Raw genomic sequence first — 72,089 nt, forward strand, 5'->3', positions numbered from 1 at the left:
CACCCCTTTCATTTACCTGTCTCAAAACATAGCAGAGACCCCGGGGGTGTGGCAGTAGGAGACATTTTTCCATAATTCAGAATGAAAATATTGTTGAGGTTTTGAGCCACTGATGGCCAGTGATTTTACATAGAGCTGGGCGGGATCCAGATCTTCAGTATCACAAGAAAATTGATTTTTTTTCCCATTCAGAAACGGAACAAAAGAAATCAAAATTTCCCATAAAACAAAATTTAAAAAATGGGTCTAGTGAAACATTTAATTTTGACAAAATCAAAGCTGCCTTTCATTTCAAATATTTTTCTATTTATGTTTATATAAATTCTATACAATGGAAGGAATTTCTAAATGACAAGTTGTTTAAACATGAAATCATTCCATTCCAAAAATGTTGCAATGGAACATTTTGACCTTATCAAAATGCTTCCTCCCCCCCCCCCCCCCCCCCCCGAAGATAAAATTTCCATAACATGTTTTGCTTTTGACAAATTAGCATTTTCTGGTGAAAAAATGTTCCATCAGAAAAATGTCCAGCCTTGGACTGGGACTCAGGAATCCTTGATTCTGTCCCAGGATCTACTATGGCTCTTCTATATGACCTTGAGCAAGTCACTTCTCTTGGTGCCTATGTTTCCCCTCCCACCCTTTGTCTTTCTTGACTATTTGAGGCAGGAAGGAAGAATTGAGAAGGCAAACGCTGCATCTGGAAGACTCAAAAACATCTGGCAACTCAAAAACATCTCCCTCCAGAAAAAACTGAATGTGTACAAAGCAATTGTTACTGCCATCACAGCATAAAGCAGTGAGACATGGTAACTTACCAAGAAAGATATGGAAAAGCTGGATGCATTTTATCACAAATGTCTGAGAAGAATATTGGACATAACAGAGAGAGATAGGGAAGACAAATGAAGAAGTCAGAAAAATTACTGGACAAGGCACCCTCTCACAAATAATCTACAAAAGAAGGCATCAGTGGCTGGGACATGTGCTGAGAATGGAAAAAGAATGATTACCAAATACCATCCTTGAATGGAAGCCAGCAAACGCAAGACAAAAGAGAGGAAGACCACGAATAACATGGAAATGAACAGTTCTGGATGACATCAAGCACCTCAACATGAAATGGGGAGATTCGGAGAGAAGGGCAGTTGACAGGCCAGGATGGCAAATGTGGGTAGCCCAATGTGCAGCAAAGCGTGGAATGGACTATGGTCGAAGGGAACTGTCTTTTACTGTGTGTTTTTACAGCACGTAGCACAATGGGATTTGAGTCTCAGTTGAAGCCACCAGGTGCTTCTGCAATAATAATAACTTGTAAATGAATTGTTATAGAGTTCTGAATACGGTGCCTAGGCAGCATGCTGATTATCTATTATCTATTCTATAAGACTGCTTTTACAAATTATGTGTCGATAGATAGATACCTGGCTAGCTGACTGATTGTGACAAGACTGAGGAGTAATTGGGAGTAGTTTATATTGCCTAGATTAAAAAAGACATTGTATTAGCATAACCAAGATCACCACTTTGACAGCTCTTCTTATATGTTGTATCCCTTTGCCCTGTCCTCTGCCTGTTTGTCTGCCATTAGATTATGAGCTCTTTGGGGCTGGGCCTGTCCTTTCTTTTCTGTATGGCAACTGTCTTGAGAAGCGCATACATTACGGTAAACAAACACTAATCACACCTACAGACTTGGTGGCCATTCAGCTGTGCTGTGCTTCCTTTAGCATTTAGTTCTCCAGGGACAGGGACTGTTTTAGTATGTGATTGTACAGTGCCTTGCACATCAGAACCCTGGGGGCCATTTTTCATATTGACTAATAATAACTCATTTGCAAGCTCTTTAATCCCCACTACCACGCATTTGTACCCCAAAAAACCCCAGAGGAAATAACATGAGGTAAAAAGTTACTTCTATTTATAGCCAGCAAAGGAGGAGTCCCAGCAGTACATCAGATAGATGTTTATCTACTGCCGCAGAAATGTTGAGTCGATTTTTTAAATTACAAACTTGAAGTTTCCTTTGCTTATGTCAGAGCTTTTTTCGTTTGCTTTCACAACCTACACCACCACCTCCTCTTTCTCACTGTCTTCATCCCACTCCTCTTCCCTATTCCTTAGCCTGTCTGGTTGATTGTAAAGATATGAATTTTCAGATCCATAGAGCCCAAATGAAGTTAGAGAAGCACCATCTGCTTTGACAGAGCCAGGAGTGACTTCCTGTGGAAATTTCTGCCAGTGATTACAGGGCTGTGTAGAAACCCAGTAGGCAGTTGGGAATGGAAATCTATCACACCTTCCTGGGGAGCCACTGTGGCCTAGTGGATAGAGCACTGGTTTGGGGACTCAAGAGAGCTGGTTTCTATTCCTGGCTGTGACCTTGGGCAAGTTACTTTGCCTCTTGGTGCCCCAGTTTCCCCATCTGTAAAATAGAGATAATACTTCCTTTGCGAAGTACTAATTTTATTTATATTACAGTAGTACCTAGTGGACATTGAGACCCCATTGTGCTACGTGCTGTACAAATGCATGGGCCCAGAGAGTTTTCAGTGTACAGTGATAGACAAATGATAGGGTAAAGAATATATTATTCTCTCTCCTATGCAGATGGAGAAACTAAGACACAGACAGGTTAAGTGACATGACTAAAGTCACACAAGAAGTCTATGGCAGAATACCCAGACCTCCCGACTCTCAATCCTGTGGGTAACCACCTATCTTCTCACTAGAGATAAACAGCCAAACAAACCAAAACAGGAAATAAGTAGGATGTGTCCTCCAACTAGCTAATTAAATTACCATTGGCCACAGGGCCAGGGTTAGGTTTGTGTGCGTGACCCATATTTTCAATTCCTTTCCTTTAGCATATCTTTAACTTACAATTTACAGGGTTTCTAGCATTCGTGTTCTCTGGAAAATGTTCTGTTCTTCCCCTCTAAGAAATTACAGTGGCAAAATGTGATAAAATAATTTGAGGTCTGGAAAGCACACTTTACAGTGGAAGATTTAAGGAACTTAATCTATTTTGCTGATCAAAGAGAAATTGAAGAGGCAATTTCACCAGGGTCTCTATGAACCTATCTAGGGAGAAGGGATCTGACATTAAGGAACACTTTGATCGACCAAAGAAGGACTTAACAAGACCCAATGGCTGGAAGCTGAAGGTAGAAAAATACAAATTGAAAATTAGATGAAGTTTCTTAACAGTGAGGGTAGTTAATCGGGGGGGCAGCTTTTCAAGGGTATGTGGTAAGTTCATCATCACTTGTAAATGAAGACTAGATCAATTTCTAAAAGATCTCCTCCAGGTCAGTCACAGGTTCATGGGTTCATTAGTATTTAATGGGATGGTTCCTATAGAATTCCATGAGAACCACTGCTGTTCATTGGAAGACAAAATTTCACTATCTGAGACCTTGTCTTCAGAAATACTGTCACTGCCAAAAGGCACGTATTCACTTCCATGCCCATTTATATTACATTTGCCATTACATCATAATTTTGGCCAAATTGTCTACACTTAAAAAAAAAATCCTTTTCTATCCACCAGCCATATAGATACAGTCAACTTTTATGTTAATGGTTCTATTGTTTGAACATGCTTATCCCCACAATGGATCCCTCTTTCCCACCTTGTGCTCAATCCCCAACTGCGCCGTGCTTCCAGACGTGTTTGGCTCTACACCACCTTTCTAGTCCCCTAGTCGTGGGTCATCTGGGGCCGAAGTAGCCCTTGGCCAGGCATGCTGGAACAGTTTTTATAGGGGGGAGGGGAGTGCTGAAGGCAGAAACCATATATTTGGGTGGTTATACTTCAAGCCAGGGGGTGCAGCAGCACCCCCAGTTCTAGCACCTATGCCTTTGGCATAACTGAGAGTAGTTACAAAGCTGCTTGCTTCCCCCCCATCACTCCATGTCCTGAGCTGTGCCCTGCACCAAGGGGGCAGAGGATGTAGCGCTGGCTACGTCACCTTAACACCACTCGTGGTTTCCCCGGTGACAGGCGGAATCCTCCATTTCCTTCCCTGGGGGCAGCTCCACTTTTCGCTGCTAAGGCTGTGCGAAGCTGCCAGAGCCGAGCCCCATGATTGAGCTTAGTGTGTGATGTTCATCCCTGGCCTAAGGGCCCATTCGAGGCCTATCAGGCACGCCATTCCCCTTCGGCATGTGTTTGTGAAGCGTAAATGGTGCCTAGTGCTAGCTGGATGCATTCGTACTGGCCCCCCGGCAGAAGGCTGAATTTTCACCCATTGCGTTACAAGAAGACAAAAGTGTATATATAGCAATTCAATTTACTTTGGCACCTGTGCTTCATGTGTTCTATTTCAGGAGCTATGCAATTATCATAGTGAAACCCCAAACTAGGTAAAATGTATGGTTTGGTCTGGAAACCATGAGCAATTCTGTGGTTTTTGCTTTGGGTTTGTACTGAAACTAGGCAAAAGTAGGTAGTTTTGGTTGAGTTTTGCTTAGAGATGTTTGAATTCATTCATACCTGAAACCGAGAGCAAACTTCAGGGGGCATGAACCCATACAATCTAAAGAACAAAAAAGGTTTAGTCTGAAACCGCAGGCCAGGTTTGCAACTTGAATTTCACACCACTTTGAGCCAAGCTGCTGGTTGCTGAGTCTCTGAGCCCCTCTCTTCTAAACTCCGCACCCATTTCTGACTTCCTGAGCCCTTTTGATCGGAGCTATTTGTGGACTGCTGTGGCCTTCTATTGTGAACGTGGTGTTTGATGCTGTGCTCCTGTTGTAAAAGTAGACCCTTCTGTTGTGCTGCTGAGTTTAGAATCTTGTAGCAGGCCTTCTGCTTTTTTCCAAGCCTCTGGACATTCCCATTTTAGCCAGCATGCCTCCAAGATGGTGAAAGGCTTTGGAGAAAATGGGGTACTAAGTAACACTGCTAGAAACACCCTGGCTGTCTGGAGCAGATGTGACTTGGGGGAGGAGACTGTTGATGGTGTTCCCCTTGACTTGGCTCTGCATTCTCCTTGTGCCTTTGCCTCCAACTTTGCTGGGAACAGTGAAGTCCTTGATTTTCCATCAGAAGTGTCCTCACCCCTCTTCTCTGCCCAAGGAAGGAAGAACTGATGCAAATCCTGAGACATTGGCCTAAAGGTGTCTAATTTAGGGCAGAATTTGGGGGAAAATCCCAGAATCCTCAAAACATTGAACTCAACATTGTTAAGGCACCTAAGGTTTCATTAACTCAGGAAAAGGCTAAAGTAGAAAATATCTGAAGATCAATGGAAAAGTGAAAGTCTTTGTACCCTGTGCTTGGCATCAAAGAAAGAAACAGAGGCTACATCTACACACAGGGGAGAGTTGATTTAAGATACGCAAATTCAGCTACGTGAATAGCATAGCTGAATTCGACGTATCGCAGCCGACTTACCCCGCTGTGAGGACGGCGGCAAAATCGACCTCTGCGGCTTCCTGTCGACGGCGCTTACTCCCACCTCCGCTGGTGGAGTAAGAGCGTCGATTCGGGGATCGATCGTTGGGACGCGATAAATCGATCCCCGAGAGGTCGATTTCTACCCGCCGATTCAGGCGGGTAGTGTAGACCTAGCCAAAGAATTAGTCTCGTTAGAGTTGGTATGGCAACACCCATTTTTTCATGTTCTCAGTGTATATCTATCTTCCTACTGTATTTTCCACTGCATGCATCCGATGAAGTGGGTTTTAGCCCATGAAAGCTTATGTCCAAATAAATGTGTTAGTCTCTAAGGTGCCACAAATACTCCTCGTTGCTTTTACAGAATTAAAAATAACTCATGGGAGGTTAGATTTAGTATGATCCATGTTGGATAGCTGCTTCTGGTGGATAAAGTATACTGCATTGATTAAAGCTCTGGGTGTCTCTAGAGCAGCAGTTCAAGTGAAAAATCTTGGTGAGTCAATTCAAGATAGTGTATTCTTTTACCCGTGCGGGTACATAGGGCTTGTCTACACTGCAAAGTTGTCGACAAAACTTTTGTCTTTCACAGGTACTTAAAAAAGCCCCCCCGGGAAAGACAAAAGTTTTGCTGACGCAAACGGCAGTGTGAACACGGCTTTGTCAGCAGGAGCAGGGCTGGAAATATTTTGTCAGCAAAAGTGCCGACAAAGTACCGAAAAAGAGTGTTTACACAGGCTGACTTTTAGCGACAAGGCTGTGTCGATACAGCCTTGTTGCTAAAAGCTGCATGGTGTAGACAAGCCCCAAGAAAGAATACTTCCAAGACAAGATTTTTTTTTTTTAAATCTCAAACACAAGGTTCATGTGCATGGAAGGTGAGATTTTCAAAAATGCTCAGTGCTGGCTTACCTCTGCTCCCTTTGGTTGTGATTTTTCAAAGGTGCGTAAGTGACGTAAGTACCCAAGTCCCATTGACCTGCAATGGAACTTGTGCACCTAAGTCACAGAGTTGCTTTTGAAAATAGTTGCTTGTATTAAAGTGAATACAAGTTTTGTTACTGACTGCACTGGGGGCAGAGTGAAGCCAGGGCTGAACATCTTTGAAAATCCAGCGCGGAATTGCTTGTCTGGCATTATAGACTGGACAAATAGGAGCTCAGGCAATGGAGTTCAGTGCTACCAACCACTATCTTAACCCAGCTGTCTTGTCGGTATCTCCCATTGGCTAATTTAGGTGGCTCCCACCTCTGCTTGGTGGCTTCTGTGAACATTCATGGGCACCTAATTCTCCCCATGCATTGCAAAGAGAGCCTGGGCTGTGAATGCCACTGGATGGCAGAGTGCTTAAAAGCTGGGCACTGCAGCATTGTAGCACCAAAGTCCCTTTGTGAATCTAACCTTCAGGCCCTTTATGCCTCAGCTTCCCATCTGTACAATGGGGATGACAGCAGTGCCCAGCCTCTCAGGGGTGTTGTGTGGATTAAAAATTGGGAGTTGTTTAGAGCCCATAGTAATAGGGGCCCGATAAGTAACTTAGATCATGATCCAATTTTTGCAGGTTCTTTTCTTCCCCAGCTGACAGTGATGCAAGAAATAAAACAAAACAAAAACAAACAAACAGCCAAAAAACTTCACAATCTAAAATGAAATGTCTCTTCCCTCCGAAAACTTTGATGGATTTTGATCATTTTCTGAGGGTCAAACATTCCTGCTTGCCAGATTTATAAACAGGGGTTTGTCCTGTGTCCGTTCTCCTCCCTTGCTGTACAGTTTGCCTTTCGCGTTAGATGTCACTTTGTCTCTTCCCTGTCTTGTATTATTTCCAATTAAGTTTAATATATTAATCCCACAGTCAGCTGCTTGAGTTTTTGTTTTCCCTTTTTATAAGATATTCAGAGCTGTATTAAGAGTTTGTGCTGGAATGTAATTTTTTCTTGTGACCCTTTATTATAATCTGGATGCTTTACTGCATCCGGAGCCCAATTCATATCTGCTGTAACTCTTGCTTTGGTAAGATTAAAGCAGGGCTAATTTTGGCCCTCTGTATGTTTCATTATTAGCTTTTTATGTTTACAATCTCCAGTCCGATCACATTTCCCTAACGGACGTTTTTTAACAGCATTTTTAACCCAATTCGCTTGTATGTGGAACACAGAAAAATAGAAATTGCCATACTAGAGCAGACTAGTCCAGTAGGCTGCCTTCCACAGTGACCAATACTGGATATTTCATAGGAAGGTTCACAGAAACATAATATGATGGAATAAACTACCCAGAGGGATGTTTCTTCCTGACCCCAGGCCATTAGCCATTAACTGAAACCTGAGGGTTTGAATCTCTCATCAATATTAAGCTATCTCATTTAACTCTGATTATTCATACAAATGTCTATATCAGGGATTGGCAATCTTTGGCATGCAGCCCACCAGAGTAAGCCCCCTGGCAGGCCAGGCCGGTTTGTTTACCTGCCACGTCCGCAGGTTTGGCCGATCGCGGCTCCCACTGGCCATGGTTTGCCATTTCAGGCCAATGGGGGCTGTGGGAAGCGGCGGCCAGCACATCCCTCCGCCTGCACCGCTTCCCGCAGCCCCCATTGGCCTGGGACGGTGAACCGCGGCCAGTGGGAGCCGCGATCAGCCAAACCGGCCCGGCCCGCCAGGGGGCTTACCCTGGTGAGCTGCGTGCCAAAGGTTGCCGATCCCTGGTCTATATAATCCTTTTTCATATCCAGCAAAGCTCTATCAGTAAATGTTATGGCAATGAGTTACGCAGGTTAATAATGTATTGTGCAAAGCACATGGTTTCTTTCTTCCTCTCCTCCTTTTTATTCTTATTCTTCAAATTGTATTGAGCAATTTCTGTTGTGAAAGTGAAGGGGTAAACAAAGGTTATCCCATTCTTTCTTTCTTTGATCATTGATTTATTTGCCTCCAGTCATATTTTGTCATGCGTGTGATTTGCTTTAGTCAAACACAAGTTATTGGCATATTCTAGGAACAACAGGATGAAATGCTAGGGTCTGTATTACACAGGAGGTCACACTAGATGATCTAATGGTCTTTAAAATCTGTGGCTGTGTCCTGCACTGTGAGCCCAAGATCTTTCTCTGTAAGTGGTTTGAGGATTGGCTGGCTAAACCCAGTGTTGCGAGTTCAATCCTTGAGGGGCCCATTTAGGGATTTGGGGCAAAAATCTGTCTGGGGATTGGTCCTGCTTTGAGCAGGGGGTTGGACTAGATGACCTCCTGAGGTCCCTTCCAGCCCTGATATTCTATGATGATTCTAATCCTTGACAAAGCAAACATTCCTTTAATCAGCAAATTCTGGGCATGCATAATACCCCTGATTTCAATGCAAGCTGGCCTCGTGTCAAGATCATGCTCTCTGTGGGGCACTTCCAAAGCCCAGCGTGGTCAATGGGAACCTGGTCCATTCACTTCGATGGGTTTGGCATCAGGGCTTTTTTGTATGTGCATTTGATTATTCCTCCTTATCATCTGAGTCAATTTATTGTTGCCTGTATTTGACCCTCATTCAGTGACTTGAAACCATTCCACTGATCTTCACAGGCCAAGCTTTGCCGAAGTGTCCTGAGATTTTGGGTGACTCCAATCTTGGGTACCCAGCTGCAGAGACCTTGAAGAGGCCATTTGCAGAAAGGGCACTGAGCAGCCGCCCTCTGAAAATTAGCCTTCTTTCAGGTGTCTCAGATTAGGCACTCGGAAATTGAAACGCCCCAAATCACTACTAGACGTCTGAAAAATCTGGTCTTGGGCTCATACTGTATGTTAATCTTAACATTCCCTTTTCTCTCAGCTTCATAGTTTCCCTATCACCCTCTCCATTCCATCCTCCAAGGCACGGATGAGACTATCAAATGGTATCGGACCCAGAAAAGAAAATTTCCATCTTTATTAAATCTTACCTAATGCGTCCTGCTGTGAGATACCAAAGACGGTCGAACAGCCCAGGTGTTTGGAGAGGATGCTATGCAGACAGAACTATTATAGTCCATGGCAGACAATAACTCCAACTGAGGGAATGCATTACCTGAAAAATCTATGTGAGTTATTGCACTATTATAACCATTCTGTTTGTATTGGATTACTATTGCATTTTATTATCTGCCTTAATGCCACTAGTTTCGCTATGTACTGTACTTTGAGAACGATGGATGATGCGCATCGCCTACTGTTATAAAAAGATTTTTGTCCCCTACAGGCAATTTACCGCTAATTTGATATACCTGCTCTCCTATTGCCTTGAACGGCTGACTTATGTGTTCCCTTTGAACAAGAAAGCTGGCTTCACAGCAAGAATAAACACTGTGCAGTTTCCCGGGGAGATAATACCGCACAAATTGCTGATTTAACCTCTGTTTTTCTCCCTGTCTTATGTCTAGTTTGGTTCAGTAATTTCGATTGATTGTTTTTTTCCTCCCATATATCCCAAAGGAGGAAGTCTTAGACGGGAGCTCCATAGCACTCTCTTTAAAAGAATAGTCTATTGTAACAGCCCCCAATATTGTTGTAACAGTAATAAGTGTGTAACACACACAGTATCATTAACTTTATTTATTTGCCCCAGTCACCGGCCAAGATCAGAATCACATGATACATGAGTCAGTTTCCAATTATTTCAACGGTTATTGTTACAGTAACACTTACGTTCCTACGTCCCATTGATTTTCAACTTTGTCTCAGTTGGAATAATTGACTTTCAGTGGGACTTAGGCTCCTAAGTCACTTAGATCCTCAAAGGTAGTTAGGTGGCTAACTTCCATTGATTTCCATGAGCGTTAGGTCCCACAATACCTTGGAGAATCTGGGCCTTAGGTATTTTTGAAAATTGTATTCAGTGTTTCCCAGCTTTTTCCATGTGGACACACCCATTTCTGTCCTGGAAACCCGCAGCTCTGGGACTCCTCTCCCATCAAGCTGCATCAACCTGCTGCCATTTGTCAATCTGGGAAGGGTAGGGTGGATGCAACCTATTCAACTTCAAGGGCTGAACCCCTAAGTTTTAAAGCAGCCGTGCAGAATATGGTAGCATCCGTTGAGTGATGCATCAGAGCGCTCACGGTGGAAAGGTCCCTCACAACAGCATCCGTGTCCCAGAAAGTTCTGAATGCATTACTCAACCCACCCAGGCCCCGATCTAGAATATAATGTAGGCCAAAGAGAGATGCGAGAAAATGATTCACTGTGGGAATTTTAAAAGGTGTGACTCATCTTGAGCATACATATTTTCAATAACCTCAGTTTTCTGATTCTGCATTTCCGGTTTCCAATGCTTTACCAGTGTAATCGTAAGGACGTGTGGTACAGAAGTGCAGCTGAGTCTAAAATGATGGGCACTGCTTGTTGGAGGGGGCTGTCTGAGTGGTTCAACGTGGCGATGAGTCAGAGGCCCTCTCTCCTAATACCAAATATTGGCTGTGTAAGACCTTTTATTCATTTTTCATCTACATCCTTCTGACTCATCAAATGTATGTTATGGTTCATGACAAAAATCTGCCTAGTTAAGTTAGTTGTTCATAAACTATGGGCCAGATTCTGGCAGGAGGGCTACAAGGGCATACAAAAGAAGAGGACGATTTTGACAGCACCTGGACCTCTTTCAGAGAGAGGGTAAGTGCCTTATGAGAGGTACTGAGGAGCCTCCATTCACAGTGACTTCATGCAGGGTGAATTTTACATAAGCCATGTCAGATAGCTGGAGCCCATGCAACAAGTTTGCTATTTTTCCTTTCCACTTGAAACTAGTGCAGTGAAGTTACGTTGGAGCTCGGGCTTTTCTTCTGTTTCCCTGTAAGAGAAGTCACTTGTATACTCTGCAAAGAAATAGCATTGCTGGTTTTGTGGTTCACTTGTTTTCTCCCTTCTTGTCCTTTCACACAAAGGCAGAGAAAAGATCTGGGCTGCAGATGCTACAATGTGCCACATTTTGTGTATGAAAGAGTCAACGCAAAGACCTGGCTACACTCTGCCTTTAAGCCTCTACCGCCGCAGTGTGGGAGAATATGTTCATATGAAGCTCCTTGAAGCTGTATGCAGGACGCTACAGCTCTGCATTCCAGCAGGTCACTAGATAACCAGGGAGATGATAGGGGAGGGACTCCAGGACTGATGATAGAATCCACGGAGTGATGGAACATCACCATGGAGTTGTGTTTGAAAATGTTTTAGTTGCACCCAGGTCAGTGTTTATGGGACACATAAGCCTGTTTTCAACTGTAGTGAATCCTCTCCCAGCTCCCTACACACAACACTTGCCACTCACACCCCAAGCTCCCCATGCTTTGATTGGCTAATGAGGTGCAGTGTCTCTACTACTCAGTTATGGGGGAGTTTATGAAGCATCTGTTCACACTACAATGGAGACCATTAGAAAGTTGCTAATGGCTCTAAGATAACCCCATATCTTAAGTTACCTCAGTAATGCAAGACATTTCCTATAGTCCATATGGGGATGTAGATGCAGACACTTTTGATAACTGGAGAGTGCTGCCTAACACAGGTATACACTTTTCATATAAAAGGGGAAGCTGTGTTTATGCCTATGTTTACATTGTTGTGTTTGCTGTCTTTAAGTAACAGCCTGCACTCACGAGTGACACAGCTGTGAGACTAAGAGCAGAGTTCTACAAGGAGTGGCCAGGTGCTGAATGGGTACCAGGAAAAGGAGCGTTCATAGAGGAAGATGTTTCTCTTTTATTTTATTGGACAACTGCTGAAAACATCTTGGAGAAGGATCGGCTTGGCCAGATAACGCAGTTGCTTAATGCCAATGTAAGGAGTGGTTTAAAATCCAATATTCACCTTAGCGCAGAAAATGGCAGAGAAACAATTCAATGAGCATTGTGCTTCTTTACACCAGGGCTGAATTTGACCTAAGATATCCAGTCATTTTTCCCACCAAACTTCATTATACAACCGTCACCAGCATCAGATCTGCGTGCCCGCCTATTAGAATGATTCTGTGTACTACAGTACCGGTATATTACTCTTACTCACGTTTATTACAGTGGTGCCTAAGGGCCAACCAAGACTGGGGCTTCATTGTGCCAGGTACTACACATAGTAATAGCAAGTCTCAGTGCAAACACTGTGTAGTCTAAAGAGACAGGAGAGCAAAAAGGCATTATTGTCCCCATTTTATAGCTGTCTAACTGAGGCACAGATGGACTGTGTGGTGTGCCACAGCTCACTGGAATCAAAACTGGTTTTGCTGAGACACAAGCTACTTCATTCGCCACAAAACTACCCTTCTTTTCTAGGCAGCCATCTTCCTACCTGAGCTACTTCTCTGGAGTCCACCATGAAAGGAGTCCATCCAACAGTCCCTCCCAGCAGAATTGCTGCTGTCAGGCCATTGCAAGGTCTTTTCAGTTCTGAATCTGCTGTGCCACCATGCTGCAAATGCCACACTGCTATTTTTAGCATGCTAGCTCAGGCAGCGTCAGTGTGAGTCTGTCTCTCCAGGCCGGGAGGCACGCTGCCAACTGCAGTGTAGACATGCCCAAAGTGATTGAGGAGCCGGACTCCCACGGACTTTCAATGGGACTTGTGTTCCTAAGTCATGTTGGCACTTATGACACTCCCACCCAATGTTTCCAATGTCAGGACTCATGTTCACCAAGCTCGTGTTGGCTCAATCACACCTGGACCCGGATCTCCAGAGGAGAAAAGGAGATCACAGTCCTACAACGCTTGACTAAGAATGAGAAGGAACTACACTGTGAAACAGGAAGATATCGGCCGGGGTGATTTACTGTACTGAACTATCACTGTAGTTGAGTCGGAAGTGAAACAGCATTTGCCTTGCACTCAGTTTCACAGAAAGAGGGTGGAAGGGGAGGGGGGGGACCAACCTTGGTTACCATTCACCTTCTGACATCAGAAACCTCCGGTGCAGCATGAGAGGCTGCCTTCATGAAATCCCTGATCAAGAACATGAAGCTCCTTCCCCTCTTCACGGCTGCATCCTGCCTCACGCCCCCAGGTCCCTTTTTCTTCGTACGACGAATGATGAAGCTTTTTTTCCAGATCACATGAGCCCAGGATGAAGGGGGAAAATCCTGCTAGGAGTGGAGATGGGCTGCGAATGAGAATCTGATCAAGGGGAGATACGGAGTGATACACTGAGGGCTATATAAGAATGTGCTCCTCACCAGAGCAAACATTTTTCCAGGCGAATGATTCTCATGAAGCAGCCATGGCCATGACTGAAGACGGTGTTTCAAGGAGGCTCAGTGCCACCAACAAAACATACTTCTATTTCACCACAGCTTCCCTCACGGTGTGCCTCGTCTTTGCTCTAGCAACCATCATGGTCTTAATTGTTCAGAGGAAGGTAAGTCACTGCCAGCTTTTCTCCTTTGGTCTCTTTTTTCCTCCCGCTCTCTAAAAGGGTTCTTGCAACTGGAGGTTCGGTGCACAAAATGTAGATTAGGAAGCTAAAGGCAAAACAGCGGAAGAGAAAGAGAGAGATGTTATAAGGAAATTATTTATTTTCTTTAAGTAAAATACTAGTTTCTTGTGCACAATATCTTCCACACAAGGGAAATAGAAAACCTCGTGCTTCAGGACATAATCCATCAGGAGTGCCTAGAATGAGGTTTTTACTGCGTGGTTCTTATACTTTCCTCTAATGCATCTGGTTCTGGCCACCATCAGAGGCAGGACACTGGGCTAGGTGGACCTGAGGTCTGATCCACCATAGCAATTCTTATAGTACTGTGATGCTTTGCCAAAATTCTTTATTGATTGATGTGATAGAAGGAACCACTGTGTATGACACCATGTATTTGCAAGTAATGGTAGTTTGCAAAATGTGTGGGGTGGGGAGAAGCAATGCTTCAAAGGCATTGCATGGTACATTCCTGCAAGCATTCAGATTTCAAGCTCATTAACAGACGGAGAGAGACATAAGGGGACATAAGTGAGGGAGGAGGATAGATGTTTTCAGCTTGGCTTTGGAAAACAATGGAGAGGACATTGGAGTAGAGGGAGGCAGAGAAGCCGTTCCAAACTAGCACAAGCTGCAGAGGATAAGGCTCTTGAACTGAGTGTCAAGTTTGGAGGAAGGAACAAGAAAGCAGGTCAGTGCTAACTGCAGATAAGGAGCAAGAAAAATGGGAACTCTGAGGTAGGTTGTCGACAAGCCCGTGGAGTATTTGAAAATAAAAGAGGACAGCTCTGAGCTAGATCTTGGAATGAATGGGGAGCCAATGGTGTATTTCAGGATGGGGCAATTGGGTTATATTCTCTGTGCAGTTGATTATGGACATAGTGACTAAAATCTTGAAGCTATTGAAATTAGCGAGAGTTTTGCCATTGCCTTCAGTGGAGCCAGGCTTTCACCCAGTCGGGTTAGAAATCTTATTATAAATCCAAGTTCTGAAGATGCCCCACTGCACCTGTTAGAAGGGAAACTACAGTAGCTAAAGACCCAGCTTTATGGGAAAAAGTTGGACTGGAAAATGCTACCCATCATGTTCTTTTCTCTTGAATTACTAAATCGAGTGTGTATGGAACTATCTGGAATTTACCTAAAAATGAAACCTCAGGGTCTAATTCATCTCTCTGTTACATCAGTGTACATAAGGAGTTACCTAATTGAAATCAAGGTTGTTACACTGTGGTAAAACCAGTGTAAGCGTAGTCAGAATGAGACTCAGGTATTTTAACATAATAATCAACTAATGGGACACTAAGGAAACATCTAAAATAATGGATTACTTAATTACTGCAGAGATCCCACATAATGTTGGTTCCAGTAGTACTTATTAACACTAAATTTAACACTGAATTAGCGCTGCATCAGGATAAATGCTGTTACACTAAATGCCAGAGGAATGATAATGAAGGATTAAGGTTGTTCATTTTGGAAACAGAGCTTGCAAAAGGAGAAAGCGGCAAGCTGATAGCTCAGGCGTGTGATGCAGAGAGTCATGCTGCAATTTTGTTCTGCATGGGGGAATTAGGGAGTAAGGAACGTGTCTCCTGGGCTTGCTTTCAAGACACTAAAGAACTCACATGCTTAAATCATCTCCCTGTGGTCCCTTTACTCTCCGTCAATGGGGAAGTGACTAACCTTCAAGCCCAAATGAAGAACTGTGCCACCCATGAGCAGTTCCTCAGTGGGATGCGGTTCTCATTTGGAACAAGCATCCTCCCTCGTGCTCATGCTCAGTGTAAGACGGGCAGGAACTCCTCTGAGAACTAAGTTTGTTGCTGTTGAGTTAGGGGATCCTCTAGTCTAGGTGCTTTCTTCAATGCACCCCCACAGTGCAAGTGTTTTTTAGAAGTTCTCATCGTCGGACCCACATGGCTCGTAGGGCTCAATGCTGTGACACACTGCACCCAACCGTGCTGCTGGAGCAGACCCAGGGGCTGGTTTGATTTTCTCTAAAGTCTTTTCCAGCTGGCTTGATGGGCAACTGCCAAAGGCACACAGGGCAGTTAGGTAGCCAGTGCCTGTTGACAGTCAATGGAAGTTGGCCAGGGCCGGCTCTGGCTTTTTGGCCGCCCCAAAAAAAAAACCTGCGGCGCCGCCGGAGCGCGGGTGCAGGGGGACCGGCTGCGGGGGGGGGGGGCGGGAGGGGGAGGGAGTGGGCGGGAGAGAGAGAGAAGGGGGCGGCCAGGGCTACAGCAGGGGCGCTGCCACGCGGCCCCTCCCGCTGCGCCGCCTCCTGCTGCCTGCCGCGAGGGCTCCGCTCTGGTCGGCGGGGAGGGAAGGAAGAGGACTGCCCTGCAGGGTGCTCTGGTTCTCTGCGCTGCCGCCCCCTACAGGGCGGCCGGAGCAGAACAAGAACCAAAAAAAAAAAAAAGCGGACGTGCCGCCCTAGGATTGGGCAGAATGCCGCCTCCAACAATCTGCCACCCCAAGCACCAGCTGGCCCTGAAGTTGGCTGCCTAGCCCTCATTTATGCTCTTGAAAATCTCCCTCTTAACAAATTTCCACTAAAAAAAAAAAGGTTCAGATTTAAGGACCTTACGTAAGGTGAAATTCAATAAAAAAGCACAGGAGCTCTGCAGACCTGAACTCAAGATGCCCCCAACATAGAGTATACAACATGGAAGACCACAATAAACACCTATAAATCCAATCATCCCTCCAGATCTAATGCAAATGTCATTAAATAATAATCCATCCTAGTGCATTTTATAGCGCACCAAAAAATATCTTCTTCACGCCCACTTCTCTAGAGGCCATGGCTTAGCAGTGTAAGTTTAGACTCCATGGAACTATGTATTGGGACAGAGTCGGCTCAGTTCTTCATGCTTCTGCTAGAGAGACATTGACCATCTTCCAGTTTACTGAATCTCGCTCTTTTAGGTGAGATCTTGTCTTTCATAAAAGTGGAAGGGTTTGCCATGGCGGGGCCTTGGACAAAATTTCCCTTTCTGATTGCAGCTGTGAGAGACTGATGCCCGGCACCTCAGAGGTGTCTGCATTTCATTGCTGCTGTAGTATATATTCCATGATGCACATGGGGGCAGAGGGTGTGATGTAAACAATAATTATTATAGAGCACCAGCCTTAAATTACCAGGCTGTAGCAAAATGTTGCAGTGAACATGGCAATAGTACACCCCATTCATCCCCAAGCTTGTATTTTATCAGCCATCATAACTACACACAGAGACAGGACGTTTCAGGGGTTTCTAAATGCTCATGTTTCTAACGTGATAGGGTTTGGTTTTGTTTTTTCCCCAGAGCTGTTCAGCCCTATTACAGCAATGATGCAAAGTTTTATACGTATGTGCCCAGTAATTATACGGAATGGTCTAGTTTTGAAACCTGTTAAAGTTAAAATTCTAGAACAATTTCACCAGCTGGAATCCAGCCCAGCTCAGTACAGACCAAAAGTCATTCCTATCCGATGGCTGTTTAGTACACTGTCCAACATGATTTCGAAAAATGTCACTCTATTTCCTAGTGGACATGTTGCAATTTGCATTAAAGAGTGCCCCCTGGTGGGCAAACTTGGCAGAGACAGCAAGAACTGAATACCATGGAAAATGAGCCACATACTCCTAAAATAGAACCCTGCAAAACAGGACTAAGGCATCTTGATGGGAGCAAGACCCTCTGCTCTGCTCAAACCCAGGCTGTAACTTTTCTATGGTTAAACAGTATCCTTCACTGTCCTAGGCTGTCAGCCTGGTACCGTTCGCCGGCACTAAAATCATTCCCTTGTAGTTACGCCTGCATTTGTAATGATGCCCCGTCTCAGGTCAAGTGTGAGGCTTGAGCCAGAAGTTGTGCATCATTAGTCCCAGTTCTGCCATTGACTATGTGAGAGGTTGGGCAAGCTGCTTAAATTGTCTCTGCCCCAGTTTCCCCATCTGTAAAATGAGAGTAATGATGCTCACCCACTTTGAGGTCCTCAGATGAAAGGTATGAAGCATTATGATGCTGGTGCAACAGGATGCACCTTTTACAGCCTCTGCTTGTAACAAGTATATCCAAAGATTAAGAATTAGGTAGCTGATTATAGGCCCTGTGGGACTATAGGGGCTAGCTGTAATGGCTGGGGCTCATTCATTAATTTTCCTGTCTTCATATTCTTGCACCTCTTAAAAGGCAGAAAAATGGGGAACTGTTGTTGTTTTAATACTAGATAGTTTAAGTAGGGCGACATCCTAGGGCAAAACTCCCACTGAGGTTGATAGGCCCAAGATTTCCCCCCTGGAGCCTGGTTTTCAGAGCTGCTGAGCATGCATGACTCTGGTGGCATAGACTCAGCACCCCAAAACTCCTGAACTAATGATGCTGTCCTGATGTCTCTGTATAGCACTATGTTAGTTAAGTGCCTTTACATGGATTTTATAAGACCAATCCCAACTTCAGTGTGAATGCAGGTAAAATGGACTTTCAATCCTAAGGGAGCTAAAGATACTCAGCCTGTATCCTCACAATTCAAGGGTGAATCTCAAATGGTCGGGGGTGAATTCATGGCTTCAACTAAGCCAATAGCAAACCATCCCACTAAGGTCAAATTCTCAGGACTTCACCCCGGGGAATTTGGAGTCAGGTTGAATACCATGCCTGTAAATAGGGATGCTTATCTGAATCTTAGCCCAACTACTGAATTCAAACCACTTGGGTCTGCAAATGTAGGCTAAATTGCTCATAACAATAGATTTTTTCTCCACATGTGGGCCCAGATGGGAGATTTTGGTGACAGTTCAGTGTTGTAGGTTCTGGTTGGAGCCTGGATGTTGAGATACTCACAAGTGGCTGAAAAAAGTTATCTGAACAGAAAGAAAGAAAGAAAGAAAGAAAGAAAGAAAGAAAGAAAGAAAGAAAGAAAGAAAGAAAGAAAGAAAGAAAGAAAGAAAGAAAGAAAGAAAATTTCAGAACAGACTCATTCCAAAGCAAGTGCACTGAAGTTAACTAAGTGACACCTACTTATACTAGCTGAATTTGGCCCTGCATTCAAATTCCGTTTTAAAAAGAGGCATGGAATCTGGTAAAAGAGTGCTTCTTTTCCCCAAGCTCATTCATCCATCCCTACTTCTATCTTCTGCAGGGCATGTGCTGGAATCTGACGCCACAGTAATCCTCACACCTCGTTGTTTGTTATTGCACGGTTGTTTAATTATTATGGGTATCATTCCTTTCCAGTCAGGGGATACATGACCTTTGCCGGTTTTCTCCCAGGGAGAGGGGTCTGCAAGAGCCATTTATCAAGATGATTTTGATTAGATGACAACCAAGACACCAGGGAAGGTTTTTTATAAAAGCCCTTTTTAAAAGCTGATTTTCCCTGGCACATGATTATCGTTTTCTCTAATGAAGCAAACGCAAATCACTCTGCTTGTGATGACTGAGACCATTCATCCCCTGCACGCAGAGCCATTGCAGATTTATCATGAATTTTTCCCAAGCCTGTACAATACAATTTCATCTCTTTGAGCAACTAGAGGGGAACGCTTTACATTTCAAATTAGAGCATTAAACTCAATCTTCTTGCTGTGGGAAAGGAAAAAAAAAAACCCACCCAATAACGTTTAGAAGCAAGCACTAAAGTTTTATTTGGGTGTCTACTCAATTATTCTTGAAATAAAATGCATTAGTATCTGTTATTCTCCATCCATTCTGAGACTTTCCAAGAGGGAATGCAATACATTAGTGCATTTTAATTTTTCTCAAGTCACCCCATCTGCACAGCAAACTATGAGTCGTCAGATTTATATATTTTCCCCCCCTAACCTCCATCTCAGAGGAAGGTTTGAAAGATGAATGGCTCGCTCTAATGCTAATAGCTCGATTGCTTTGCAAAACACTCCTTTATAAACAGCTGTGGAACCACTGCCTGATTCCATTTAATGAAATGTAGGGCTGTCAAGCGATTAAAAAATTAATCGGGATTAATCGCGCAACTAAAAAAATTAATAGTGACTAATTGTACTGTTAAACAATAATAGAATACCATTTATTTAAATATTTTTGGATGTTTTCTACATTTTCAAACATATTAATTTCAATTACAACACGGAATACAAAGTGTACCGTGCTCACTTTATATTTATTTTTGATTACAAATATTTGCACTGTAAAAAACAAAAGAAATAGTATATTTCAATTCACCTAGTAAAAGTACTGTAATGCAATTTCTTTATAATGAAAGCTGAACTTTGAAATGTAGAATTATGTACAAAAAATAACTGCATTCAAAAATAAAACAATGTAAAACTTTAGAGACTATCAGTCCACTCAGTCCTACTTCAGCCAATCGTTCAGACAAACAAATTTGGTTACAATTTACAGGTGATAATGCTGCCCACGTCTTGTTTATAATGTCACCTGAAAGTGAGAACAGGCGTTCGCATGGCACTGTTGTAGCCGGCATCGCAAGATAGTTACGTGCCAGGTGTGCTAAAGAATCATATGTCCTTTCATACTTCAACCACCATTCCAGGGGACACGCGTCCTTGCTGATGACGGGTTCTGCTCGATAATGATCTAAAGCAGAGCAGACCGACGCATGTTCATTTTCATCATCTGAGTCAGATGCCACCAGCAGAAGGTTGATTTTCTTTTTTGGTGGTTTTGGTTCTGTAGTTTCCGCATCGGAGTGTTACTTTTTTAAGACCTCCGAAAGCATTCTCCACACCTCGTCACTCTCAGATTTTGTAAGGCACTTCAGATTCTTAAATCTTGGGTCGAGTGCTGTAACTATCCTTAGAAATCTCACCTTGGTACCTTCTTTGCATTTTGTCAAATCTGCTGTGAAAGTGTTCTTAAAATGAACATGTGCTGGGTCATCATCTGTGACTGCTATAACATGAAATATATGGCAGAATGCGGGTAAAACAGAACAGGAGACATACAATTGTCCCCAAAGGAGTTCAGTCACTAATTTAATTAACACATTTTTTTTTTAACAAGCATCATCAGCATGGACGCATGGCCTCTGGAATGGTGGCCGAAGCATGAAGGGGCATATGAATGTTTAGCATATCTGGCACGTAAATACCTTGCAACGCCGGCTACAAAGTGCCATGCAAACGCCTGTTCTCACTTTCAGGTGACATTGTAAATAAGAAGCAGGCAGCAGCATCTCCTGTAAATGTAAAGAAACTTGTTTGTCTGAGCGATTAGCTGAAGAAGGACTGAGTGGACTTGTAGGCTTTAAAGCTTCACATTGTTTTGTTTTTGAGTGCAGTTATGTAACAAAAAAAAATCTGCATTTGTAAATTACACTTTCACGATAAAGAGATTGCGCTTCAGTACTTGCATGAGGTGAAGTGAACAATACTATTTCTTTTGTTTATCATTTTTACAGTGCAAATATTTGTAATAAAATCATAATATAAAGTGAGCACTGTACACTTTGTATTCTGTGTTGTAATAGAAATCAATATATTTGAAAATGTAGAAAAAACATTCAAAAATATTTAATAAATTTCAATTGGTTTTCTATTGTTTAACAGTGAGATTAATCGCGATTAATTTTTTTAATCGCAGTTAAACTTTTTGAGTTAATCACGTGAGTTAGCTGCGATTAATCGACAGCCCATGTGAAATGTAATTGTAGATGCAAAGTTTCCTTCTTCACGTGGCAAAATGCACCCACCTCTTTTTAGAACCGAGTATATTGCACTGAGATTTAATGCTCTGACTCCTTGTTGTGGGGTCCCATAGTGGGAAAGATGGTCTAATGGCTAGGGCCCTGGATTGAAGCACAGGAGACTTGCATTTAATTCCCAGCTCAGCCTCCCTCAGTGATCTTGGCCAAGTCACCCATTCTACCCCATGCCTCTGTTCTCCTGCTGTAAAATGGAGATAGCATTTTTCCCCATCACATGGGGATCCTTAGAAGGTAAAATCCATTAATGGCTGTGAGTCGCTCAGGCTAAGATTGTCAGAGGCATTTAGGTACCTAACTCCCACTGGCTTCCTTTGGGAATTAGGCACCTAACTACCTTTGAGGATCTGGCCCTCAGATATTACCAGTAACAAGGGTCATATAAGTACCTAAATAGAGCTCTAGTAACATAGTACAAACTTCGACCATTTGGACTAAAGGAGGAAGTGCCTTAGATAAGAGCAGTAGCAGCTGATCTGTGGGTCAGTCACAGAAGGGGGTCACAGGCACCGCTGGCCAGAGTGTTATATTAAAAACATTCATGGACATTTAGGTATCAGAGGGGTAGCCGTGTTAGTCTGAATCTGTAAAAAGCAACAGAGGGTCCTGTGGCACCTTTGAGACTAACAGAAGTACTGGGAGCATAAGCTTTCGTGGGTAAGAACCTCACTTCTTCAGATGCAAGAAGTGAGGTTCTTACCCACGAAAGCTTATGCTCCCAGTACTTCTGTTAGTCTCAAAGGTGCCACAGGACCCTCTGTTGCTTTTTATGGACATTTAGGACTAGCACCTCAGGACTTGGAGGAATGGAAGGGATCACAAGGCTGATCCTTGTGCTTCAGACAGATTTACAGAATCAGAACCAAGTCATGCCTTTTACTCTTGACCTTTCTTCCTTCTCCCCAGCTAACCATAGCAGGACTCACTAAACTTTAGCTCACTGTCAAGTATGTTCCCTTGACATTTTCAGGTATTTCCTTCTTGTGGCCACTGAGCAAAGATCCTTTCGCCTGTCATTTCAGCACTTCTGGTTCTAGTCGCAGCCTGAATTGGAGGACAGACAAATTAAAATTAGAAATAAACCATCTCTTGCTTGTAGGACACCATGGGACATAAGTGATGGATAAGGCCTTGCGCTGGTCTGCTGCTCAGGTTGAATTTCACTCTTCAGGGACAGAATGTAATAGAACATAACTTGAAACCACTCTGTACCTTTAATACAAATATTTATAGGCCCTAGAATAAATATCGGCTCCCTTCCTTTTCTTTCAGGGTCTGGCTCCTCCAGAGGACGGCATTACAGCACCCAGCATAGGTAAGACCTGTAACTGACTATCAATATAATTTGCCTGGTTTATAATGCAAATGCCATCCAGGGTGATGAAAAGCTGTTTGTGCAACTCTTAATCACTTACCCAAACTCTCCTCTTGTTGTAAAACCCGAGCCAGTGGAAAAAGTTTACAAGTTACTCGGTACCTCCGGAAACCAGTGCACAGCTAAGCAAATAACAAGCACGTCTTGTCTTTGGTACAGTATGTTTTTTTGCCAGAGGATGTGAACATTAATCTGATTATAAGGTAGCACGTGGATGGCTCAGTCCTGCATTCCTGCTGGCAGAGACACATTTTACCCTGTTTTTATTAGGGATGGGTCATTGTCACTCATGTCAAAACCACTGGGACACCAAGGGCTCACGGCATTGATATGACTTCAAACAGTACTGGGTTCACATTCTGCTTCGGAGAGGATGCAAGAAAGAAGGAGAGTTGAGGCGGAGGTAGGTGGGAGGATGGTGAAAAATAGGGCATCAAGAGAGGCAGAGGGAGAAATATGTGGGGAAAAATAGAGCACAGAGGAGGAGACAATTCTAATGAGAATAATGTATACAGTGGGCCAAGAGTCTTCTTTCACTTAAACCATCATAAAACTGGAGTAATTGTTGGTTTCATTGCAATTATCCATCTGCTTAGATGGGCCCCCATCACCAAGTGTTTCAGCATTTCACAAATATTAATGAATTTAGCGCCACCTTCAAGAAGAAGGAAAGCATCATTACCATTATCATTTTACACATGGGGGAAACTGAGGCACAACGATTTATATTGGCTAGGCCAAGGTCACACAGAAAGCATGTGGCAAAGTCAAGCGTTTAACCAGGAACACCTGAGTGCTAGTCCAGTGCCTTAATTACAAGATCATCCTTTCTCTTCCTCAGCATTTACACAGAGGTAACTCTGAGCAGTGGCTGGCCAAGTACATATGCTATCCAGCATACCAAACTGCCATCATGTGCCAACTATACCATCACAGGCTTCCTGGCATCATAAATGTCTCATCACTTCTTATCGTTTTCAGATTGAATCTCTCTGGAAATAACCCAAGGTTTAATTTACACAGCCAGGTTTGGGTAAAGAGAAGATTAGATCCTTGGAGTCCAGATTCTGCTCTCAGTCACCCCAGAGTAATGGCTTCAGGGGAGCTACCTTGGCTTCACACCAGAGTAACTGAGGTTGATATCAGAATCCGAGTAAGCTTTACAAATGCTCTCAGAAGCTTTGCAAAACAGCATCAGCCGAGGCTGGGCCATTTCTAGAGATGGAAAGGCAGGCACTGGCAGTGTGAATATAGGGACTAAAAGAGACACTCAGAGCCTTGGCAATTGTAATTTGACATGGCCTCACCCACGTCATTGGAGTGATGCTGATTTACAGCCTGCTGAGGCTTTAGCCCGAATTAGTAAGAGGCAGAGGGAGCTGCAGTAGTGGATGTTTATCATAGACAGAGGAATTTATGAAAATCAGGTGCAACGAAACTGGCGATCAATTAATGTATATTTAATCTAATGATACAATACAATTCTCTGTGGCGCAAGGTAGATTTCTCACTTGTTCTTGTATTAGCAGGAATGTTGTAAGCAAGTGATGAGTAGTAATTCTTCTGCGCTAATTAGGCCTCAACTGGAGTATTGTGTCCAGTTCTGGGCACCGCATTTCAGGAAGGATGTGGACAAATTGGAGAAAGTCCAGAGAAGAGCAACAAAAATGATTAAAGGTCTAGAAAACATGACCTGTGAGGGAAGATTGAAAAAATTGGGTTTGTTTAGTGTGGAGAAGAGAAAACTGAGAGGGAACATGATAACAGTTTTCAAGTACATAAATGGTTGTTACAAGGCAGAAGCAGATACATTGTTCTTGTAAATCTCTGAGGCTAGGACAAGAAGCAATGGGCTTAAATTGCAGCAAGGGTAGTTTAGGTTCCACATTAGGAAAACTTCCTGACAGGGTGGTTAAGCACTGGAATAAATTGCCTAGGAAGGTTGTGGACTCTCCATCATTGGGGATTTTTAAGAGCAGGTTGGACAAACACCTGTCAGGGATGGTCTAGATAATACTTAGTCCTGCCATGAGTGCAGGGGACTGGACTAGATGACCTCTCGAGGTCCCTTCCAGTTCTATGATTCTATGATTCTAAATAAACACACTGAAACCTTGATTTCTTCCCAGCCAGCTCCTGCCAATTGCTCTCTCTCAGCATGAATAACTGGGGAATGTCAGACAGAAGGAATGTGCACTCTCAGGGAGCTTACAAGCTGTCAATTCATTCGCTCCCAGCTGCACTGTAGACATACTCAAAGTGGGATTTGTGTGCCTTTCCGTGACTCAATTGGAATAAAGTGGCTTTAGTGTAAATATACATTCTATACAGAGGGGGGAAATGCCACCTATATGTATTACATACAAAAAGCTACATTCAGAGACAATTAGTTAGGTTGTAAAGTCAAGCATTCAAAAGTTAGGAAATGCCAGATTTATGGTTGTTGGTGCAACCTTAATTCTACCCCTCTGTGTCCTGAAGGAGGCAGGAGTGCAGTGGAAAAAATAGCAGATGATCAAGTAATTAAAAAATGTATCATCAGGCAACTTCACAATGGGATAGACATATGCTACTTTCCAGAGTTGATTGAGTGATACTAAAAACATGCATTACATTTTCATCTCATGTTTCATTTAGAGTTTACATCCTATTGCATCTTATTAACTAAATATCAATGGGTACTTAACAGCAAATTTATTCAGGTGTTCATATTCCTTACTCAGCTGTCAATCCTCCAGGGATAGTTTTGAAATCATCTAATGGCATCTAATTGAAGGGATGCTTTGCCAGCTAATTAAATGTTTATTTGAAAAAAGCACCACAAAAGCATCGCTAAATCTCTTTTCGATATTCGGTGGAATGGCACAAGCAACAGAGGGAAAAATTTAAGATCACCATAAAATAAATCTTTCCTGAAATGTAGTCTCTGCAGCTGTGAAATCCCTTCCATCGTTCTTGGCATGCATGTACCATTCTGTTTAACAAGTGATTTCTACCTGCCAGGAGCTGTTTGGTGAGAGTCAGATATTGGGGCTCCACAAACCTCTCCATCTATCATTCCCCTTCAAGTTCTATGTCTCCAGCTTGCTGACTCCTCTTGTTCTTCTCTGGATCATGAAGACATGGCCCCAAACTCTGCTCTTATTGACCCTGGGGTATACCAGGAGATACTTCATTGTTTGCCTGGAAGTAAGATATTGAAATTCATTAGCAGTTGAGTGATTAGACAATGCAGGACATATTTTGATCTCTATTATGCCTGAGTAAATCAGAATAAGCTTGAAGTCAGTGGAATAATACCAGATTTATACCAATAGAACTAAGAGCACAATTTGGTCTTATTGGTTTGAATCTGGTTTCTCTTACACCAGAATAAATCCGGTACAACTTCACTGAAGACTCTGGAGTTACACTGGGGCAAAAACAATGTAAGAGAAAGCAGAATCCAGTCTTATGATGGTAGTCAATTTCTAAAGAGTCTGTCTGGACTGAGAGATATGGAGAGACTGCAATTTTACTGATCTATCTTTGCACGTTATAGTCAGTGCATTTGTATATGTAATGTGGGGAGGAGAAGGCTACCTTGCCGGGAGTTTAGTATGGAATTTGACAGACAGGTTTGGTATTACCCTCTGATAGCTTCTTAGTCCCCAATTATAGAAACTGTTTTTCTTTGTTCCTCTGTTTTCTTTTAGGAGAAAAAGTGGGTGGTGGCAAGTCTGGGCTTGCAAATACTAATCAAGTCCTTCAGTTTACTTCTAAACCAGGCGTCCCTACCTGACCACCAATGCAATAGGTCTGGCATAACATGAACAAGTGGCTGGAAGTTAAAGCCAGACAAATTAAAATTAGAAATAAACCACCTCTTGCTTGTAGTGAGGGCGATTAACTACTGGAACAAACTACCAAGGGAAGTGATGGATTCCCCATCTCCTGATATCTTGAAATAAGACTTTGTGGAAGAGACGTTTTAGTCTAAACTCAATACATTTAATAGCCTGTGATATACAAGAGGTCCCACCAGCTGGGATGCTGAGGAGTCTGGGGAGTTGGGCGAGCAGCTCAGATAGCAGGAAACCAGGGAGACAGACGGCCCCAGCCACCTTAGTTTCTGGTGAAAGTTTCGACGGAATCAATGTGTTCCTGTGGAACGTATCGATTCCACCAAGTCAGCATTTTCCAACAAAAAGTTGCTACACTGGAAATTTTGCCACATCTCTAATTCGTTACGATTATTCGTATTATAAGAGAGCCTAGAGATCAGGGCCCCATTGTGCTATGTACTGTGCAGGCACATCATGAAAGGCAGTTCCTGCCCTAGAGACAGGACAGACAAAAAGGTGGGAGGGGAAACGGAGGCCGATTGAAGCATCCAGCAGGTTATTGACAGAGCTGGGACTAGAACTCTTAATCACACTGCTTTCTAGGGCTACCTGCTTCCCTCCACAACGGAGCCCTAGTAACAGCAGCACACGAATGTCATGCTGAAGAGCTCTGCTCAGTTTGTACGACCCCCTAGGATCTGACAGCAGCAGCAGGTGCCGTGTCTTGCAGCCGGTGGCAGGACACAAAAACAAACCCACGGGTTTAATTAAAATACTCTCAGATAGCTAAGCAGATATTTGCTAGAGATGGGTGAACTCATTTTGCCTAATTTCAAAGGCAACTTAAACAATAGTGGGTTTGGACGTGTAACTCTAACGTTTTTGGGTTTGCCGTCCCCTTAGGAGATGGAGATGAACAGCTGGAGGAGAGCGAGGCTAGCCAAAAAGCAGATACACTGTGTACTGGATCCCATCTATAGGTCACTCAGGCTGTGGGTGCCTAGCTACAGGGGTCTCTTCACAGGCAGCTCTTCAGCTAGAACTTCGTAGTATTATTTGAACCAGACGTGTAGAATAATATTGGTTCAAATTATACTTAAAATAAGCTGAACTCATTTTATGAACCTCCTAAATAATTTCATAAGGATCACAAATCTTCAGCTCCTTCAGCTCCAACCAAACCTGAAGCTCTACATGTTCATTGAAATGGGGTGACTACCTAATCAGGACAAAGAACAAGGAGTACTTGTAGTACCTTAGGCTAGGTCTACACTACCCACCTGAATCGGCGGGTAGAAATCGACCTCTCGGGGATCGATTTATCGCGTCCCATTGGGACGCGACAATCGATCCCCGAATCAACGCTCTTACTCCACCAGCGGAGGTGGGAGTAAGCACTGTCGACAGGAAGCCGCAGAGGTCGATTTTGCCGCCGTCTCTACAGCGGGGTAAGTCGGCTGCGATACGTCGAATTCAGCTACGCTATTCACGTAGCTGAATTTGTGTATCTTAAATCGACCCCCCCTGTAGTGTAGATGTAGCCTTAGAGACTGACAAATTTATTTGAGCATAAGCTTTCGTGGGCTAAAGCCCACTTCATCAGATGCAAGCAGTGGAAAATTCGGTAGGAAGATATATACGGAGAACATGAAAAAATGGGTGTTGCCATACCAACTCTAATGAGACTAATCGATTAAGGTGGGCTATTATCAGCAGGAGGAAAAACACTTTTGTAGTGATAATCAGGATGGCCCATTTCAAACAGTTGACAAGAAGTAACAGTAGGGGGAAAATTCACATGGGGAAATAGTTTAGTTTTCCCATGCTAATTTTCCCCCTACTGTTACCACTCTGATACCTAATCTGGGTAAACTTCATCTGCCAAGACATCCTATGTAAGTGTCTTCTCCTGTTTACTCCTTGATCCTGTTGCCTGAGGGCTCCATCTGGTGGCTGGATTCACCATGCTCTGTGTGTGGGAGACAGAGAGACCGAATGCATGTGTATGGCCTTCAGATCCCTCCTGTCCTGAAGCTACAGTCCACTGAATCACATTGAGTACCTGTTATAGACTCCTTCCTTCTTGCATGACTGGTGGAATCTGAGTCACATTCTCAATGTTACTACAGATGAGGCTGTAGCCCAGCTGAGACACATGTTCCATAGACATAGCAGCTCTATTGGTCACGTCAAACAGGAAGCCTCCCTTGATCTGGACCCCAAGGAGCTATGCTAGGCTTGTGTGAGCTGATACTCTCCCCATGTCTTTCAGCATGCAGATACCACATCCCTCAAGATAGGTTCCTTTGCCAGCATCCGTGGCAATGGCATACAAATATTGAGATTCTCGTGACATAAGTAGCATCTTCAGGACAGAATACTCCGCACACCTTCCTTCTAGGGCTTCTTTCCTACTGTCAGCCTCTCCTCAAGTTTGCGCCATATTTGACCTTCAGGTACCACACAGCTCAGTGGACAAGAATGCAGCCAGCAAAGATTTTCTTACCCTTGTTTCCAGACTCTGGCCCTGGTTTTCCTCGTACTTACTGTGGTTTAAAACTGAGGTAACCCAACTGACTTCAGTGGAGTTACTCCTGATTTACACCACTGTACATAAGAGACTTAAGCCCTGCACACACTGATCTTCCCATGCTTCTGATCACACTCACAGTAGTTTTACACTCATGGAACTCCTCTGATTTGCGATCGGAATAACTAACTAGAGAAGCAAAACTGAAAAATGGTTATAAGCAGCCCCAGTGGTGGCTTGAGCTCAGGAAATGCTTCTCTACAACCAGACTTTTTTTTTTTTTTCCATGCTTGGTTTTCTCAGAAACACAGCTGATGTCACCAAATAAATGCTATTAAAACTTGCTGACGTCAATGAAAGCTAGTTCAGGCTTACAAAGGCCAAGTACAGTCACATCAGCTCAGAGCTGATCGTGGGAGATGCCTTGAATGTCCTGAGATCATCCAGTGAGGCACTCAGCTCTTTGCACGATCATGCTCTTTATGTCAAGGCACCATTCTTTGCTTGATCAATAGAGCCTGCATTGCTGGCGCTTTAAATGCTACAGGGGCTTTTCTGATCTGAAGGGTGAATTCCACTCAGTAACACTGAGTTTCCATACCCCCCCCCCCTCCAGAAACAGACTCTACCTTTCTGTAGGACAGTTGAAGTTTTAAGGGTTCAGGGCTATGAATGCATCTTATCAAATCCTATTTTTCATTATGATGCAGATTTTAAGTACCTAGGATAGGTCATCGAGTCTTCTCTTCTCTTCTCTTCTCTTCTCTTCTCTTCTCTTCTCTTCTCTTCTCTTCTCTTCTCTTCTCTTCAGTATCTGACCAATTTCCAGTAGTGCATGAAGCAATGTGATTAAATCTGTGCTTTGGTCTTTCTTTGACTGGGATTTTCATCAGTCGAGGAGTTGGGTGCCCCACTCTCATGGACCTTCCGTGTGCCACAATCACCTACCTTTGGCCCTTTTGAAAATCTCAGCCTCGGTCATATGTTTAGTGTTATCTAATTTCATTCATTCCTGTGTTTGTCACCTGCCTGACCAATGGTGGTATGACTACAAAGATTGCAACGTTACAAGTGGCCAGCCAATAGGATTATCTATAGCTGCTCAACTGCTCCCCATCCCAATGACAGGCAACCTCTACCTTCTTACTTAAAAGTCAGGCTAAGCAGTTGTTCTGGAGACCTAGACGTTAGGATCTCTTTTCTTACACTTTTATAGGAAATCGTATCTGAACATCTTAACTAGTGTTACACACGGGCCACATTTTGTTCTCTACTGATCGCAGTGGAGTTATGCCAGATTTAATACTGCTGTAACTGACAGCAGAAGTGGGCCCTATCATTAACAAGGCCTCATAAGAACCCTGTGAGGTAGATAAGTAAGTGTTAGGCCAGTTTAATAGAAGGAGAAAGTGAGGCCCAGAAAGGTGTAAGTGACTTGAATATGGCTGCATATCTTGGGCCAAATTCTTTGCTGGTGTAAACTGATACAGCTCCATTAAAGCCCATTTACACCTGGAGAATTTGGTCCTGTAGTGTCAGATCCAGGGATCCTGACTTCCAGTCCCCTGTTTTAGCCACTAGACAACACACCCTCCGCATCTGGATTAAAGGTCAGAGGTTTTACTTATGTCCTGGGTAATTCTATGTGACTAAGGCTAGGTCTACACTACAGGGGGGGTCGACCTAAGATACGCAACTTCAGTTACGTGAATAGCGTAGCTGAAGTTGCGTATTTTAGGTCGACTTACCTGGCTGTGAGGGCGAGTAAACCGCTGCCGCGCCGCCGTCGACTCCGCTTCTGCCTCTTGCCGCGGTGGATTTCCGGAGTCGACGGAAGAGCCATCGGGGGTCGATTTTATCGCCTCTTCACTAGACGCAATAAGTCGGTCCCCAATAGCTCGATTGCTACCTGCCGATTCGGCGGGTAGTGAAGACATGCCCTTAGTCAATGGGGCTTTCATGTACATTGTGAAAGTAGCACTCACCCATCTGGAGGAAATGATTAGTGGTGCATTGAAATATATTTCCTGACCTGTGTGCTCTAGTTTATAACACCCAGTTTATAGCCAAAACAGTCAGGGAAACTAATTGGGACTAATTGTGGGGGAGGGGGGACGGACAAAAGATGCAAGATCTTTCTGTCTTAATCACAAAGTAATGGTTATTATTATTATTTATTATTTGTGTTACCATAGTGCAAGGGAGACCCGGTCATGGAGCAAGGTCCCACTGTGCTAGGGGTTACACAAACACAGACCAAAAGACATTCCCTTCCCTGAGATTACAATCCCAGTATAAAACAAGAGACAACAAACAGCTATAGACAGAGGGGAGGAGTGCAGGGAAACAATGAGACAGCATCCCAATGATTCCAGCACCCGAGCAGCAGACGGAGGAAGGGATAGCTCAGTGGTTTGAGGATTGGCCTGCTAAACCCAGGGTGCCACTTAGGGATCTGGAGCAAAATCAGTACTTGGTCCTGCTAGTGAAGGCAGGGGGCTGGATACAATGACCTTTCAGGCTCTCTTCCAGCTCTATGAGGTAGGTATATCTCCATATATTATTAATATTATTATTAATATTAACTGTGTCAAGGTTTTTTGTCAGTATCACAGCAAAGGAGATTTTTGAGGAGAGATGTGAAGGTGGCTAAGTGAGGTAGCGTTGTAGATGTTAACGGGAAGCAACACCAAAGCGTTAGGGGCAGCATCGGGAGAAAGCCTGAAGGTGCTTGTTTGAAAATTGAACCAGTCCAGTGGAGGGTTCAGCATGGGTAGACTGGAGGCATCATCGACAGTGAAGGAGAGATGATAGGTAGGGTGGAGTGAGGCCGAGAAGGGCTTTGGAAGTGAAGAAAAGTACCTTTTATTTGACGTGATAGAGAAGAGGGAGCCAGTTGGGTGATTCAAAGAGAAGTGTGACATGCTCAAAGAGACGGGCTAGGAAAATGGTCTTTGCAGCAGCATTCTGAATGGATAGGAGCGCGGTAAGATTGTATTTGTCAAGGCTAAGGAGAAGGCTGTTGCAGTAATCAATAAAAGAAGGAGAATTGGGGAAGAGGTTAGCAAGAGGGTAAGAGCTGACAGGATCATTGGTTAAGAAGGGTGGATGTTTGGCTTACAAACATCTGTATCCAAACTGTGGTAGAATGTGAAATTCATTCCCTGCAGCATTGACAGAACTTCAGCTACGCTGCACTCTTTTTGCCCAGTAGGGGGACCTGTTCTCCTGCTTTCGAGCGATAGTAAAGCAGCTACAGAAATACAGTGCCCTACTCACTGCAGTATATGGTTCACACGCAGTATGCATGAGATCACCTCTCCATTGCATAATTTGAGTCGCTCGGCTTCACGATTGCAAATCAGCCATTTCTCATTGCCTCATCATCAGAGAAAAGGATGTGGGGGAAATGCATTGTGCATAATGGAAATAAAACCTCCGGAAGGGCATATAAAACGGGCAATTGTTTCATAACGTTCAGGGAACTATTGCAAGAGTTCATGAACCACTAAAAAAGTTTAAAGTCCTCTTTATACAGTCCTTCTGTCCTCTGTCTACAGCTTGATTATGCTGATAGGCCAGTGATTGAGGATCTGACAATGAGCAAATAGTAATTCCAGGCTTAAGGATGGCAAAGGAGTCTGAAGAGCTAATGGTAAAAGTCTCAAGCATCTTTTGTTGGGTTTTGCTGACTTTACCCGTGCCCCATTCCTCCCCAGCTTCAGTTCCTGGATTGATTGAAGGTGCTTGCATTGTGCGTGCCAATTCCTCTTTCACTATTGTTATGCAGGAAGAAACATATACAGCAATCAAATTGTCTTGTATGAAGTAACCAGCAGCCTTCAGGTCTAGAGGGTCATCAAACTCCCCTGAACATCTTTGAGCCCATCTTAACGTTGCTCTAATTATAAAGAAATCGGGTAAAATTGTCAAAAGTGCCTGCGTGAGCCTAAATCCCCTTTTCAAAAGCAAGGCCTTGCCTATCCTAGAAAGCTGTACTGCTTTAACTACATTGGTCTAGTTAAAGCAGTGCTACTCGCTGGGGTGGTTAAATGTGGTTATACTGTTATAACTTATCCCCATACGGGATGGGGAAGAAGGGATACCAGTGTACATCACCTTTATACCAGCGTAACTGGGTTCTAAGGCTTGCACCAGTATAAGTATCTCAGTAAAAAAAATCATACCCCTAAATGAAATAGTTCTACTGATACGAAATCTGTGTGTGGATCAGGTGTTATTTAGAAAGTTAATGAGACTTAGGCTAGGTCTACACTACGGGGGGCGGGGGGGAGGTCAACCTAAGATACGCAACTTCAGCTATGCAAATAGCGTAGCTGATGAAGTTGCGTATTTAAGGTCGACTTACCTGGCTGTGAGGATGGCGGTGAGTTGACCGCTGCCACTCCCCCGCTGACTCCGCTTCCACCTCTCGCTGCGGTGGAGTTCCGGAGTCGACGGTAGAGCGATCGGGGATCGATTGTATTGCGTCTACACTAGACGCGATAAATTGATCCCCGATAGATTGATCACTACCCGCCAATCCGGTGGGTAGTGAAGACGTGCCCCTAGGCTATGTCTACACTTGCAGAGTTTTTGTGCTGCCGGTTCACCGGTGATTGGGAACCGGTGAAAGAAAAGCGCTGGTTTGTGTTCTCACTTCCACAAGTGTCAGAGACTGTTCACGTTTGCAGCACTTCCATTGCTGATGAGAGCAGCGCACGGAGGGCAGCAATCCCACAATGCAGCTCTCTCCATTTTGAGGATAGGTCTTGTGGGAAGTGGGGGCATGATCGTGGGGCATCCTGGGTCCCTGCACAGCCTCCTCTCCCCAAACACTGATCAACTCCCGTAGCTCAGCATTGCTCCAAGCAGGGAATCATTTGCTCCGTGGAGCAGACATTGTCACCTGGCCAGTTGATAAGTGAGCACTTGCCAAGAAAACAGGAAGGGGAGTTTCAAAGTTCCCAAGGCATTACCGGGGGAGGGGCGGACGTCTGTTTACCTGCCAGCAGAGTAGCAGAGCTGCTGGCCAGAGTGGTCACCTAGGCACTGTGGGATATCCTCAGGAGGCTAAAAGCTCTGTAAACAGGAAGAACGTGTCTTCACTTGCACATCACCACAAAAGCATCACTGATAAAGAGCTGTACGCCTCCTGTGGAGGTGGTTTTCTTTTTGCAGTGAAACTTCTGAGCTTCATCACAAAAAATCATTGGCAAGTGTAGACGCTCCCACAGTTTCTGCACACACACACACACACACACACACACACACACACACACACACACAAAGGGACTTTTTGCACTTTAAATGGCAAGTGTAAACATGCCCATAGACCCCAAAGTCTCTTCTGAAAATGGTACTTTGGCTAAGTCACTTGCAGTACAATAGGGACAATTATTGCAAAATGTATTACAATAGGAACAATTATGTTTCTAGAACTTTGAGTTAATAACTCCCAGTAAATGAATTTCTGGGATAATATTTGGTTTATTTTCAAGTTCTTTCTCTGTTGTGTTTTATTGACATACTCAGCTGACCAGTATTCCATCTGGGTATAAGCAGAATGAGTTTAAAGCAATACTGAGCTAAAGTCATCCCCGACTTCAGTAAAGTTAAACCAGGAATGAATTTTTTCTATTCATTAAAAAATTAAATGAAGCTAGAATCGGATTATGCTGTGTTGAGGACCATGGGACTTGGACTTTTTACTGGGGATGGGGAACGGTTCATGATGGTGTGGGTTGGAGAATCACTGCAAAAGAATGCTGGTAGCAAACCCTCTAACGGAAATGAAACCGCAATGGTTATTTATCTTTTGTTTCCTCCAGGGAATGAATTAAAAGTTGTTTTTACAACCCTACAGAATGCTTCATTTATGAAAGCAGCTGCATACATGACAGGTTAGTGAATGAGTCCAGCTAATTCAAGTTTACGCGAGCCTATATCGCAAACTGACTGAAGATTTTCCATCAAAAAAAAAAAATTGGTGGAAAATGGCCTTTTGACTAAATGGACATTTTCGTGAAATGTTTTGTGTGGAAAATGAAAACTTTTTTTAAAGTTTTTAGCAACAAAATGTTTTGTTTTTAAATGATGAAAACAAAGATTGAATGAACGTATGTCTTTGTGCCCACTATTTCCCACCACGTATGTCTTTGTGCCCACTATTTCCCACCACATGTTCCTGACAACATTTTGACTATATCTGCTTGTGCTGGGGGAGTTTCTGCCTACCTGTAGATAGCAGCCAAGTGGTTTAAGTTGGGAAGGGAGTTGTTCAAAATTCTCAGCCTCAAGCCTAATCGGTCTAGGACAGTGGTTGGTGTCTCCTATAGAAGAATGACAGAATACATGGCTACCATTTGCCAGCAAATAAGTCCAGCAAGCTCTCACTTGTGTGTTTAAATAGACTATACACCACATTGGTATATTGTATTAGCTCATTTTCCTTTTCTTTCTAGTGTCAAAGCCAATAAATAGTCCAAAACTGAAGTGGACAAACAGTCATATTCTTCAAGACATCACGTACAACAGCAAAGGAGACCCAGTGATCCAGACGCCAGGCTTGTACTTGGTCTACTGCAACTTGCACTTTCATCTAACCAACTTCTCAAGCAACACAATCTACCTTAAGATGGAACTGCTTGTGAATAACATCACCAACAGGCAAACATTACTCACACCCTGTTCCAACACCAACAGGCAAACGATATTCAATCCATGTGCATCAGTTACAGACAATAACAGGATATATCAGGAGCTCTCCATATTCCATCTGGTGAACCTAGATGCAGATGACTGGCTATCAGTAAAAACTGAGCAGTACGAATATTTGGATTTAGATTTCTTACCCAATGACAATATTCTTACAGTCCTCAGGTACAGTGATAAAAGTAAGGAGTGCGCTGACTGCTTCGTGTAGCTCAAAGTAACCTACCTTCAATGACAATGCCTCTGCTGGACAATACCGGGTCTTAGTTGACATACCTTACCCCATCCTTAGGGGAAAATAAGGAACTTTCCAAGCATCCAAAAGTGAAATCTAAAACACAGTAAACCATGCACCCGACAGACATAGGAAAACACTCGGCTTTGGCTGAGAGTGGGATTGCCGTGATGCCAGAAGACTGTCCATCAGGAATGGGGCCAGCAAGTGATTCGGAGACCCAACAATGGCGCCTCAAAATAGAAACAAAAACAACCAAATTAGGAGAAGAACTTTCCATGCTGAGAATGATCAGATATCTGATATCTTCCACTTACGAAAGCAGCTGGGCAAGTGTGACTAGCCTGGGGGGAATGGGACCTCTTGTCATCTGAGGATTTTGGAATTATACACGATAGTACTTTGAGCTAGTTTTTCCAAAAACTAGCAGTCAACGCTGATAACTAATGCTTTTTTTACAACGAGAGCAAGCGACTGTAAATCTGCGAGAGAGCCTGTGGGCAGCATCGTTGAAAGCAGAGATGGGAAGAAGTTAGGTCATGGGAGGCAATGTGGCCCAGCGGTTAGGGCATTGGACTGAGACTTGATGTCTGTTCCCTATTCTGCTACTGACCTGCAGGGTGGCTTTGCACAAGGTGTTTCACCATTTGTCCATCTTTTGTATTTAAATTGTAAGCTCTTTGGGATAGGGACTATGTATTTGTACAGTGCCCAGCACAATGGGATGCTGATCTCAATTGGGACCTTGAGATACATGCATAATACAAATATTAAAAGTAGTAATAATAATCTAGTCCGTGTGCCATGTAACAGGGTTGTCCCTTACAGTATATTTTCAAGTGCTTTGTAAAGTCAAGTTTTAAAAGTAATCTGAATGTCACCACAACATACATGTGTAACCCTTCTGCCCCTCTGAGTTGGCAGCAACAAGGGCCGGGTTCTGTATCTAGGGGTTCCGTTTCAATAACGCAATGCAAAACCGGCTTGAGCCCTCACCCAGTGACCTGGGACAATTACATACCACCCCCGGGCGCCTCTAGGAGGCAATACTTCCCCTCTCGCAAGCACGGAGTCTGAGTGTAGCAAAAGCCTTTTAATAAAGGAGGGAAACAATGCAGCATTATGTTGGGGAAACACCACAAACAGGACTTATAACACAAACCATGAGCAAAAGACCCACTTCCAAGTAAATTTGGCAGTGTCCTTTTCCCCTCAGGGTCTTAAGTTCAATCACCCCAAAGTCCAACAACCCAAAGTCTCTGTCCCTGGTCAGTGCCACCCCAGAGTTCAAAAGTTTAGCTGCAGAGTTTTACCCCCCCCCTCCAGCCTGGGTGGAAATGGAGGGGGCACATGGGGTGTTAAGGGGCACCTTACGTGGTCCGAAGCCGACTGCCCCGCCTCTCCATGGAGTTCTGCTGCAGCCTTCGCAACGAACGGCTCTGTCCTCCAGCCACCCCGTGAGCCACTCCAGCCGTCTCCGCAAACTGCTCCGCTCTGCCAGCCATTCCACTCTACCAGCCGTCCCATGAACCGCTCCAGCTGTCCCCACAAACTGCTCAGCTCTGCTCCGCTCACTGTCCCATGGGCCGCTCCCACTGTCCCACAAACTGCTCCACTCTGCCAGCCACTTAGCAATAGATTTTCAGGCTCCCCCACTAGTTAACACAGCACTCAGTGATCTCAGCTCTGTAATTTTAGTTCTTTTAGTGATTTCAGTTTGCAGCAGGGGAGCCCCACTGCTGGTGCACCATTGGCCCCAAGTGAATTCAGCTCAGCAGTCTCTAGCTAGGTTCCTAATGGAATCAAAATTAGCTCTGCTGTTTAACAGTGGAGGTGTTCCAGGCCCCCAAAAGAGGAAGGGCACCTATACCATCAGATACACATACCTCTCTCAATTCACTGGGTTTTGGAACCCATGTCCCTCGTCTAGCGAGTGCTACTTAGGTGATGGTGAGACCATCTGTCATAAAACAGTTTCATTGTCCTTGATTCACATAATCAGGGTAACAACACTTTATTCCTCCTGCCCCAATAACAGAGAAACTGGGGATCCCACAACTGCCAAAGTGACCATTTTGGGTTGCCGTGGGCTCATGCTAGGCAGGGTGGGTGTGCCTATGCAAACAATATTATCCCCGGAAGTTCTTTTCCACACTCGCCATAATTCACCACCAGATGTCAGGGTAGAGCTCATCCTGACTCTGCTTACACATGCATATAAACATTGCTTTTAGGGAGCTCAGAGGAGGAAGGAATGGCCCACACTGTGTACCTATATTTTGTTTTAGCCACATGACTAGAGCTGGGCGAACTGTTCCCAATAGATTTTTTCAGTGGATTTAGCTCCCTTTTGTCTTTGTGAATTACCCCTAAACAGACTACAGTTTTTACTAGACGTTTTGCTATTTGGGTTTTTCTGATTAATGGTTTGTGTGAGCACATTCAGAATATTTGTAATATTCATAATTCACTATTTGTGTCATGTGACTGGTCACCTAAGTCACATGGCATGGTTTCTGCTCCCTGGTCAGATGACTTCAAAATGCACAAAGAGCTTTCAAAACACATCCACTTCATCTGTGCAAATACATAGTCACACAAAAATGTGTGCATGGAAACATAATTACATAAGTCATAGGTTCCAAGGTCAGGGATATCTCAGTGGTTTGAGCATTGGCCTACTAAACCAAGGATTATGAGTTCACTCCTTAAGGGTGCCATTTAGGGAACTGGGGTAAAAATCTGACTGGGGATTAGCCCTGCTTTGAGCAGGGGTCTAGACAAGATGACCTCCAGAGATCCCTTCTAACCCTGCTATTCTATGATTCAGAAGGGGCCAGGGTGATCATCTAGTCTTGCAGGCTATAGAACTTCTCCAACATAATTTCTCTTTGAACTAGAGAGGATCTTTTAGATCAGAGGTTCTCAAACTGTGGTCCATGGACCACACGCTCCATTGAATTGGTCTGCAGATAGTTCCCTCTGAGATGTGCACCTGGGCAGCCACACAAGAGAGAATGAAGGGCTACCCACCTAATTAGTGGAGCCGCACAGGTGTGGCTCCGCTAATTAGGTGCCTGAACCCTGGAGAAGACTCATATGTAAGGTGAGGTGATGGCCGTGGGAGGGGCAGTGGGGTGAGCAGAGGGGGGGGGGGAATTTGGGATGTGCAGGGCTGTGGTGGACAGAGAAAGAGGCGACTTTCCCCAGCTCCAGAGCTGTGGCTGCTAGGGAGAAACCCTCCTCCTTCCCAGCCCCAGCTCAGGGGCTACTGCAGTGGGGAAGAGAAGGAGAGTCTCTCCCCCACCCCCCACAGTCCCACTTAGGGAGCTGCCGCAGCAGGGAAGAGAGGCCACATCCATTTCATTAGAAAAGTAAGACTACTAGGATTAAAATATGAGTTATGTGCTTTTATTTGTAGCACAAAAAAACCCATTTATTATTAGTAAGGGTTTTTTTTAATACAGCACTTTTATCCAAAGCACTTTACAATAGTTAGCTAATGGTAGAAACAACATTTGGAAAGATCATTAAGTGGTCCGCCGAGACCCACAGCAATTTTTGAGTGGTCCACGGGGAAAAAAGTTTGAGAACTACTGTTTTAGATCATTCACAACATTTCCTGTTTTGGTGACCATTCACATGAAAAATGTTTCACACACACATACACACTTGCAAAAAATGAGTGAAAGGGATCACAGATACCATGGGAACAAAACTATGTTTTTTATTTAAAGGAATTTATTTTTTGCAGCATTCACCTAATGCTATACATTCAGATCCTCAGTAGGGTCAAATCAAATAACGGTCTATGAACGGCTTTCTATCCAGCATCAGCCTGCACTTGTGTGTCATATGAGTAGACCCCAACAAAGTTTAAAGAGGCTCATCCCTCTTAGGAACCTTTAACAAGGGCTGATTTCTCAGCGAATATGAATGCAGGAGCATCCGAAGAAGTGGGCTGTAGTCCATGAAAGCTTATGCTCTAATAAATTTGTTAGTCTCTAAGGTGCCACAAGTACTCCTGTTCTTCTTTTTGCGGATACAGACTAACATGGCTGCTACTCTGAAGCAGGAGCAGTGTTGACACACAAAAAAAGGCTTTGAATTTGAAGGGCAAAATAGCTCTTTTTTTATATAAAAAAAAATCCCCCTGCATAGGATATGTCTCTATTCTTTCAGCAAATGGAGAAAATAATGGAAGAGTGGAACTTGACCGATCAGCCCCTGGCTTTGCATGACGGCAGGACAGAACCATCTGGCCCTTACTATGCCACATCCAAGAAATACACATAAATTACAGCCAGAAAGTCCGACCATTTAGAGGGTGCACTTTTGCCACTCAGCTAGATGTGTGTCAAATGGCTTTCATTAAAACAAAGTCCTGGGCCAGCCACCAGACTCCACACTTCATTGCAGATTCCAAACCACTTTACTATTTCATCTTCCCCCCGCCCCCTCTCTTCTCCTTGTTTTTGGCCATGTTTATAGAATAATAAAAGCCCATTCCAGCCCTTTGCACTACAGCATGCCATTTCAGCAAGGTCAATGGTGACAGCCTTTGGGGGACACATCATTCCACGGACCTAGATGTCACGTGTTGCAGAAAATCAAATTCTCAATGAAGGCCACTTTTCAGAAGGTTGTTGTTCTCCTGTATTAAATCTGCCTCACTTGGTCTTAATCTCGGGGCACAGTGGTTATGCAAAGTTCATTTAGTAAGGGTGGTAGCCCAACCCTGCAGTCCTTACTCAAGCCAGAGTCCCAAAGACTTCCAGAACTCTTTGGAATCAAGAGCTTTTCCTCTTTTGCCCTTCTCATTGTCTCTCCAATCCACAAGTTCTGGATGTACCTTCTCTGAGATTCCCTCAAACAGTAGAACAATCTTGGACCATTGAAAGAGCCTACGTCACATAGACACTTTTGACTATCCCTCCCCATGTCCTTAGATGTGGCAGTCCTGTGGTTTTCTGTGTGTACGCTATGTTCCTAACTTGACCAGAAATGGGAAGCAGCAGAAACCTCATGTGGGAGTCTGATCTTACTGGGTTTCTGGTCCATTTTCAGAAACCAAAGAATCTAAATCATCTGAATCTCTTTATGCTTTCTTGGCTGAGTCTACGGGTGTTGGAAGATTTGTCCGTCACTGATCAATATAGGTGAGATTTTCAAAAGTGCTCAGCATTGGTCTAACTCTGCTCCTGTTACTTTATTATTGATTTTAATAGGAGCAGAGATGAGAGCTTTTAATAATCCCACCCTCTGATAAATGAAAAATCAGAGGGATGAGCTGGAGTCATCGATTCAGAAGTGGACCTGAACTTCCCCAAAGGAGGAAAGCTTGGGAGCCAGGCTTTTGACTCAGACCATTATAAAGCTTAGGGTCACCTGTACAGTTCTGATCTTGATCCAAACTCTCCCAAAATTCAGAGGTGGCCAGATCTGGGGGATTTAGTTGTGTTCTAACTGCTACATATTCTCAACCTAGGCAATGGGTGGTTTCATCAGGTGACATGAAGTTTCCATCTCCATTTATGTCCATTCTTCAGATCTTCCTGGGCGGTGGTCTGGGGGCGAGATTCTAGACAATCTGGGTGAAATTCTCCACTGTGCTGATGGCACCATATAAATCCCACTGACGCCATATTGTGAGGATCCAAGTTGAACATAAATGTTGCATAGGCCTTGTTCTAGTCCTCCACAAAGGGGCTTCTACAGAGGGAACAATAATAAAGATACAACTTCCACCAAACAGACTGAACTAAGCAGTTAGAATAAGGCTACGTTTACTCGAGAGCTTATGCTGGCATAATTTATGTCACTCAGGAATGTGAATATTCCACCCCCATGAGCAACATAAATTACCCTGGCATAAGCGCTCGTGTGCACAGTGCAATGTCAGCAGCAGAGCGTCTCCTGCTAACACAGTTTCTGCCACTTGTGGGTATTTTTATGCCGACAGGAGAGCTCTCTCCCATCAACATGGAGCATCTTCACCATACACCCTGCAGCACTGTAAGTGCAGACATGCCTTAAGGTAGGATGAGCTCTGGGGCCATACAGACTTGGAGTATAATTTTCAAAGGAGCCTGAGAAATTTAGGTTCCTAGGCCCAGATCCTTAAAGGCATTTGGGTGCCTAAATCCCATTGAAATCAATGGGATTTTAGAGACTCTGGGCCAACGCCCAATTTTCCAACAGGGCCTGTTTACATGAATGCAATGCACACTACAGGATGTGATTTCTAAAGTGCATTAATTGGTCCATGTAGGCCCTGCTGGTGTGCAAAAAAGGTTTGAAACAGCACTATGTTAAAGCACCCTAGGGAAACTTAAGTGCACACCAGCATGTCTACATGGACCAATTAATGTGCAACACGTTAGTGAGCTTTAGTCATCACACCCCCAAAGCGCACATTGCCACACCATGTAGACATGCTCTACATTTAATATAAAGTCAGTGGGACTTGGGTGCTTTTGGAAAATATTACCTTTAGAGACCCCCCCGCCCCACCCAAAGAAATATCATGAAGAAATGTCCAGGGCTAAATTTTCAGATGCAATGGATGATTTTGAGGGCCCAACTTGACACCTCCTTGAGGGTCCTGCTTTTCAGAGGACGGGAGTTTATCACGTTCTGAAATTCAAGTCTCTTTAAGGTGCTTTAATCTGGGTGCCCTTCAGAACACCAAGCACCACTGGTTACTTTTGAAAATGTATCATTATTTTGCCTAGGCATGCTAGTCATGGACCGGAATCCCCTTGGGCTTGGTACTGTGCAAATACAAAGGTAGACCCTGTTCTTTGATGGGACACTACTAAATTAAGACCTGATCCTTCAAATGCTTAATAGTGGAAACAACTTTGGATTCCAAGAGGATTACTCATCAGCATCTCATTTATGTGAGGATAAGCACATGTGTAAGTGGTTGTAGGATCAGGGCCCATGTGTTTGCAGGATTAGGCCCTTAACTAGTATCATGATAGTGTTCTACCCAACGATAGGCTCAGGTATCACTGCAGCATGATATTCCAGGGCCCTGGTCTTCTTCAGTCCTATTTAATACAAGATTACTATAAAGTTATTTAGTCCTGACATGTGATCATTTCTTACAGTAGAGGTCCAACAGAAGTTTGCTTGGCATTAAGAACATAAGAACGGCCATACTAGGTCAGACCAAAGGTCCATCAAGCCCAGTATCCTGTCTTCCGACAGTGGTCAATGCCAGGGGCCCCAGAGGGAATGAACAGAACAGGTAATGATCAAGTGATCCATCCCCTGTCTCCCATTCCCAGCTTCTGGCAAACAGAGGCTAGGGACACCATCCCTGTCTATCCTGACTAATAGCCATTGATGGATCTGTCCTCCATGAATTTATCTAGGAAAGTATGACATTTCAGAGTAGCGGCCAGTCCTACATCTCCCCAATGGCATCCACTTGTGCAGCAAATCATTGATGCCAAGTGCAGTGCAGTGCTGGAGAATATTTAGGTAGTTGTGCTTGCGTTCCTGGTTAGGGCATGTTTAGACTTTATTTTTCCAGTACATGGAGGGGGAAAAAGGAATGAGAGTGGATCCTATTGCAGTCAGTGGCCTAAATCTGCTTTCACTTTTACCAGTTTACACTCATTACCAATGGTCAAAAATGAGGGGTGCGGGGAGAGGGGTGGAGCCCAAACATTTGAAAATGTTAATTCTCCAGGTTTTGAAGAGGAATAATTTATTGTTTACTCTAAATTTTCTTGAATGTTTTTTGTTTCTCCAAACATTCGATTTTGAAATGTTTCACCTTTTCAGATGTTTAGTTTCTTTGTTCCCTCCCCTCCTCCTCCTCCTCCCCCCGTCTTCCTCCCCATTTTTCCCTTTTTCCATTGAAAATGGGTGGGGGAAAGGTGGAAGAGAGGGAGGGAAAAGGAAAAAACAACCAACCTCTCCCCCCCCCGCACATGCAATAAAAAAACCACTCAAAACAGCCTTTTTTGTTTGTTTGTTTGTTTGTTTGTTTTCCAATTTCTAAAAATAAATTTTTAAAAAGAAAACTTTGAAAGCCAATATTTTTTTCTTGACAATGTTCAACAAAAAATGTTCTTGTTCAAACAATTTCAGTTCTATTGCCGCTTCATCCCCATTGACTTTCACTGAAAATTAATCCCGGTTTAGGTCACTATCCTGAAAATAGGTGTCCCCGTGCTTGAACTTGAAGGGACAATTCACATGTTTAGGGTTAAGTACATATGGAAATCCTTAAAGGATGAGAGTCTTGCACTGGGCTAACTCCACTGATTTCAAAGGAGTTCATCCAGATTGATGCTCATCAGACTCAGGCCCCATTGTGAGCAGGGTTGGACCTCGTGTGTCAAAGCTTTTACAGTTAAAGGCTATTTAAACAAACTAGGTATAAACACGATGGTGTTCAGTAAGATAGTGTAGCCAGGGGCTTTAGCAATGCACACAGATATAGGACGTCTAAATAAATGTCATGTAAACAAACTAAAATGAAGCCGACTTTTTGTAAATTGTTATTTTCATTTTAGAAATCTGAATAAATAGCTCTGGTTTGTAACTCAGTGATGGTTTGTTTTTAATCTCAGTAAGTGTCATACAAGCCCCAGGGTACAAGCAAGTGTTAGACATTCTGGTTCAGACAGGGTTGTGGATTTGTATTCAGCTGACTTAGGCTCAATTTTGGTTAACTCAATACATGTAAGTTTTTTTTTTGGGGGGGAAACACATTTGTGTGCAAGTCTAATTGTCCGGGCATTGATTCTCACGTTCTGCTTCCACTGATCAGAGGTCCAGAGCCAATGGAACTCATAAGAACGGCCATACTGGGTTAGATCAAAGATCCATCAAGGCCAGTATCCTGTCCTCTGACAGTGGCCAATGGCAGGGGCCCCAAAGCGAATGAACAGACAGGTTATCATCAAAAACAACAAGGAGTCCGGTGGCACCCAAAAGACTAACAGATTTGTTTGGGCATAAGCTTCTGTGGGTAAAAAACCTCACTTCTTCAGATGCATGGAGTGAAAGTTACAGATGCAGGCATTATATAATGACACATGAAGAGAAGGGAGTACCTCATGAGTGGAGAACCAGTGTTGACAGGGCCAATTCAATCAGGGTGGATGTAGTCCACTCAGGGGCGGCTCTAGGCACCGGCTAAACAAGCAGGTGCCTAGGGCGGCAAAATATATGGGGTGGCATAATGCTGGGGCCCCAGCTCAAACCTCAAGCAGAATCCTGGGCTGGATCCTGACCGCCCCGGGGTGCGTAACCAGCCTGTTGTTCTGCCGCTGGGTGCAACGGGGCACGGAGCCGGCTAAGTGGGGAGTGTGTCCCCGCTGCTCTCCCGCGGGCAGCGGCCACCTCCCCTCTCAGGCGGGAGCCAGTAGCACAGCCCTGCCCCGGCTGCAGAGGACAGACCGCTCCTCCTCGGCTTGTCCCCGCCGCTGCAAGTCGAGGAGCGGCTTGTCCTCTGCAGCCGGGACAGGGCCGCGCTACCGGCTCCCGTCTCGGAGGGTGGGGGGTGGTGGCCGCTGACCGCGGGAGAGCAGCGTGAACAAACCGAGGAGGAGCAGCCCGTCCTCTGCAGCTGGGGCAGGGCCGCGCTACCAGCTCCCGCCACTCTCCCACAGTCAGCAGCCACCCGGCCCCCTCACCCAGGGGAGGGGAGAGGGGAGCGGAGCGGCAGCCCGGGTTGAGCCCAACTCGTGCTGGGGCCAAGGCGAAGACTAAGATGAGCAGGGCTGGGATCCAGCAGCAGCCCCAATCCCTGGCCCTGGGAGCGCCTGTGATGGGAGATGAATCCACCTCGGGCCAGATCCGCAGCAAGGTAAGAGTCGGGCCGGGCGGGAGGGTCCCCGGGACCCCGGGGAGCTTCTGCCTGCTGGAGCCCCAGAGGCTGCTGCCTCCTCCCCAGCCCCTCATAGCACTCCAGTGCCTGGAGTCTCCTTCTGCCTCCCCCCTGCAGGGGCGAGTGACCTGGCAGAGAGGGGCAGCATCTGTCCAGCAAGCCCAGCACCTCTTCCTTGGCTCCTCCAGCCCCAGAGCTCTCTCCATTGCATGCCCCTCGGGTTCCCAGCCTGGTGGCCTCAGGGTGCCGGTGCCTGGAGTCTCCTTCTGCCTCCCCCCTGCAGGGGTCGAGTGACCTGGCAGAGAGGGGCAGCATCTGTCCAGCAAGCCCAGCACCTCTTCCTTGGCTCCTCCAGTCCCAGAGCTCTCCCCATTGCATGCCCCTTGGGCTCTCAGCTGAGTGGCCTCAGCGCTGGGAAAATGCCAGCAGGGCTGGGTCCAGTGTGTATCCAAGCTCGTGGGGAGCTCTCTCGCCCCAATGACTAGCACCTTACCTATGGCAAGTACAGTAGTGCAATAGGAGTCTGACATGAAAAATATCATGTCACTTTGTGACACGGTCACTCAAATCACAATTACGTGTGTGTACTGTGCTGCCCTATCGGCGCCATTCGCACTAATTTCCGTTTTGCGTCAGTGCCAGTAGTTATAGGGCTAAAATGCCGGGACAAAAACAAAAACGACTTTCCAGTGCTGCTTACCGGCAACAAGAGAGAAACGGCAAAAATAATTAGAAAAACTATCTCGTACTTCAAAAAGTATTTTAAAAAAGTCAACAATCAAGGAGAAAGTTCTAAGCAATGCATTGAAGGTGATTATTCATCAACTGATGAAGACCGATCGAACAAAAGATTACCTTTATCAACTGATAAAGATGAACAACAATCTGACCAAAGTTTATCCTCACTAACTGATAAAGACGAACAATCACAATCCATCCAAAGATTTACTACTTCAGCTGAAGAGTCCAGAAATGAAGAACTGTTATCCAAATCTAAAACTGAAGAACAATTATTGGAAGGTGGAGAGACTGACATAGGATCGGATCCAAGTACATGGCCGACAATAATTACTGATGCAATGCGAAATATTATTGTGAAAAAAGGTCCTTCAAAACTAGATCCTACATTTGAATATCCATTTAATGAGTTGAATCATCGATTTATGCCATTTAGTATGAAGAAAAAAATGAAAGATGGGGAACAAATGAATAGATCATGGTTAGTGTATTCACAGACCAAAGATGTCGTTTTGTGTTTTTGCTGCAAACTGTTCTGTAACTCGGATATTCTTTTGGCAACTGCAGGTTTTAATGACTGGCGAAATTTGCATCAGCATTTGAAAGAACACGAAACATCAAAAAATCATTTACGCTCATTGACAAATTGGATTGAGCTGTCAAACAGGTTACGTTCCGGTACAATAATCAATGCTGTACAGCAACGTCAACTAAATTCAGAAATTCTACGTTGGCAAGCGGTGTTGGAACATTTACATGCAATCGTTAATTTCCTAGCCGAACAGTGCCTCACATTCCATGGATCCTCAGATATTTTATATGAGAATAACAATGGAAATTTCTTAAAATTGGTTGAGTTATTGGCAAAATTTGATAATGTTATGGCTGAGCATGTATGAAGAGTGAACGATGGAGAGGTTCACACCCATTATTTGGGTAAAAATACACAAAATGAGATAATAGAATTAATTTCTAATGGAGTGCGTAATGAAATTTTATCAAATTTAAAACATGCCAAATATTACTCAATTATAGTTGATTGTACTCAAGATCTGAGCCAAACCTAGCAAATGTCAATAGTTTTACAATTTCTGAAAATTGATGAAAATGCAGAAGTGAAAATTTGTGAACACGTTCTAGAATTTATACCAGTGAACAAAACTACTGGGAAAGCCCTCACAGATGTAATTCTACAGAGATTGGAACACTATGGAATACCTTTAGAAAATATGCACGTCCAGGGGTACGATAACGGCTCAAACATGCGAGGATGACATGCAGGTGTACAGCAAAGAATATTGAATTTAAACAATCGAGCTTTTTTCATTCCTTGCCATTTGCTCAATCTGGTTGTCAGTGATGATGCCAAATCATCTAAAGATGCCGTTTCATATTTTACCACAGTGCAAGAAATTTACAACTTTTTTAGTGCTTCCACACACCGTTGGGCAGTCATGAAGAAGCATCTTGAACAAAAACTCACACTTAAACCTCTGAGTCAAACTAGATGGGAAAGCAGGATAGACGCTATTAGACCATTCCGATATTCATCAGGAGAAATTTATGAAGCACTATTCGAAATAAGCCAGGACTTGTCGTATGAGCCTTCATTTCGACATGAAGCTGAAACATTGGCTCAGAAAATGATGCGGTTTCAATTTTCATGTTGCACGGTTATTCGGCACAATATTCTAAATCAAATTAATTTGACCAGCAAAGTTATGCCGAACATAACCATAGACATATCCGAGGCAAAGACGATTTTGAAGAAAACGCTGAAATATTTTAAAAAATACCGTTCAGATGAAGGATTTGAAGAAACTGTCAAAGAAGCAACAACAATAGCAGAGGATCTTGATTGTGAACCGAAGTTTGCACCTCAACAATTCATTCGTCCTCGGAAAAAAACAAGACAGTTTTGTTATGAGGGTCATGATGATCCTATTCTCGATCCAAACGAAAGGTTTAAAGTTGAATGTTTCTATTGTATTTTGGATGTAGCTCTAACTTCCATTGAAGAAAGGTTTTGCCAGTTGCATGGTCATTGTGAAACTTTTGAATTTTTATACGATATTGGAAATATTAAAAATCAGTTTTCCAAAGAAGACCTCATGAAGCAGTGCCAAGACCTACATTTAGCGCTCAGTACTGATAACGCTGCTGACATTGATGCAGTAGAATTGTATGATGAATGAATAGCTTTATAGTTTTATCTGAGCGAATAAGTCCTAAAACTTCTCCTCTAAAAGTATTAGAATTTATAGCAAGAAATGATTTTTTCACTCCAAACACTGCTATCGCATTACGCATTCTTTTAACATTACCTCCTCATTTTTGTGTACTTCTCCTTTCTGAAATTAAATGCTACAGTATTGGCTGCTGTCGAGTTTTCCCCACCACAGGGGTGTTAAATTTAATTATATTATGGTTACTATTTCCAAGCAGTCCAGCTTGGATCTGATCCTGTACTCGATTTAGGCCTAAATCAAGAATTGCCTCTCTTGTGGGTACCAGGACTAGCTGCTGCAAGAAGCAGTCATTTAAGGTATCAAGAAACTTTATCTCCGCATCCCTTCTTGAGGTGATATGTACCCAGTCAATATGAAATCTCCCATTATTATTATTATTGAGTTTTTTATTTTAATAGCCTCTCTAATCTCCTTGAGCATTTCAGAGTCACTAACACCATCTTGGTCAGGTGGTCTGTAATATAGCCCTACTGCTATATTCTTATTTTTCAAGCATGGAATTACTATCCATAGAGATTCTATAGTACAATTTAGTTCATTTAAGATTTTTACTTCATTTGATACTACGCTTTCTTTCACATATAGAGCCACTCCCCCACCAGCACAAGCTGTTCTGTACTTCTGATATATATTGTACCCTGGTATTACTGCGACCCATTGATTATCCTCATTCCATCAAGTTTCTGTGATGCCTATTATATCAATATCCTTATTTAATACCAGCCACTCTAGTTCACCGATCTTATTATTTAGACTTGTAGCATTGGTATGTAAGCATTTTAAAAATTTGACATTTTTTAGCTGTCCTCTATTGCATGACATAATTGAATGGGACTTTTTTCATGTGACTGTTTCTCATCAGATCCTCCCTGAATTTTTATCATTTTCTGTCCTCTCCTCCTTATTAGGACATAGGGAATCTCCATTTATAGATACTCCCCTAAGGAATGTCCGAATCACATGCTCCTCCGCACCTGTCGGCTTTCCCCCAGCCCTTAGTTTAAAAACTGTTCTACGGCCTTTTTAATGTTAAGCGCCAGCAATCTGGTTCCGTTTTGGTTTAGGTGGAGCCCATCCTTCCTGTATAGGCTCCCGCTTTCCCAAAAGCTTCCCCAGTTTCTAATAAATCTAAACCCCTCCTCTCTACACCGTCGTCTCATCCACACATTGAGACCCTGCAGTTCTGCCTGTCTAACTGGCCCTGCGCATGGAACTGGAAGCATTTCAGAGAATGCCACCATGGAGGTCCTGGACTTCAATCTCTTACCTAGCAACCTAAATTTGGCCTCCAGGACCTCTCTCCTATCCTTCCCATGTCGTTGGTACCTACATGTACCATGACCACCGGCTCCTCCCCAGCACTACACATAAGTCTATCTAGATGTCCCAAGAGATTCGCAACCTTCACACCAGGCAGGCAAGTCACCATGCGGTTCTCCCAGACATCTATGTTTCTAATGATTGAATCGCTCATTGCTAATACCTATCTCTTCCTAATAACTGGAGTTCCCTCCCCTGGAGAAGTATCCTGAGTACAAGGGAAGAGTGCCCTCTAGAGACGCTCCCCATCCTGTTTCTTACAGTGCAGCACAGCGCCCCCTAGCAGCACACTGGAGCAATGGAAACTCTTCAGTTCGTGTCAATCAAGAGTCGATTGAGTTAAACTGGTATAAGTGAAGGGAAAAATCAGACCCCGTGTTTCTAAAACACACATTGGTTCTATGGAAATGAAACAGGATTCAAAACACATGACTCTAGTGACCTGACATGTTTAAAGTTAAGCGTGTGTTTGGGGACTGTCCTGAATGGGGCTGGACTTAAGTGCAGCTTGGGTGCTTTCCAGAGCCAATGCCATTTCTTCCTGTAAAGCTATAAGGTGATTCAATCTTGGTACATTTACCTTCTGCCAATACTTTAAACAATTGCTCAATCACTTTGATTCCTCATTATCATATATATTAAATGTAAAAAAAAAAAAAGCCCTGAATAACTTTAATGCAATTTTAAGGTTGTGAAATCCAATAACTCAACAGTGACTTCAGTGTGAATTCTGTTTTACTATTCACTGAAGCCACTCAAAGGCTAATATGAATTGAAGGTTGTGATGTTTCCCTAGGCAAAGAGCTCAGTAGCTTTCAGACTGGGTAGTTTTTATTGCAGAGTAAGAGAAACCAAGAAAGAAAGAACAAATATAAAGTCCCCATAAGAGAGAGAACAGTGCGAGTGATACATTCTGTAAATGCACCCATCTTGAAGTCCATGTTGTAGATAGGCTAGGGGTGCCAACTTACTCTTAAAGGTTCAGTACTTAGGAAACAGCTTTCCAGATAGGAAACTAGAACCTTGCAACCTGACTCAACCCCCCTGGGACCCAACTACAAGTGTCATGTTCAGGTCAGGCCTGAAAAAACCCAACCCGCTCATGCTCAGGTTGGGTCATTTCTGATCACCTCCTCCAGCCTGTGGGGTTGGCATGGCGAAGGATGAGTGCCCTGCTCCTGCTGGCCGCCACCACCTTCCTGCTCTGGGTGTGTGCCACCTAGTGAGTGTGTCAACAAGTCACAGTTCCTCTCGCTCCCCAACACACAGAGCATTGAGACAGCAGTGGCCATGAGGAGAGGGGCATGCAGCTGCTGCCACACCTATCCCATGGGCAGGAGGCAGCCGGAGATGGAACAAGGGCAGCGGGTGTTGGGAGTGACGGGGTACCTTTGGGAATGGAGGGTCCTCCTCCCCAGTCTCACCCTCCGAGATGAGGCTGTTGATATGGGTATGTTGGTGGGGAAATGTTAGGTCCAGGTTGGACTTTAAAATCTATAGTATACAGCACAACCGTTATGCGTGTGTAATTATAAAGATAATTCTGCTAAGGTCTGTGGTTAAATGTGAGATTTCCAAGGAGTGTGATCTTACTATCACGAGGATTTAATAATCCTACTGGTTATATAAAAAGGGAAGATCTGCTAGGATTTTATTAATTGACAAGGCTATATTTCATTAGTAGTGATAGCTAAAGAGATATGATCAACTTAACAAAAAGCAAGTTAAAAGTAGTTTCAGGCACTTTTGCAGAAATCTAGGAATTTCCAGAATGAGTCAGACCCAATGACTATCTTGTCTCCAGTAGTGGTCAGTACCAACTGTTTCAGATGAAAAAAAATCTGGAAGTCAACAGATGTGGGATAATCAGCCAGGTGCTCCCCCACTCCCATTAGAGTCTCAGACCAACTATCTGTAATAGAGATCAGTTAAACCATGAAGCATGTTTATATCCACTCCAAAATGTTTGTTGGCATTAAGTAGAACACTGGATATTCTTGATATCCCTATAAATGTCCAATGTCTTTTTGAATCTTGCTAAATTCTCAGCCTCAGTGATTTCCAGTCTAATTATACAGTTGTGTTCAAAAGTGTTCCCTTTTATTGGGTTTTGAACGGGGCTATTATTGAGGATTTACAATCACATTGCAAAAAATGTTTTTTCTCTCTTGTGTTGCTATATGAAAGAACTCCACAAACAACAAGGGATACTGACTATACAGGGAAAAGAATGAAACTGACTACTCTGAGGGAACTGGTTGGTCATGCAGAAGAAACAAATGCTACACAGAGGACCAATTTATCAGAAGAGCACAGCTTGCTCAGAGCTGAGCACTTTCGGAAATCTGCCCATCAGTGTGAACGGGAATTTCTGGTGGCTGAACTTTTATGAAAATCTGGCTTTACTCCACGCATTTGACTGGAAAAACAAAGTGTGTGTGAGGAGAGGGGAATATTTCTTTTTCTCTAATCCCTTTCAGTAGCAGGACTCATAGGGGTTATTTGTATTGGCAGAGGTCACAATTTTAAATGATAGTGTGATTGTTAAGTTTATAGGTTCTCTTTCATTTCTAAATCCGAAGAAGTGGGCTGTAGTCCACGAAAGCTTATGCTCTAATAAATTTGTTAGTCTCTAAGGTGCCACAAGTACTCCTGTTCTTTTTGTGTAGCCCAAGTTACACTTTAGAGTCAGATCCATCCAAGTCAATTACTCTAGTTTATACCACCGGAAGATCTAAATCTAGCTTTTTAAAGCAGTCCATATGGATTGGTCATAATACCCAAGTTAGTTTGTAAGTTTGCCTTTGAACTCCAGCACTGCATGGAATTGGAATGCTTAACTATGTGCCAGAGACTCTTTACTGATAGTGGGGGTTCTCCTTTAGTTCAGATTAGAGGGAGCTGTGTTTTCAGAGCAGGAAGCTCTGAATTCTATCTTCACCATCAATATGAAGTTCCAAGGAGCCAACCAGGGTATATAGCCTAATCTGGCTGGCCCCAAGAGTCCCAGGAGGCTATAGATTGATTACAATAAGGGCTGGCTAGAAAACAAGAATTCCGTTTTGTAAAATACGTTGAGCTTTCAGAATTTGGTTTTATGCCATGTTGGATCAAAACCAAGACATTTCAATATTTTTCGGGGGAGGGAGGGAGAAAGAGAGAGGCAGACATCTACCCTAGACTAACCATAAGCCCAGTGGTGAAGGCACTCACTTGGGATATGGGAGCCCTAGCTTTAAGACAAAGACTTGAACCTGGCATTCTCACATCCCTGATGATTACTTGAACCACATAGCCACTAGCTACTCTGGAGTTCTGCCCATACTCACTCTCCCTGTTTCTCAATTTCATCCTGGCACTGCAAAAGCCTTCTCAATGAATTGGTATTTTCCAACAAAAAATGTTTGCCATAAAATTCCCTGACATTTCAAATTACAAAAGCAGTTCCCAATGCATAAGAATGGCCGTACTGGGTCAGACCAAAGGTCCATCTAGCTCAGTATCCTGTCTACCGACAGTGGCCAATGCCAGGTGCCCCGGAGGGAGTGAACCTAACAGGTAATGATCAAGTGATCTCTCTCCTGCCATCCATCTCCACCCTCTGACAAACAGAGGCTAGGGACACCATTCCTTACTCATCCTGGCTAATAGCCATTCATGGGCTTAACCTCCATGAATTTATCCAGCTCTCTTTTAAATGCTGTTATAGTCCTAGCCTTCACAACCTCCTCAGACAAGGAGCTCCACAAGTTGACTGTGCGCTGTGTGAAGAAGAACTTCCTTTTATTTGTTTTAAACCTGCTGCCCATTCATTTCATTTGGTGGCCCCTAGTTCTTGTATTATGGGAATAAGTAAATAACTTTTCCTTATCCACTTTCTCCACATCACTCATGATTTTATATACCTCTATCATATCCCCCCTTAGTCTTCTCTTTTCCAAGCTGAAAAGTCCTAGCCTCTTCAATCTCTGTTCATATGGGACCCGTTCCAAACCCCTAATCATTTTAGTTGCCCTTCTCTGAACCTTTTCTAGTGCCAGTATATCTTTTTTGAGATGCATCTGTATGCAGTATTCAAGATGTGTGTGTACCATCGATTTATATAAGGGCAATAAGATATTCTCTGTCTTATTCTCTAGCCCCTTTTTATTTATTCCTAACATCCTGTTTGCTTTTTTGACTGCCTCTGCACACTGCGTGGACGTCTTCAGAGAACTATCCACGATGACGCCAAGATTTTTTTCCTGATTTGTTGTAGCTAAATTAGCCCCCATCATATTGTATGTATAGTTGGGGTTATTTTTTCCAATGTGCATTACTTTACATTTATCCACATTAAATTTCATTTGCCATTTTGTTGCCCAATCACTTAGTTTTGTGAGATCTTTTTGAAGTTCTTCACAGTCTGCTTTGGTTCTAACTATCTTGAGCAGTTTAGTATCATCTGCAAACTTTGCCACCTCACTTTTTACTGCTTTCTCCAGATCATTTATGAATAAGTTGAATAGGATTGGTCCTAGGATAGACCCTTGGGGAACGCCACTATTTACCCCTTTGTTCCCTGTCTTTTAACCAGTTCTCAATCCATGAAAGGACCTTCCCTTTTATCCCATGACAACTTAATTTACGTAAGAGCCTTTAGTGAGGGACCTCATCAAAGACTTTCCGGAAATCTAAGTACACTATGTCAGCTGGATCCCCCTTGTCCACATGTTTGTTGACCCCGTTCAAAGAACTCTAATAGATTAGTAAGACACAATTTCCCTTTACAGAAACCATGTTGACTTTTGCCCAACAATTTATGTTCTTCTATGTGTCTGATAATTTTATTCTTTACTATTGTTTCAACTAATTTGCGCAGTACTGACATTAGACTTACCAGTCTGTAATTGCCGGGATCACCTCTAGAGCCCTTTTTAAATATTGGCATTACATTAGCTATCTTCCGGTCATTGGTACAGAAGCCGATTTAAAGGACGGGTTACAAACCCTAGTTAATAGTTCCGCAACTTCACATCTGAGTTCTTTCAGAACGCTTGGGTGAATGTCATCTGGTCCCGGTGACTTGTTACTGTTAAGTTTATCAATTAATTCCAAAACCTCCTCTAGTGACACTTCAATCTGTGATGGTCCTCAGATTTGTCACCTACAAAAGCCGGCTCAGGTTTGGGAATCTCCCTAACATCCTCAGCCGTGAAGACTGAAGCAAAGAATTCATTTAGTTTCTCTGCAATGACTTTATCGGCTTTAAGCACTCCCTTTGTATCGCGATCAATGCTTGAACATTCAGGGGTAAGCAGTTTACAGAGCAAATGTTTACAGCCAGGCTTGAAAGTCCTGAAAATAAAGGGTTTATAACAGAAGCAGCGACCAAAGTGATAAAGAATGAAGATTTCCCTGCACCTAGTGGTACCCATCTTCATATCTGGACACTGCTGAATAATATTGGCCTGGGATGGTGTTTAGCCCTGGCTCATAATAATACAATACTTCTGATTGGATTTCACATAGTACCTAACATATCTAAAGGGCTCATGGCCAGGTGTCCAAGGGTTGAGCACCCACAACCAGGGCTGGATTTTCCAAAGAGCCCAGCTCCTATGTAGATACCTAAACAAAAGAACCAGCAGCCGGTAGCTCCCCTTACGATATTAAGGGACAGATTCTCAGAAGAGCTCCCTGCCCAGCATGCTGAATTCTTTAGGAAAATCTGGTCACTTCTGTGGATGCATAGAGGGGAGCTGAGCTCTTGCAGTTGTGGATGCCAAGCCCTTTTGAAACACTTTGTTCCTAAGTGGCAGGCAGGGCCGGCTCCAGGGACCAGCCCAGCAAGCAGGTGCTTGGGGCGGCCAATGGAGAGGGGCGGCATGTCCGGCTCTTCTGCGGCAATTCGGCAGCGGGTCCCCCACTCCTTCTGGGAGCGAAGGACCCGCTGCCGAATTGTCACCGAAGACTGAAGCGGCGGCAGTAAATCAGATCGCAATCACGGCTTTTTTTTTTTTTTTTCACTTTTTTTCTTTTTGCTGCTTGGGGCGGCAAAAATCCTGGAGCCGGCCCTGGTGGCAGGATTGTTTTAAAGCTCCCCAGAGGAAGGAAAGCACTGATTCCCTCCCAAAGGCTTTGTCCCCATTTTTCAAATTATGCAGAGGGAACACAGCAAGGAATAGTTGACAAGAGTCCCAATACCAGTGGCAGGGAACATGACACCATGCAAGGGTAGGTTTTTAAACTCCAGTTCCTCTTCCCTTTTGAGAGCAGATTGGTAATGGTCACAGAGCTCTTTGCTTTCCCAAGAAGGGTTTCCAGACAGTGTCCCAGAATTACAGCCCCCTATTTTCCTCAGCCATGAAGGAGGGAGGAAGATGTGAGCAATCTTCTTTGACCATCACTTCCTCTTTCCATTTCCTCGAATGTTTTGTTCTCACTCTTTGCTCTGCTTATGCCAGCTGCTGCTCTGCCACCTTCCACTCCCACATAGGAGATATTGCTCAGACCAGATGTTCTGTAGGTTGGAAAGTGAAAGAAGCAGAAATGGAAGATGAATGGAATTCTTAAGCAGTAATGTAGCATGTGCACGAGAGCATACAACTTCTCAGTGCCTGTTTCCTGTTCTTATAACAGGCCAGTTCCGGTGTTACAGATAAAGGCAATGTTTGTTGTGGGTTACAGCGAGATACTGGAGATCAAGAGATCTGAGTGCTGGCTGGGGTTTTGCAAGGAGCCTAAAAGGTAGTTAAGTGCTCAAGTCCCATTGAAATTTAGTAAGATTTGGGTTCCTAAACTCCTTTGAAACTCCCACCCTCTCCTCCCAGCTCTACCACTGACTGACTTACCCAATGTCATAGAGTGAGAGTCAGGACAATGTTTTCAGAAGTGACTGATATTGGCTGTCTCCATTTTCAGGAGCACAGCTCCCAGAAGCCAGGGACACCCAAAGTCAGTGGCCACTTCTAGACTTAATCTTACAAATGCCCTAGGTTCTCCTACCTAGAAAAAAAGGTCATAACAATATTTGCCAACCATACCTGTTGATCATCTCAATCATATATCACTGTAGTATCAGAGTCTCTGAACATTGTAGAAAAACCTAGCGAGTCAATGCAATTCCAGTGAAGTAAGACTCTTTTTGCAAAGCCTGGTTTCTTGACCTGAGGGTTGTAAACAGGTGTCCAAAAAAAAATCAACCACTCTTCCCTACCTTTCCTATACTGCTAAATGGGGTCCTGGCATGTAAAACATTGACAACTGCCTTTGTAATGTGATTCATTGCTATCCATGTAGAAATACATCTTTGTTTTTTTTATTTTGAGAGTTGCTTGAATTTAAAAAAAAAATCTGTGATCATAAAGAGATTTGAATGTAGTAGAACTTGGTGATAATGGAATATTGGCACCACATGCATTCCAAGATAAGGGATTGAATGCAAAGGATGACACTCTAGCAATACTGATAGATGACCATTTAGAGACAAATTATTTAAGGATATGCATCTCTTTAAGAACATTGGGCTCAGATCAGTCTTCCCTACCTCCAATAATTCTTGGTTCTTAAACTCCCACTGACAGTTCCCATCGTGTCACTAATCGGCAACCCAAATGCAAAGCTAGGAAATACCTAAGGGACAAATGAACCATCATGAGGCTGCTAGATCTAAAATAGAAGGAAGATGACTAGAAGATCAACTTCATGTTAAGATCAACACACCCTATCCGTGAAACACTAGGTAAAACCCCTTTATCTGGGAGGTCTAATTATGAAAGTTAGGTTGTAGCCAACTTTCCTGCAGCCTTCCAAGTCCTGGCATCATTTGTTGTAACTTCTGGCACTGGAAATGTTTCGATCTCTTCCTTCCTGGATATAATGGATTTTTCAAGTCAGTGACAAATAGATGACAGGAAAGACTTGGAAACAAAATGATTCAGAAGGGATGCTTAAAACAAGTCAAGAGAGCGACAACTTGGTGTGGACAGTTAATGTCTCCATTATCTTATAGGAATGAAAACTTTCTCCTCTTATCTGTTTTTGTAGGATATTAGGAAACAGGAATTAAGGGTCTGACCCAATCTGAATTAAGGAAGATTCCCATAGACTTTCTCAGACATTGGATCAGACCCTATATCTTGTAATTAATATTTTATGCATTTATTTATACACTCGTTCAATAAAAAAGGCATGTTTACCTTTTTCTTAAGGTACTCCTTTGTGTATTTCTAAATTACAACCATATAGCCTCCTTCATTCGCCCACTAAATAACATAAATCATAGCAAAGCAGATAAAGGACATAGTCTCAGTCTTTAGGATCTTTCACCAGAGCCCTTCTAGCTCTCCTAGCTAGAGAAAGCAAGTGTGTTGTTAATAGGGCAATTTGGGACTTTGCTAACAATTTAGCAAGTTCCTGGGTTGTGCAGGGTGAGCATGCTGACCTGGTATAGCAAAGTTACAGCTGGAAGGGTGATTGTGTGGTTCAAGCATTGCACTGGGTCTCAAAACGACATGGGTCAGGTTTGACTTTGCTACTGACCCAGTGTGACTCTGGGCAAGTCACTTAGGGCCTTATTTTCAGAGGGATTGAGACCATGGCCCTGTCTCTCCCTTTGGGATAGATTCTGTCTCCAGCAGGTGCACAGTGGACTCCTCATTGCACACCGACTGCAATTGGCATGCTCTTTGCACCTTTCCTTCTTCCCTACACCAGTGCTGCAGCCAGGGACAAACTGCCCATCAGATCAGATTGCAGAACCCTTATTAGCAGTACTTGTAATGCAAGAGGCAGAAGGGGCACAGGTGGGTTTTCAGATATCAGGCATAGGGCTTGTCTATACTACCTGCCAGATTGGCAGGCAACAATCGATCCAGCGGGGGTCAATTTATCACGTCTAGTCTAGACACGATAAATCAACTGCTGAGTGCTCACCCGTTGACCCCAGTACTCCACCAGAACGAGGAGCACAAGTGGAGTCGATGGGAAACCTTCAGCTGTTGACTCACCGCAGTGAAGACACCATGGTACGTCGATCTAAGAATGTCGACTTCAGCGACGCTATTCACGTAGCTGAAGTTGCATATCTTAGATTGACCCCATGTGGTAGTGTAGACAATCCCTGAGTTTATGACTCTTGCAGACAGCAAAGCCAGACTTGGATTTGTAAAGGGAGAAACTGGACCTGGAAGTGAAGGAGGGAACAACTGCAGAACACAGTGCTGCTATTTCTACAGAGTCTCTTCTCCACATATAGGAGCATTTTCAGGATTTGGAATTCAAGAAAGGGGGATTCTTTTGTGCCTTGAATAATGGGGCCTAAGAGAAATCACTTCATCCTTGATCCTCCACATGGTGGGCAACAGGATGTGCACCGCTGTTGTTCCTCAGTGCGAGCCTGAGTGGAAGCTGCACCTAGGTGAAAGTAGGGTAAAATGGCTAGGCATAATCCTGATCCCTCGGTAAAAGGCAAGCCTCTTGCACAGCCACTCCCTTACAAGAGCACAGGGTGGTAGGAGAATGTGCATGTCTGAGGAAACATGAGTTTAAGCATAATCACCAACATGCTAATGAGATCCTTAGCTGTGTGCTTCTTTCTTCGGCCTCCCTCTAGGCAGGAGTAACTCAACAGCGACTGTCGTGTGGCAATGGTACAGCATCACGTGAAGAGCCACTGGCTTCTGACACTGAACACGGAGCTTCATTAGAACAAGTGAAAACAATATTATCTGGAAGCTACATTCTCTCTCTGTTAGAGCTCTATTTGGAACATTCCTTGCCTCCCGCTTTGGCCTGGCTTCCTGCTACAGATTTAAATAAACAGTCCACGTATCCTTACAACCATGCTGTCACAATAAAGGATCATTTTCAATCCTTTTCCCCCTGTCCAGGATGTGCAAGGTCCAGTGCCTCCGATATTCCATCAACTGAGTGCATACAGCCTGAAAAATCACTCCTCCCAGACTCAGAGGGTGCAGAAAATAATAAGCAGATACTACCCTGCCTCTTAATCAAAAGGCCCAGAGCAATAACAAGGCACCCACTTGACATTTAATTATGTTAAATTTTCATTAAAATTAAAAAGCAAAGACCTGAACATTGCATAGTACGTTATACTTAATTGTTTACTTTGTTTTTGCTTAAGTCTGTAGCAAGATAATCATCTCTTCCCTATTGTATTTGGCTTCATTCTCATTCAATGTATCAGTGATGCTTGCTTAAAAAGAAATGGGTCAGACTCTGGTGAAATCAACAGGAATCTTGCCATTGGTTTCAATGGGTTCAGGATTCAGCCCTGTGCAAAAACAAACAGGCCTCTTTCTGCATCCCTTGAAGTCCGGTGTGCTTTTGGCTTCCCTGGGACAGAATTCAGGCCAAGACTGGTTGAAAAGTAGTAAAGGAAGTAGTGGAGCATAGACCAGCATTTGGGTCAGAAATTCCATCACAGTGACATCACAGTTGACCACATGCTCGGATTTTCCTCAGCCAATAGGATAAGATGACAACAACAATGCAGTTAAGTTACATAATACCAAAGCCTGGGCTGCAGCAACTTTCATGGAACTTGGAAGGAGTAGCAGAGCTTGTAGCATGGAAGCATTTGTGTTGTGATGTATGTGTTGTAATATGCTATAGGCCGTATGGGCCTAGTATAAATGCTGTATGTTTGACATGAGTATGTGAGTTGCATGCTGGCAGCTGAAGCAAGGATTCAAGGTAATGAGCGGTCAAGAATTGTCATGCAAAAAGAACTTTTATGTCCATGGGGAATATGAAGAATTAGCAGAGAAGGGAATAGCACCAGCTGTGCAGTTATGCAAGAATTGGAGGAAATGGAACCTCTTAGATTATGATGGCCTGCCCAGAACTGTTTGCCTGGAGTTATGGGTGAAAGGCTTCATAAACAGAAACAAAGTTGATGCAACGAACTGGTCTATAAATAACTGCCTGAAATATCTGAAATATGGAGTCAAACATCGATCCAAAGCTCTGAAAAAGAAGCGATGTGATCACTGAATTTCAACTGGTCATCGGGATTTCATTTGGATCTTCAGATTCTAATGTAGTAGGAAAGGAGTGTGAATGTGGAATGAGTGGGATTTATATTGTTATGAATAAAAATATTTAGAGTATTATATACCAACACTGTGTCCGGTATCTGCCTGCTCCCCCATCCTGTAGGGAGGCCTCTATCAGATCCTAACATTTGGTGGAGAAGGCGGGCAGATACCAGACACAGTGGAGAACTGCAAGGGGGGGAGACATATAAGGAATGCCGTATTGTGAGACGGGGTGTCACGGTGTTGGGGGAGTATAACGGGTGACTCCTTATTTGTGGGATTTGTGAGATTAAAAGTACACATGGGGAGGTACTGCATGGAGTTTTGGGAATATGCTACGTTAAGTATAAGTGAGTGAGAGCGTGCCGGGAGATACCGCGCAGGGTTATTGAGATAATGTTTAAAAAGAGTAAAAGGGTAGAGGAGACACCCCAATGGATTAAAGTTAAAGCCCCTTCTGTGTTAGAGAATGAGATTATTGCATTGGGGACCTGCCTTGGATGGAAGATGCAGTAGAACCTGATGTGATAATTGATACATTAGAAAACACGTTTGAGAAGTATGTACAGCTATACAAGCCTAATGCCAGCAAGAAGCAGGCAGCTGTGATATGGTTGTTGTTGCAGGCTACATCAAAGATAATTGAATACAAGGGGGAGGCATGTGCAGGACTACAGACCCTGCAAGAAAGTTTTAAAATCTGCCAGAAAAGTTTAGTGAAGGAAGTAAGGCAAGTACAAGTAATGCAGATTCAGTTGGAACAGCTGGAAAAACAAAATAGAGAACTGGAAAAGAGAATGATGGAATGGGGAGACAGGCTAGGCTCTGCGACATCAGAGCTGGGAACGGAATACTGGGGAACAGACTCTGCCGGCATGTAGAGCTATGAATATGTTTGCTTGGAATTAACCCCAATAAACATTGCATTGCCTGCACTTCGGATTTCTGGTCTTCTGCTCTCTGTCTGTGTGACATGAACCAGGGGAGAGGGTGAAGGAAAGGAGGTACTTAAGTCCAGTTGTAAGAAGTTTAGAGTAAAGGCAGCATTATGGGAGACTGCCAGTAATTTTTTTAAAGTTTGGTGCTACTCCAGTAAAGGCAACGGGAGGATTGTAAATTAAAGTCAGGGGTGGTTAAAGATAACTTGGCACAGCAGGGTTTGGAGTCAGAAGCAAAGTTAATAGACCACCTTAGGAGACAGAAGCTGCGACTTGGAGTGAAGAAAAGGGAAAAAACGGTTTTGAAGTGAAAAAGAGAGAGTGAATGGGTTAACCCATGAAGTTGCTCAGAAATAATTAACTGCAACAGAGAATAGTACTTCTGCAATTCAACTGAGGTGCAAACAAAAGCAAAAAAAAAAAAAAAAAGCCACAGGGGTATTGCACCTTAAAGAATTGTATGCAGAAGTAAGCGATTTAAAATAAGTGAAGAGTTACAAGTAGATTTTGCAAAAATTAATACTACAGAGTCTGTAAGGAAGTAAACACTTAGGAGTTGTGAAAGTGTTAAAAAGTAACAGTTGTGGTGTTATAAAAATGGAATTCTTGGTTTAATAATAAAATCCAATTATGTAAATATAAATATATGTGCAATGCCGTACAGTTACATTGAGTGGAACTGTGGTAGTTAAACAGATTATACAAGGGGGTCAGGTTGAGTGGCTACTGCTACCACGATGTGTTATCCCCAGAAATCTTTACAACTATTCTGAGGGGAAATGGGCCCTTTCCCCCCAGGATTAGTATGTAATAAAAATCACTAGGTATATGTACGTATGTGTTTAGATATATAAAGTTAAGTTCCAATAAAAACCATAAAAACCTTAACTTGACTGTCTTTGATTATACAAAATGGGAATGTAATCTGGGTACAGTATTATAAAAAAAATAGAGCAGTGCAAGGGATATTAGGCAAAAAAAAGAATGTGTGTGTGAAAAAAAAATTGTGTAATTATTAAGGTTTTAAGGACCTAACCCAACACTCATGGTCTGTAAAATCCTGTTTGTAGGTTTAAGATAAATTAGGTTTGTTTTGTTTTTAAATAAAAAATTAATGCCACTAAAACTCCATTTGAATTTCACATCCAAAGTCGCAACATTGACAGACCTTTTCCCCAGACATGGCCAGCTAGTGTGATGTGGCCTTGGTATTTAGCATTTAACCCTTTGGGTACTTCCATGTGTTTATAAAGTTTAATTTTTTTTTTAAATGAGGACCAAAGAATGTGGCCATGGCAGGGGCAGCCACAACAGGGGAAATGGAGAGAGTTTCTGGATCCTAGTGAGTAACCTTGTAAGAATGTATAATGTGTGTAATTTTGGGGGGGGAATTTTAAGCATGCTAAAAATGGTAATTGAAAATAAATCTCATGTTCAACGATCTCATAGTAATACTCTCAGCTATTACCTGTGAATAAACGTAAAGCTTGGCACAGCAGAGAAGCAATTACAAACCTGGTCTGCTCTATAAAAAGGGAAACTGAGGTACTCCACCTCATGAATTTCATACATGAACAGTGGGATAATTCACCCTTTTCTTTAAGGGTAGAAGCCACTGAAATCTTGCCTGTATATAGAACAAATCACAGGAAAGTATAGAGGTAATTCCTCTGTTTTTCTTGCAATCAGCAAGGAAATTTGTAAAAGAGAGCTATTTTAAGCAATAATCTGTCCCCATGAGGGTGAGGGGATAGGAAAAGTTTCTTTTGTTTTTCAGACACTCTACAGGCAAGCTGGTGCCAGCAGAACAATCTAGAACACCATGGGTCTACTGTTGCGACAAAAATTATGTTGTGTGTTTTGTGTTGTTTGTCTTGTCATTACCATTATTTTGATGGATATTGTACAAGAAGGGTTTACATATAAACAATGAAAAGAGTGCAGCGGAGGGCAACAAAAATGATTAGTGGTCTGGAGCACATGACTTATGAGGAGAGGCTGAGGGAACTGGGATTGTTTAGTCTCCAGAAGAGAAGGATGAGGGGGGCTTTGATAGCTGCTTTCAACTACCTGAAAGGGGGTTCCAAAGAGGATGGAGCTTGGCTGTTCTCAGTGGTGTCTGATGACAGAACAAGGAGCAATGGTCTCAAGTTGCAGTGGGGGAGGTCTAGGTTGGATATTAGGAAACACTATTTCACTAGGAGGGTGGTGAAACACTGGAATGCGTTACCTAGGGAGGTGGTGGAATCTCCTTCCTTGGAGGTTTTTAAGGCCCGGCTCGACAAAGCCCTGGCTGGGATGATTTAGTTGTGAATTGGTCCTGCTTTGAGCAGGGGGTTGGACTAGATGACCTCCTGAGGTCCCTTCCAACCCTGATATTCTATGATTCTATGATTCTATATAGCAGCAAAAGTCAATGCATGGTATGATCTGCCTAGAGAGCATGGTCTACTCAAGGTGGGAGCTTAAGTGATATACCAAATTCCAGGAGAACACCATCTAGCCCCAAACTGCTGCTATTGGGAACAGAGAATGAAGGATGGAAATAGGTTCATTGTACGCAGTGAACAAAAAGACAGGAGCAGTAAAATGGGTACCCGAAAAAAAATGCAAAGGGAAGAAATTAATGTCTGCCACTCCATGGCACATCAAGGAATATAGAATATGCCTTTTAAGGTAAAACAAATTGGAATTTGGCCTAGAATAATGGGAAGATGAGAGTGCACAACATTCAGAGTGTATGCCATATGCCTTGCCTCTATTACTAGCATGGCAACAACAATGGGTAGATAGAGCTAAAAGAAGTAAGAAGTATAGGAGAATATATTGTGGGTGGCCTTGGTGCTGAGGTCGGGGTGTTGAATTTGATATTGAGATGTACGAGGGAAAATGTCTTGGGTGAGGTTCTGGGAGCCATACAGACAGATGTAATACAACATTTTGGCACATTATCGGAGCAAGGAATAAGGAATGTAATGTCCCAGTTAAAACAAATACAAGCCTTGGAAACATCTTTAAATTCAAGTTTATGGAGTGTGTCAGAAATGAATAACAAGAATGTGTTAGAAATGGTGCAAGTTTATGGGATCCAGTATGTAGAAAGGATAGTCAATATACTGAGTAATGGGTAATGGCCCTTTTAATGGTTCAAAGACTCCCATATATGGAAACAACGAATTATAGGATGGATGAAATGCCTTGGGTTTAATTGGAATCAAACCATGCTAAAAGGGGATTGGAAGGGCAGGATGTTATCACATAACACTGGAAAAAAGAAAAGAGCAACAATGCCCTGGGTGCTGGTGAAGATTATTAACAGAGAATTATGGCAAATAGAAATAAGTGGAACACATTTGATCCAGAAAGAGGGGGGCTCTAAATTGGTGGAATGGATAAAACATTATGAGGAGTGGGGGCAAAATCAATGGGTGTGCCCATAGCTAACTTAGTCTTTCGAGGGATGTCACCTAAACCATTCAAATGGACAATGTATAATACAGTATTTAGCCCCTAACGGCACAAGAGTGTTTGATTTAGGCAATGGGTGCATTTGTGTCGTGACCCCTGAAAAATATATATTTTGGGGAGATGTGGCAGAAAGGTCCAATTGGGTCATGCAAAAGTAATGTAACAGAGGTTATTATTGACAGAATTGTTTATCTGGCACGCTGCGGAACAGATGATCGTGGCGGGCAGGAGGTACTGGGAGGGAGGCGGAGGAGTTGATTGACAGGGTTTCCGGTGGATGGGACTCACTCGGTGGGAGGCCGGAGCTGGCTGCCGGTGGCTGGCTGCCTACAAATTTTTTTCTCATGGTGCTCCAGCCCTGCAGCACCCACAGAGTCAGTGCCTATGGTAGAGAGAGTTTGTCCCCTTGATGAACCTATCTGTTATCGCAGTGTAGCGATAAGGCAATTGATTCCTGTTTGCACATGCATACTTTAATTCAGTTCAAGAAGGGCCTGATTTAAGCCCTTCCAAGTGAAAGGGAGTCTCGCCATTGACTTCACTGGGTGTGGACTAAGTGCTAACATCTTATTGACCCAAGACAAGCTTTACAAGTGGCGTCCTAGTTTTCCATTAGTCAGGCCTCTCAGCTACCTGTGAAAGACAGGTTTAAACTTGCCCATAATAAGGACTTACAAGATGCTTGTGATTTTTTTCCCTTCCTGTCCACCTGACACCACTATCCATCCCTGATTACTCAGACATGCTGCTCGCTTTCTTTCCTGCCCAGATAACCAACAGGAAGTTTATTTTAAACATTCCTTGGTTCTCTTGTTAACTTCAATCCTTACATAGTTTGTAACACCCACTTCATTCCTGGCTAGTTCTATCACTTTGGAGGTATACACCAGTTTTTCCATGTAAGCACAGTGGTCTTAGCTCCCTTCTCTTCCCAGGCATTTTATAGTTGGCTTAGCAAGAAGGATTGTGTGGGAGTGTGTGTGTGGAGGGGGGAGGAGGAGGAAGTAGTAAGGGAGAGTCTATGGAACTTCCATTTCCTTGTAACAGGACATGAGACAAGCTCTGAAAATTCAATCTTTGTAAAGTCCATGTAAATCTTTGTGTCTTTTTTCCCTACAATATTGTACTCATAACCCACACAATAAAATAGAGCTTGTCAACATTTCTGAATGAGCATTTTTATCAGCAAGAATTGGAACTTTTTGAAGGAATATCATGATTTTTTGTTGTTGTTTTTTGTTTGTTTGTTTTTTTTTCAAAATCAAACAATTGTCTTGTTTATTTCTTTTGCTGTTTAGATTTTTGGTGGTTTATTATTTTCTTTCCTTGTCCCCATTTTCTCACCCTTCTGTATTAGTGGCAATGTGGAGGAAGAGGAAAGAAAGGTGTGTGTGTGGGAGGGTGAAAACTGAAAATAAGATTCAAAAAGAAACTTTAAGAGAGAGTTTATTTTTGTTTTGTTTTCCTTCTCTTCACTTTCCCAACCCTCCCACCTTTTCAAGTTTGTTTTTAAAAATGTAGGGGGAAAATTAAAAATTGTTCCTTTTCAAAACCTACAGATCAGTGCAATGAAAATAACTGCATTCCCCACCACCACTCAACCAGCTTTACTACAATAGCCAAATAAGGAACTTGCGTTCAACAGAAATCAGTGACTGACGGAAGCTGTGGTGTATTGTAATAGCCAGCTTTATCCCACCACTCTCAGGCATGCTGCCAACTGGAAAGATACTTCACTAGTCCAGCAAGTGGTCTCCACTAAAAGGTCAATATTTGCCAACAGTATATGTGATGCTATGGTTTCTGCTTACCATGGGAACAAACTGATCTCAGTTATTAGTTGGTGGTTCTTGGTAAATATCATTTTTTTTTAACTGATGACCACTGTATATATCTTTAAGGTGAGCTCTGTTACCGATATCAGGTAAAACAGGGAATTCCCACACCTGGTTGGAAAACAGGGATAGAGTGCAAAAATATTTCTGAAACTTTTCCATTTTTATAGAAATTGTTAGTATAGAGCAGGCCAGAAAAGCTCAATGATTGATACACATGTCCCAACGTGACCAAGAGCCAGATTCGGTACAATAATCATCATTATTTACTTTCACAGAATGCCTTCCAATCCACAGCTCTGGGGAGGAGAATGACCAGTTATGCAAACACAGCATTGGACAAAATATCCCTTTCATCGTTGTGCAAAGATACTAAAGCAAACCCTATTGGAGGGGAGCTGTGCGACGTTTAACACCACATACACACACAGAATAAGCTGTATGGAACTCAATTTATCCACCTGCTTCCCGCAGCTGCCATTGGCTGGGAATGGCAAACCACGGCCACTGGGAGATGCAGGGGGCCGTGCCTGCGGAGAGTCAACGTAAAGAAAATGTCTCGCAGCCCGCCAGCGGATTACCCTGATGGGCTACGTGCTGAAGGTTGCCAACCCCTGGTCTACACTATAAGGTTATGCCAGCATAGCTATGACCCCATAGCTATGCCAGTATAGTCCCTGTAGTGTAGGCAAGCCCTAAGATCCTGACAATTCCAAGGCAGCATAAACCATTTCTGGACACATACCGCCTACTAGATGGGCGCTATGAGTCCCTGGGCCATATCCCAGAGCCTGGCCCTAGATATTTCTTATCGACTCTTAGATCATTAAAAATCCATGTCCTCCCACATGAATGAACAATAGGTCGGAATGCTGGCTGTGTGTAGATTCTGTAAAAGTCCAGAATATCTATCGATCTATATATAGGGCCTAATTCTGCTTTCAGTTTCCTTGGTATAAATTTGGAGTCACTGAATCAGTGAAATTGTTCCTATGTTTACACTGGTGTTTATGAGAGCTAGAATTCGTAAATTACTTTGGGAATAGTGAAGCAGCTGCCTAAACAAAGCAAGCATGCAAAGACTTAGATGTTGATTTCACAAAGGGACGCTGACTGCACATCAATCACAGCAGTTCTTGCATAGAAAGGCTTGAACTTTTGTTTCTAATTTTAAGATGTTCCCTTTTCCACGAGTACAAACTTCAGCTATTACGTAGGAGAACATTGCAGCAGCAGTCTCTGTGCCAGCAGAACTGGGGCGTATGGAACATATGTGTAGATCTGCTTGTGCAATACAATTTGTATTCCAAAAAAAACACCCTCTTTTACCCCTTGGAAAGTGTGATTACCACCTCCAACTTCCTGCTTTCTCTTTGCTAGACCTGATCAGAACTAACAATGTCCATTCTGTGAGAAAATGTCAACATTTTGAGGTTTCCTTTCATTCTGAATTGGAATGGCAAGGCACGGTTTAAAAAAATTGCTGCAAAACAAAAATCCTGAAAAAAATTGTTTTGGAAGTGTCCAATCTTATCAAATTGTGTACACACACACACACACACACACACACACAATGTACTACACTTAGGAAAAGAAAAGAAATACATAACTACAAAATGAAATATAATTGGATAAGTGGTAGTACCTCTGAAAAAATCTGGGAGGTATAGTGTATGACAAGTTGAATATGAGTCAATGTAACACAAATGCAAAAACCACTAATATTCTGGCATGTAGTAACAGGAGTGTCATACAGACACAGGAGCTTCACTACCTGCCGGATAGTAATCGATCTATCGGGGATCCATTTATCGCGTCTTGTCTAGACGCGATAAATTGATCCCCGAACGCACTCCCCGTCGACTCTGGAACTCCACCAGGGCCAGAGGCGGAAGCGGAGTCAACAGGGGAGCCGCGGCTGTCGATCCCACGCCGTGAGGACGGGAGGTAATTCGATCTAAGATATGGCGACTTCAGCTACGCTATTCTCATAGCTGAAGTTCCGTATCTTAGATCGATCCCCCCCCAGTGTAGACGAGTCCAAACTTTCTAACTTTATGGGTAGTTAAGCTCTGGAACAGGCTTCCAAGGGAGGTTGTGGAATCCCCATCATTGGCGGTTTTAAAGAACAGGGTGGATCAACATCTGTTAGGGATGGTCTAGGTTTACTTGGTCCTGCCTCAGCACAAGGGGCTGGACTTGACTTCAAGGTCTCTTCCAGCCCAACATTTCTATAATTATATTAAAATAATACAAGTAGAAACAATACATGTAAAACAAAAGTTCACCTTTATTAAAATGAAATTTTTGTTGAAAATTTAGACCAAAAAAATCACATTCCTATAAAATATTTCAGTTTAGCTGAATCAGCATTTTATGAGGGAAAACTGCAACGAATAGGGTTGGTTGAAATTGTTCAACCAATGGAACAATCAGATGCCGGGAACTCTGATATGTCAAACTATGGGGCCGGAGTGCTGGTCCATTATGGACAGCAAACAAAGGGACATACTTAGCATGCACAACTTGTATGCAACCTGTTATCATCTAAGGCACCCTACAGTGGTGCAGGTAGAACAAGGAGGGAGTTAGAAAGATACAACGTGAAATATTTAGGACCCGATTCTCATGTTTGTAATTCCACTGCAGTTACTCCTGGTTTACACCATTCTAAGAAGGAAATTAGACACTTTGGGTCGCATTCCTTTCTCAGTTACACTGTTCAACCACTTTTTGTTTTAAATAAAGAAACTAGCTGGGATGGGGGTTGACTCTCTTTCTGGCTAAACTCAGATTCTAAGGCCAGATGGAACCATTGTGATCATCTAATCTGACTTCCTGCTAATCAAAAGCCATAGATCTAACTGCCCCATACGTTTGAGATGAGCAATAAAGTGTCTTTTAAAAATATTAGCTCTTACTTAGCACTTCTTGGCCATAGACCTCACAGCAGTTTTATAAGCCAACTGGGCATCATTACTAGCTTCATTTTACAGATAGGGAAACTGAGGGATAAGGCGGTGAAATAACTTGCTCCAGGTCAACCAGCAGCCGAACTAGGAATAGAACTAAGTTCTCCTGACCCCCACAGAGATGCCGCAGCCACTTGACCTCACGGCCTCCTGTACAGTTTTTTTAAAGAGACATGTGATGAAGACTGTGCTATAACCCCATGTAATTTTTTCTGTGGTCAATTACACTCACTGTTAAAAGTTCTTGCCTGATTTCTAGTCTGAATTTGTCTGGCTTCGACTTTCCCCCATTGGCTCTTGTTATGCTTTTGTCTGCTGGCTTTGCCAGTTCTTAGTAAAACAAGCTGAAAACACTTAAGCAGCTTAGAGTAATGACCGAATGCAATGTGTGTGAGAATCTTGGAGCAGATTAAGGTCCCAGACTTCTTGGCTGGGCTGAGCTTTCTGAAAAATGGGCCAGAGAACATTAAGGGCTAATCAAAACATTTGCATCTGGTTTTTTAAACTACAGAAAGTGGACATTCAAGGAAATGGGAAATGTTGCCTCCTTCCCAACAAAACAAAATAATGCAGGTTAAGAGAGATAAGGTGGGTGAAGTAAATATCTTTTATTGGCCCACTTATGTTGATGAAAGACACAAGCTTTCATCTACACAGAGCTCTTCTTTAGGTCTGGGAAAGGTCACAGACGTAGGTGCCAACTCTGTGGGTGTTCTGGGGAGGAGGGGAAGAAGGGAAGAAGTGGAATGGGGGCGGGGCCTGGGGCAGAGCAGGGCTCAAGCATCCTAGGTACATTAGAAAGTTGGTGCCTCTGGTCACAGTTAAATACAAAGTGGAACCGACTGTGTAGCGTTAGTAATTAATACAATCTAAGAGACCATTCAAGTTGGTGGCCTGTTAATACCTTTTCAGTCATGGACAAAAAGAGGGGGAGAGTGCGGTTAATGGGTTACAGCATGTTGTAATAAGCCTTTATTGAGACCATGTCTTTTAGTGTAAAAACTAAAAATGACAAAAGTGAATTTGCTTGTGTAAAACATTTTCACGGAAAAAAATTCCTAACCCGTTCTAATTAAAAACAACAACAACAACCCACGATAGAGCTATGCCAATTCACAGCAGCTGAAGAAAACAAAATCACCCGCGGTGTGCTGTGGTCCCATTTAGACTTCCATTTACAAAATACAGATCACTAATAAGAATTTACAGATCAGACCAGCACCGTTTCTTCTGGCTGCTCTTTAAAACAAAGACCGCATCATTAAACGTAATTAGAGTCCTAGCCGCGTAATAAACCTAGAAACAGCTCAGTATAATGGGTGAAATACCATGACCTAGAACCTCAGTCAGAAAAGGCATCTCTCTAGCTGGTTGCTAAAGCTGCAACGTTTGTTTTAATTTGCACTTTTATTGTTAGTTTGCATTTGGCTCAGGCTGCCAGCGATTAGTGCAGTTTATGGTGATGCGGGCAATTGCTAAGCCA

The 72,089-nt window shown here is 43.3% G+C and overlaps 1 protein-coding gene across 1 annotated transcript; it reads left to right on the forward strand.

Annotated features, from left to right (window-relative positions):
* The first annotated feature begins 12,911 nt into the window (after window positions 1-12,911).
* TNFSF8 (TNF superfamily member 8) lies at window positions 12,912-36,933 on the forward strand. Its single transcript, XM_054007812.1, has 4 exons — window positions 12,912-13,764; window positions 22,786-22,828; window positions 35,074-35,145; window positions 35,707-36,933. Exons 1-4 carry the CDS (start codon window positions 13,570-13,572, stop codon window positions 36,165-36,167), a joined length of 771 nt encoding a protein of 256 aa, XP_053863787.1. The 5' UTR covers window positions 12,912-13,569; the 3' UTR covers window positions 36,168-36,933.
* Window positions 36,934-72,089: the final 35,156 nt, after the last annotated feature.

Source organism: Malaclemys terrapin, chromosome 17 (genome assembly GCF_027887155.1).
Source record: "Malaclemys terrapin pileata isolate rMalTer1 chromosome 17, rMalTer1.hap1, whole genome shotgun sequence".
NCBI lineage: Eukaryota > Metazoa > Chordata > Testudines > Emydidae > Malaclemys > Malaclemys terrapin.

Coding starts and splice junctions, on each gene's coding strand:
- TNFSF8 (XM_054007812.1), top strand. CDS start 13,570: ATGTGCTCCTCACCAGAGCAAACATTTTTCCAGGCGAATGATTCTCAT. Junction 22,829..35,073: donor CATTACAGCACCCAGCATAG/GTAAGACCTGTA, acceptor TGTTTCCTCCAG/GGAATGAATTAAAAGTTGTT. Junction 35,146..35,706: donor AGCAGCTGCATACATGACAG/GTTAGTGAATGA, acceptor TTTTCTTTCTAG/TGTCAAAGCCAATAAATAGT.